Genomic DNA, 72,089 nt, shown 5'->3' with positions numbered 1-72,089 from the left:
TTAGGTGGAATTTGAAAGAGAAAATTGAACTACTAAGACTCCGTTTGGTTTTAGGAAATAAAAGCCATTTTGTTTTCATTTTCTTGGAAAATGGAAAGCATTAAAGAAAATGTATTTGGTAGAAAATTTTAAAAATGATTTTTTGAAAATGAAAACGAAAATGAATATATGTGAAAATTAGAAAAGAATAAAATTTTTCATTATTTTCACTTATAATGTTTTGTAAAAGTGAACATGATGAAAATAATGGTTTTTAACTTTAAATAAATTGACTCTGGTCCAAACCCATATAAATTCAAAAGTATTATTTTTAACAGCTGTAATAGGCCAATTTAGCCCGGGTTCACAAAAAAATAATAAACCCAAAATAATAAAATAAAGTCCAAGTCCAGTCCAAAATTGTATCATTTGGCCCGATCGAAATGGCCCATTACTTGAAAAGGTTGAAGGTCCATCTACAAGCTTGACGCATATGGAAACATAATCTTTAAGGATATGCAATCTTAGATATGATATGCAATCTTAGATATGATATGCAATCTTAGAAGATATGATTTTGTAATCTTAGAGATTTAATTTGTAGATACCCCTTAATCTTAGCCGCTGATATAATTGATCTGTACCGTTAGATTTGGGGAGGCTCAACTATAAATAGAGGTCTCTCCCTTCATTGTAAGACACTGGAGTTTGGAGCAATAATAATTCTTAAGAGCATTCACTTAAATTTCTCCCTCTCTTGTGTTCTTATTTTCTGTGGCTTGTTCTAATTTTGTTCTTCGTTCATCTTCGTTTCTTTTTAAGTTGCTTTCATTTGAGTTGGATTTTGGTGGAGGAATTTAGTTGAATCTTCATATTGTGAGAGTTAGGCTGACTTAAGCATTTTTTTAACATTTTTTATTTATCCATTTAATTGTTTAATCATTAATTATTCTTTTACTTTTATTCGTTTATTTATCCATCAACTTTCTTATTTACATATTGTTCATTCATTTAACCATTTATTCTTATTCTTTTATTTTCTTCCATTAATTATATACTTTATTTGTTTTAATATTATGTCACACATGTTGTTTATTTTTAAAACTCGTGTTATAAATCATTTGCTTTAAATTTTTTTCCACATATTATCAATTGCAAATTTTTTATACTATATATTTTATATACCACTTATTTTTAAGATGTTTTTGTATAACTTGTTCAAAATTCCTTATTACACAATATTTATTTTAAACTCATTTATATATTAGTACTTTATATATTACCTATTTTCATTTTTTATATATTATTTTTCCAAACTTATACATATATTACCTACTTTTTTATATATATAATTTATTTATTGATTATATATTGTTAATTTCAAATTTCTTTTCCTTATTATTCATTTTCAAAATTCATTATTTTTAAATTTGTTTACATTTTATTTTGTCTTCTATTTTTTATACTCTTTGTTTTAAATTCATTGGTCTTTGATTATTGATGCTAGTATTTAAATAATTGTCATTATGTGTTTTATAAATTGTTTATTTGTATTTTTATATCGCCTTTTTATCAAAGTTTTTACGCATCGTTTTAATATTGAGTCAATTTTCCCCAATTTTAAAAAAGAAAACTTTTAAAAATAAGGCAATATTCGGTACTTTGGAGCTTTGAGAAAATCGTGCACTAACTTACTGGGTTTCAATTTTTTTATCCAAATAACCAAATATCCTTTTTAAACTTTATGCATGAGACAAGCTTAGTTTCGAGGGTTAAAATGTCGTATCCTAACTTACTGGATGTGACATCCTATTACTTCGGGACAAGGAGGTCTTAACATCAAATTCAATTTATTCAGGTTTTTAAAGAGGATCGTATTTTGAAATCTTTTCAAATTTTCGATATTAGGTCATTAATTAATCAATTAGGTACCAATTTTTGGGCGTTACGAGGGTGCTAATCCTTCCTCGTGCGTAACTTACTCCCGAACCCGTTTTCTCGAATTTTGTAGACCAAAATCATTATTTTAATAAATCAAAATGTTTTATTAAAATGATTAATCTCAAGGTGACCCGATCACACCTCGAAAAAAGATTGGTGGTGACTCAATTTTCATTTTAAAAGTCGACCCCGTTTTTCAAAATAAAAATGGTTTCGACAACAGCGTTTCAAATGTTAAATTTGGTATCTTAGTTCAAATCCATATAAATGTAATTATTTTATTTTATTTTATTTTATTTTATTTTATTTTCTATTATAGAAAATAGTTATCAACACAATTTTTACTAAAGTTGTTCAATTTTTAAAAAAAAATAAAAACTATTTGCTTCAAAAGAACATGGAAAATGGAAATAGAAAATATTTTTTAAAACCTAGCGGAGCCTAAAATTCCTTCTTGAAATTACTCACAAATTTTGAAATTCTTTAGTATTTCCCCTAAATAAGTAATTTTATTTTTATAATTTTGAAAACTTTGATACAAGGGAAATCCCTCCGTCAAATCTCTCGTCCAAATTCACCCTTAAATATTTTATTATTAAATATATGTCCATCAAGATTAAGATAAGTTTGATGTACTTAGGACTCTAATGTCCATTTGAAGTAGAGTTTTATATCATGTATACTTTTTATGTCTATAAATATAGTGTAATAGCCCGATTTTAGGCCTAATCGGAACAGTGGTTTTGGGACCACAAATCCGACGAGAAAAAAAAATGTAATGGTCTGAATTTTTAGAGGTGTCGGAACGGTGATTCGAGATCACCAAATTTGATAAATGGGTAGAAAATATTATTAATTTAGTAAGTATAAGTTAAATGTGAAGTTAAGAAAATTTTTGAAATAGTGAATAGTGCACTAGAAATAAATATTAAAATAATTAGAATCAAAATGAGGTATCAAGACCTCGGGGATTTTAAAACCGAGCCATAAATATTTTTATAAATATTTATGGAGTGTTAAAAAGTTAGTATTAAAGTTTCGTTAAGAAATTTTAAAGTTCTGATAATTAATTGAACAAAAAGGACTAAATTGTAACAAATGCAAAATTTTGGGAAATGATTAAATAGCTTAAATGATAAAAGGAAGAGGGCTTAAAAGGAAAATAGACCCAAGGTCTATTTGGGCTGGACGGCAAAGGCATGAAATCAGCAAGAAAGTGAGAAGAATTAAGGGCAAAATTGGAATATTGCAAAATTTGCTTAATAAAGTTAGGACCAAAGAGGAATTATCTAGATTTCTCTTCATTTTTTTGAATTCTCATCAGCTAAAACACCATGGAAGGGCTTCTTCAAGCTGGTTCTTCATATTTTTATTACAAGTAAGTTCAATTCTTGACTATTTCTTGAAATTTTGTATTTTTATGACTTTTACAACTAGGCCCACTTGTTAAATTCATTAGTTTTTGATTTTATGAAAGAAGTTGAAAGTTGATATGAATATGTACTGGAATTATATGATAATTTATCATGAAATTAGAGCTTTAAATTGTTCATATGCTGATTTTATTGAAAGAATTGAATAGAAAGTGAATGTTTGGGACCTAATAGTAAAAGAGTTTGAAGATAGAGTTATATGTGGAAATTCTGAATTTCAATAGTTGAGTAACAACTTATAATGTCTAGGTAAAGTATTAATTGAGAAAATTAGATTAATTGAGTGGTTAATTGAGAAAGGATCGAATTGTATAAACTGTGAAATTTGGGGCAAAATGGAAATCAACATTTTGCACTAAAGCAGTTTTGGACAGCAGCAGTAGTGTAACTTTGAAAAATCACAAAAAATTGTATAAATTGAATTAGAGGATGAATAAAATATGAAACTAAAGCTTAAAAGAAATGGTGTGAGCAATGGAATTGTAAATCATGAGATATAATAGATTTTGTGAGACAAGGTCAGAATGAATTCGGGTTCCCCTGTTCTGACTTTGGAAAATCATTAAAAATCGTAAAAAAATTATTATGAGTTATGATTTATATGGTTAGAATCCTTAATAAGTCTATTTTTATAAGAAACAAACAAAAACATCATCTGAATTCTGTAAAATGAGATAATTAATTTTTAGTGAAGAGTGGTCGGAACTGTCAGACAGCAAAATAGGGGAAACTTTAAAGAATAAACTGTACTATTTGGCTAAACCAAAAATTCTGAAAATTTTATGATATGAAGATATGTGAGTCTAGTTTCAGGTAAAATTAACGGATCTTAATTTGGAGCTCTGTAGCTCCGGATAAAAATAATTTAGTGACTCTGACTCAGATAAACAATTTTGAATATACATGTGAGTGAATAGTGAAATTATAGTTAATGTTATTTAAGTGTGTTATACACATTAAGGATGTGGAATTGAGAGGAGGAGGAGGAAAATTGGGAAATATATGAATGATTTGTGTATAATTGGTCATATGCTTGATTTTAATTGATAAACGATGAAATATGAATTATACTTATATTTGTGCATTATTGGTCATGGTTTAAACTCATGTGTGAAAATAAAGTTTCATAGCATGTGTGTATGGTATATTCAATATATGATGTATCATGAAATAATGTCATGAATGGTTTATGAATTAACACATGTTGGTAAGCCTGATATATGAATAAATGATCAAATTGAGCGGAACGCCGGATTTGAGTACTTCTGATCAAGTGATAAAGTGATAAGTGGTAGCATTAGCTACACTTATCTGATCAAGTGAGAAAGTGATAAGTGGTAGCATTAGCTACACTTATCTGATCAAGTGAAAAAGTGATAAGTGCTACACTTATCTGATCAAGAGACAAAGTGATAAGTGGTAGCTTTAGCTACACTTATCTGATCAAGTGAAAAAGTGATAAGTGCTACACTTATCTGATCAAGAGACAAAGTGATAAGTGGTAGCTTTAGCTACACTTATCTGATCAAGTGAAAAAGTGATAAGTGCTATACTTATCTGATCAAGTGACAAAGTGATAAGTGTTAGCCTTAGCTACACTTATCTGATCAAGTGAGAAAGTGATAAGTGGTAGCCTTAGCTACTCTTATCTGATCAAGTGAGAAAGTGATAAGTGGTAGCCTTAGCTACTCTTATCTGATCAAGTGACAAAGTGATAAATGGTAGCCTAGCTACACTTATCTGATCAGGGACAAGTGATAAGTGATCATATGTAAGACCATAGTTATACTATGGCAAAGTGAAAGTGAAGTACTCAATTTTCCGTAACCGTTCCCTAATTTGATTAAGGATGGTAAGTGACAAATGGGCCCAAAAGAATTAAAGTAAATGATAAGTGGTAGTGTATTTATATCAGGACGATGTTGTTATTCAAGCTAAAATATATTTTCATTGCAAAATTGAGAATTTCATAAATGTGTTATTGAATGGTATAATCAATAAACATTGAGTTAAATGGTAAATACGTATTAGTGTTGAACTTGATGTCATTGAATTGTACGTGAATTAAATGGAAATTGCTAGTGATATGATCTAAATCGTGAGCATGAGAAATTGCGAATTGAAGGAAATGGAAATGAAGCATTGAATTGCATGAGTATGTATCGGGTCTCGTAAGCCCTAATTATTATGATTATAACATTTTGAGGATATACTGTGAAAAGTTATAGAAGCATGTTAATTATTTTGAAAGTTTTAATTTAAATGAAATTTTATAACTCGGTTAAATACGTTTACATGTGCATGTGTTTTGGTAATGCCTCGTACCCTATTCCGGTATTGAATACGGGTAAGGGGTGTTACATATAGACTTTGGAGAAACTTTTATAAACATTCCAATTGATAAATAACATAAGTATTCTCTTTTGCTCTCTAATTTCTTTGTTCTTTATTCTCTTTTATCTTTATTTCCTAACACATTATCAATACGATAATTCTCTATTTTATGTTCTCCTAAATCTGAATTACCCGTTCTGACTGTCTTTCTATTTGCACCATAGTTTCATTAATTTAGGATACATACAATTCAACTAGCTTTTCAAGCGAGTAACCTGTTCTAACTAGAATAAAATGAGCTGATTTTATTAGTCTGACAATAATAACCCAAATTGATTCTCCCTTTCCCAGCGTCAAAGATAGTCCAGATACAGAATCCATCGTGACTCGTCTTCATATCCAATTGGAAATCAAAACAAACTGTAATAACCCGAACAGAACTTTATATCTAGCTTTGACCTGTTAACATACCAAATATTTCGATTCAAACTCTGAAATTTAACGTTTTATTCCTGGCCATCAGTAACTTTGTCACAAGTCATTACACATTTGTTGTTGCCAGGTTTAAATTAAATAAACGCTGCTAGGAGCCTCATGTAAGATGTCTTGTAAAATCTCAAAATTGTCCAACCTACATATTTGATTTCAAAATTATAAACTATCATCATAATTCATACTGAAATTAGTGATCTGATCATTCTGAATCTGTTCCTGTTTAGCTAACAAATTTTAATATTTTCTTTGCATCTCACAAATTCTCTGAAGAATTAATGGTTTAACTCTCAACTCTATAATAATCGAACCAGCATGATTCAAGGTCATCTGAGTGAAGCATTGCTGTAAACAATTAACTCATTCATGGACGTAGGCTGAATCTTTACCGAAGCTTCTATCAATAAAGTTTTCAACTAATTAAAACTCTACTGGCACTTATCTGATCAAACAACTTCAACGTTCCTAAAATAGCTTCTTCATCGATAATACAATTATCAAGAAATTCTTATTAATTTCTCTGTCAAGGTATGACTAAAAAACATGATTCATCAAATCCAAAATGTCACGGAAGTATTTAACAATCCAAAAGGAATTACTAAAAACTCGTAGTGTCCATAACTGATTCTGAACGATATTTCTGATACATCCATGTCTTTATCTCGCAGTCGACAATAGCCAGATCAAAGATCTATCTTCGAGAACACTGTAGCACTTTTCAACTGATCAAACAAATAATCTATAAAAGGCAACAAATATTTATTCTGTATCGTAAATTATTCAACTGCTGATAATCTATATATAATCTCAGCAACTCGTCTTTCTTTTTCACAAACAAAATAGGTGTGCCTCAAGGTAATACACTCGATCGGATAAAACCTCTATCAATTAATTCTTGCAACTAAGCTTTTAATTCTTTTAATTCAGTTGAAACCATTTTGTACAGAGCGATCAAAATCAGAGCAGTCTCTGGCATTAATTCTATAGCAAACTCAACTACTCACTCTGATAGTAAACCCGATAATTCTTCGAGAAAAACATCTGTAAACTCGCAAACTGTTGTTACCTGATCAATTTTCATTTTAGATATTTTCAAATCTAAGATATAAGCTAAAAATGCATTACAACCTTATTGGATCAATTTCAATGCGAATATTGTTGAAATCATGTTCGAAACATAATCAATCTTAGCAGATTCAACAAAAATCAATTCATCGCTCTGATTTCAAATCAATTTTTTAGTCAATATTTCACTATAACATCATGAATAATTAACCAATCCATTCCCAGAATAACGTCAAATTCGTTAGAAGGCAGTAACATCAAATCAACAGGAAGTCATAAACTTGAATTTTCAGTGGACACAATTTGCAGGTCAAGTCAAATATCAGTTGACTCAATTGATAAACTCTTTTCCGTTACTAACATAGTGTATAAATACAAATGTCTCAATCCAAAGTCAATTAATACATATACTGTAACATCAAAGATAGAAAAGGTACCAGCAATAACATCAGGAGCTGAGGCCTCCTTTCGCACTCGGATCACATAAACTCTAGTGGGATCTCAAGCTTCAGGTCGAACCGTTGTGTCTTTTGTTCCACTTCTATTGGCTCTAGTTATGTCTCAAATCCCTGGCCGTCTGCCTCTTGTAGAAGTAACAATAGGTATTACATTCTGATTTCTGTTCAAATCAGCACGATACGACAGTTTTTCTTATAATGACCTAGAGATCCGCAAACGAAATAGGACATATCTTTCAATCTACATATTCCAAAATGATTCCATCCACAAAGGCTACATTCAAGTCTATTTACATTTCTGACGCTACCCGTACTAGCTACTAAAGTCATCTGTGATCTCACATTACTCTATTTCATTCTATCTCTGCCAAAAAACCCTGATGGCACTGAAAACAGCTACTTGATTCTTTCATTTTTCTTTGGAAGGGAAGTAGAAAATGTTTTGGATACATTTCGTTTATTGAAGTCTCAAACTCTTGTCCCGCTCTGTTTCTTGTGATAACAAATTTCTTCCATTTTTTGAGCCCGATCAAATAAAATTACGGGCTCACACAATTCTATTGCACTTACAAGCATTTTAAATTCATTAGTCAATCCATCTTCGAAACGAATACACAATTCCTCTTCAGTCGGCACAATCTTATGAGCATATTTGCTAAGCTGAACAAACTCTTGTTCATATTTCACAATTGATCTGTTTCTTAACTTCAAATCAATAAATTATTTTTTTCTTCTTGTCTAAATATTTTTTGCTGACATATTTCTTTCAAAATTCAATTTGGAAGAAACCCCAGTTAACTCGTTTTTTCGATACCACAGTAGTTAAAGTAGACCACCAGTGAAAAACTTCTTTTTTTTAACAACGATGTTGTGCATCTCAAATAATCCTCAAAAGGACACAACATTTCACTAAGAACTCTCTGTGTGTTTTCAAACCAATACTCAGCTCTGGCTGAATCATCACCCACTTTACCGCTAAACTCTTCAACCTCACATTTTCAAACTTTATCAATAGAAAGTTTGGGAATATTCTATCGTATATGACTTTGAGGACGAATGGGTGAAGGTCATTGAGCCACGAAATTGAATCTTATATAAACTTTAAACATATCGCTCATCATATTAAGAAAGGTATTGTGAAACTTAAGAACCTTATGACCAGCCCCTTGATCGGTGGTTGGAACATAACTCAATAATTCATCGGAATCAGCTCAATTGGATTCAATTAACATCTTTGATCTATAATAAAACCATTCCAACTGACTGAGAGTCATCATACTATCATAGGTTATGAAGTGGCATGAAATATCTCATTTTTTAGTGTTGTAGGAAATAGTGGTTTCGGGACCACAATTTTGGCTAATGAGTCCGTAATTTGTAGGTATTTAATATTTTAGGGTTATGTTATTGTTGTATTAAGATTTGGTTAGTTGATTTTATTGTTTAATTAGTTAATTAAAAAGGACTAAATTGTGAAAGTCGTAAAATCTAGTTATAATTGAATTATAGTGATTAAATGGTGTAAATCACATAGGTCGAATTGCTTAATTGGAAATTATACTATTCTTATTTAATATGGGTGGTTTAAGGATAGAATTTAGTTAAGATATATATTTAGTTAAAGCGTAATTGTAATTTAATAATTTTAACGTAAGAAAAAAATAAAATAAACATTCATCTTCTTCCTTAGTGGATTTTTCCACTGAAAATTGAATGTTAAAACACCATTGAAGGGTTTGGAGGTTTGGCTAGCTTGTAATACTTGCATGGTAAGAATTTGTTACCTGTTTTTAGTAATTTTATGTTTTTTATATCGTTGCAACTCGGTCCAGCTAACTTGTGCCTTCACTTTTGAAAATCTTAAGGATTTTGGATTTTACCATCGATGAGTTCTTTTTTTCATGATGTTATATTATGGATTTGAAGTATTTGTTGTTGATTATGACTAGTTTGTAAATTAATTTTGTTAGTTTTTGGTTAAAGGGCTAAATTGATTGAATATTAAAATTGATAAGGAATTATTGAGAATTTAGAATAATTGTAGGCTATAGATTTATGGGTGAAAATTCAGTTAGCATGAGAAGTTGTAAAATTTATTAAATTTGGAATTTCAAGTTTAGGGACTAAATTGTGAGAAATGTAAAAGTTTATGGAAAATTGTAAATAAGGAAAAATATAAGGGTCTCATGCATTGAATTGAGTTTGAAATGTATGTGAAATTAATAAATTTAATTTAATTTATATATAGATCAAGAACCGAGTAAAAAGATAATAACCAAGGAAAGGGAAAAATTATCGAGTACTCCTTACGTTTTAACCGAAGTGGATCGTAGGTAAGTTCATAGTATAATGATATGTAGATACATGATCCTTTATGATTATATAATTTTTACTAGTAAATTTTAAATATATGTGAAATTTCATTAGTTACCTATATACTATTAAATGTTGCAAATAAGTACATATGAAAATGAGTAATTGGTGGTGGCAATTCTTGTGATTGCACATTATTGAAATGAATGTAACAGTTTTTATAGTATGTGTACAGAAATAATGAAGTGCCTCTGAATGATGGATATGTATGAATATAATGAATTTATGTATAGTGCCCAATTGAACGTAGTAAACGCTTAGGATACGATTTGCATGCCAATAGGTTTGAACGTACGCTTGTACGGGTTTGCACTTCGGTGCCTCTATTCACACTTCAATGCCTCTATTACACTTTGGTGTCTCTGTTTGCACTTCGGTGCCTCTTTCTGCACTTTGGTGTCTCTATTACACATCTATGATGCCTCTGGTATGGTGTACTTACCCAAGTATCCGAGTTAAGCTACTATAGTTCATTGGGCTAAGTGTTAATTGATTTACAGCTTAATTACTTACTTAATGCTTTTGTATATTTATGATGTTATTAAGTAATAAATGTTGCATTTAAATTCTTACTTATGTATATAGATGGTTACATTGAGATATTTTGATTGATGGAATTGGTGAACTCTTGGAAAGGTTATTATGTCATACATGAATGAATACAAATATGGTGTGAACTTTTATTTGGTTATCAGGAATTAGAATTATCTTCTTGTTTGTTTTCTTGGTGAAGGTAAGTTAAATGATGTTTAAACTATGAACTTATTAAGCTTCTTAAAATTATTTTTTTTGTTTGTGTTTCTTTTGTAGTTCTCATTTTGTGAACTGACCGGATAGATCAAATTAGAGCTCACATTATCCAGCCATCTTGGTAGCTTTTGTTTTTCATTTTGGGATGTGACATGTATATAGGTGTTTTGTTGTTGATATGTAAAATGTTATGTTATAATGGTATTTCTAGTTAAGTGGTTGGGTTTGGATGTGTTTTTGAGTTGGTTTTGATTAGGTTAATCCTCAATGTCAATAATTAGGTGATGATGCTTTAGAATGGTAAATTTGTTGTGTATGTTTATATTTTGGCCAATTTGGTTGGTGGTTTGAGCATGTTAGATGACTAATGTTAAGTGCCTTCTTAGTTGGGTTATTTGAATGAATGATTATTAATTGTGGTGCCTTTGAATGACATATTGGTTAGGCATAGGATGGATGAAATTTTAGCATGTAATTGGTGATTTGAATGTGCTTTTAAACCATAGAAATGAGCTAGATATGATATTTATTGTTGTGCAAGAAATGGTGCTTGAATTGACTTGATTTAGGGGTTAAAAATGGAGCACACATCCTGGGACACGAGCTATCACATGGTCGTGTGCCACACACGGTCACCTCACACGATCGTGTGTATTTATTGTTTTAGGTGCAGGTTTCACAAGGTCTAAGACACGGCCTGCAACACAGCCGTGTATCCCAAAACAGTTTGTGGCACAGTCTAGCACACGGTCTGTGGCATGGCCATGTGACCCAACTTCGAATACACACACGACTTGGCACACAACCTGCGACACGACCATGTGGCCCTATTTTGAGTTCTCACACAGGAGGGAAAACGAGCTGGGACACGATCTTGTGTCCTGAATTTGAATGTTCACACGGTCTGGTCTATGTCACACGGCTTAGCCATACGGCTGTGTGACCCCTATTTTTCAAATTTACAAGTTTTATTGAAATTTTCTGATTTATTTCTATTTGATCCCAGATTGTTTCCAAACTGTATTTAGGGCCCTATAAGCTCGATTTAATGCTTACATGTGTAATTATGCCATGAATTGATTTATTTTTATATTTTAGAATTTAATTGTAAAAGTGTTTCTGTTATAAAGTTTTATGTTCAGTTTTGCTCGATAACACTCTATAACCCCAATCTGTTAATAGGGACGAGATAAGGGTGTTAAATGACATGTATTTCTAGACTTAATACATACTACATTCTAGGGGTGTTCATTCGGTTAACCGGTCGGTTAACCGACCCGAAATAACATTAACCGAATTAACTGACCTTTCAAAATTTTGAACCGTTAACCGAACCAAAATTTTTTCAAAAAAAATTAACCGAATCGAAATTTTTTGGGTTAATTCGGTTGGTTAACCGAATTAACAGAAAATTATATATTTTTTATTTTTGGTTAAAAATTAACCAAATTAACTGAATTAACCGGATTACCCGAATTAACCGAATTAACCGAATTGAATCACTACATAATTAAATTATTTTTAGACTTTTAGACTTTAGTTTTAGAATTTTATTTTTATTTATTAAATTATTTGTAATTTTTATGATTGGGTTGGGTTGGGTAATTGGGTTGGGTTGAATACTTGGGTTTGGATTGGGTTTAGGTGAATAGTGGGTCTATTTATATATTATAATTTTATTTATTAATTTTTTCGGTTAAACCAAAAAAATTCGGTTAACCGGCCAAGTTTGATTCGAATTAACCATTAACCAAAAAATTAAAAAATAATTAACCGACCTCCGACCGAAAAAATTCGGTTAACCGACCGATTAACCAAATTCGGTCGATTAACCGAATTTTTTCGGTTTTACCCGAATTTTGCACACCCCTACTACATTCAGTCCTAGAATAGACTAAATTTTAGTTTTGATACTACTAAATGTAAGACCCTATACCCGGTTCAGTCACCTGACCCGAGCTATAAGGCATTACGACAATAATTTTTAGAAATTTTTATAATTTCAATCAAACTCAACAAATAAATCATATTAAATCATGTACATGCTTTTTAATCAATTTTAGAACTAATTTAAGCTTACGAAACATTTAAAACAAACTGGGATCAAAACTGGATTAAATTGAAACTTCTACAAAATCTTGAGAAAAAAGTGTAAACATGGGTCACACAGCCCTGTGGCTGGGCCATGTGACAGTGGCAATCCCATGTGAAAAATTCTGCACTTAAAATCCACTAAGACACACGGTAGTGTGGGGAGGTGCCCCAGGTCGTGTGCACCTAAATTGACTTTTAAAACAAGCCAAAACATTTCTCATTCCTTAGGTGCCATGCTAAACAAATATCAACTATTCTCATACCTTCAAAACACATTCAATATACACATGTTCCTACCTTATAAAACAAGCAAACATATCTATACATCTATTGCATACACATCCAATGAACCAAACATCAAACTACTACCATAAGGCATATAGTAAACGATCAAAAACACTTATATAGACATACCACTGCCATCACACACCACAATCAACCAAAATACTAATTAAGATTCACATCCATAAACACAACTCATACTTCAATTGATACAAAACATATCCATAATGCTTAAAGCCCATAATTATTAAAATATCACAAGAATTTTATGCCAAGTTTATTATTTTATCAATTTAGTCCTTTAACATAAAAATTAACCAAAATGACTTTACAAAATTGCCCTATTAAACTATCGAGCTTATAAATCTATCATAAAAATTCAAAAACATCACCAATTCATCAATAGAATAATTCAAAACATTTAAAAAATTTATGAATTAGTCCCTGGGTTAACTAGATTAAGCTACAACGATCTCAAAAACATAAAAATTACTAAAGACGGGCTTAAAACACATACCATGCAAAGGACCTAAAACTTGGTCGAATGCTTCCTTGCTCAACCATGGAGTTTCTGTCATGAGGTTGAAGAAAGTGGGAAAAAAATAAAATGGTTGTCTTTTTGTTTTATTATTTGTTTTACTTTTATTATTTTAACATATATTATAAAATAAATATAACTTGACATATAAAACACTTAAAAACAACCCAATATGGTCTAATTGCAACATAAGGCCTTCCAATCATGATTTTATGACTATTAAGCATAAATAAACTAATAGCGATTAACTTTTGCAACTTTTACGCTTTAGTCATTTTTCCTTAATTAATTATCCAAACGCCAAAATTTTTAACCAAAATTACGTACACCTATATAATAAATTTTTAGATATTCAATAAAAATATTTACGGGCTCAATTTAATGAAATAAAGTCTTGAAACCTTATTTTCCAAAACCACTTGATTTTAGGGACAAACCACCTGAACTTAACTATTCATCCAATTAACAAATTTTATCAAATCAAAATTCAAAATAATATTATATTTGATTTGTAAATATTAAATAATAATATTTACGGCCTCACTCGTTAGATTTGTGGTCTCAAAACCATTATTTTTGACACCACTAAAAACAGGTTGTTACATTTCTAAAGAAAAAAATCCCCCTTAAACCAACCCTTGGGATTGAACCAACGTCTACACTAAAAAAAAACCATGCCATTCTTTCCTTACCGCTCACCTAAATAGAAAATTCTAACAGTATAAGTGAAGAACCTTATAAATCTAATCTCATCCTGATTCAAGAAGAAAACAAAAACCAATGCCAATAGATTGGCTCAAACCTGTGCCTTCTAGAAGGGAGGTATTCTTTTCAACTATTCTACTCCTCCAATATTTTATTATCTAAACGCGCAAAGAAATATACAAGATAATCAATGTCGCAAAGAAGAAAAGGAAGCCAACCACTAGAAAAAGGATTTGAACCCACAGCATCTGATAGTTATTCATTCGAGTTTAGACACAAGATACATGAATTTGCATAAAGTTTTTATTTAATATTTTTTTATTGAGAAAATAATGAGTCAAGATAACTCTTCAAAGGTTGGATATAACTTATCTTACCAATATGATATGAAAGATCATCAAGCATGTACCAATCATACGTTTAAATATTTTGTTTGACTATATTAATATTATTTAAGAATATATATATATGCCTTCCTGATAATGTAGTAATGAATACTATCCTTTAGAAAGTATTTATCTTATTTGGTACTGAAACAAACCAATATTATTGCAATATTTGGTTTTACAAATTAGAGAAACTTTTTCAAATTTTCATGTTTGACCGCCTTTGGAAGTACTAACGTCCAGAGTGTGAATACTGCAATAAAAGACAAATAAATGAGGCAGTATCCACAAATATACAAGTTCAGTTGTAATATAGTTACAATGGAGTAAGTGAGTACTCCGAGGATAATACCCAAGGGAGGCTAGTGCTAGATCAATTTTAACCTAAACACCAAAAGATCTAATTAGTACTTGAAATAGGTTATATTACGCTAATATAAATAAAAGGATTTTTTAAGATTTTTATATTGATAAAATATAATAAAGAAAGAAATAACTATCAAGAGATTGGAAAGAAGAATTGATCAAATTCGGTTATGGGTGATTAGTTCGCTTTGGTAATCTTCATCAACTATTGCTTCGAGTTTCTCATCAATCAACTAGTCACTATCCCAATAGGATCTTCTGATCTTCCACTGAAATAATGAGTCGGCAATGACTACTTCTCTTCCGACCTCACAGTCCAAACCTACTTGGGGTGAAGGTGTTCACGGATATGCCATACCAAATTTGGGTTAATTCCCACTTTAATGACTTCCTAGGGTTTTCAGGCCTGGGGTTTAGGTTCTTCCTCTCCCAAATAGTTGATCTGTTGAGTAACCCTACAAAACAGTTAATAGATCATACCTCCACTCACTAATTCCCATAGAGATATTAGTTCCTCATGGTTTTCATAAAAAATATAGAACCAATATAAAAAGTAAACATGATAAATGAATCAAAACTATTGAGTTTAAGGGAAAGCCTAATTTGTATTAAGAATGAACGTGAATCCACAAAGTTTGGTTGCCTCCAAAAATTAGATCTCTCGAGATAAAAACAAAGAACAAACTGAAAGTAAATCTAAAACGTAATAAAAAAGAAAAACTAAATTGGAATTAAAAGCAGAATTCTAAACGAAGTAATTGGTGTTCATAATGTCTGACAAATGAGCCTATTTATAGATTTTAGGTGGTCGTCATCCTTAACCCTAGGTTAGCTAACGTTCTTGAGCTTTAAGTTTGATTGTGCAGACCAAAACGCCTCCTAGCTCGTGTTAATTCTCATCCAAGTCAATGTCACGACACATCAGGACCTGTGTCGCGACATAGGAGTCAATATACTCCTCTTAGTATGTCTTCAGGGGTATCGCAGCTGTGTCGCAACATCAAAGGCAGTCTCATGATTTCTCCATTCTACTCCTTATGTTACAACATTGATTCTTTCGTGTTGCGACATAGTGACCAATATCGGTTTAGTACACCTTCTAATGGCCTCCTTCAAACTTATAAAGTTCATTAGCTCACCCGTAGGCCTCATTCGGCCCCTAAGGTCAATAAAAGACTCAATTTCTACATTTTATTAATTTTAAAAAAACTTACTGAAACATAATTAAAACCTAAAGATAATGTTTTTTTTCAAGCTCTTAAAGTGTGAAAATTAGTTTAATCTACTACACTGAATTACAACAGATCAAACTCCCCCACACTTAACTCATTTCTTACCCTCAAGCAACATAAACAAAAATAAGAAATAGAAAAGACAACCCTTGAGAAAATATGATACAAGTATTGACTTTGGAGCACATGACTAAAAATTTCATAGTGACGAATGATTTTGACATGACAAATAATTGATTTACCACTTCTGACCCCAGAGATCTAAGTTCAGTACATTACAAAGTATACAAACATTAAGGGTCTCACCTGTAGGAATCCATCAACAAATCATACAAGTAATTTGATTATCCTAACAGAATATAAATAGCAGTTTATGTGATTATTTAATATAATGCCCATTTATGCATAAGGATATTTAGGTAACATAGAAATTTTCGGTTTGTAACGTTCTGAGGCTTGGGATAGGTATGAAATTCAAAAATAATAAGCCTCAAAAAGGCTACAAACACGAAAATAGTTTGGCACATCATATCGATCCCTATTCTTCCCCCTTAGTGACCCTTACCTGCTCACCGCCTTTTTTCTCATTCTCTCACCTTCATTGTTTCTCCATTTAGGAAATCATAGCATAACATAGTAACTACGGCTAGCCTACGAGTTTTGGTGCACTAATGAACGATTTTTTCTTATTCATGTGACTTTGTCACTTTCTTTTCAATTCATCTCACTTAGAAATTATTTTTGCTTTTCAAGAACTTTTTCTACTTGTATTGATTTTTTTTGAAATTTTCTTTTGTTCTACACTTTAGGCTAACCTATAGTTTCTATATCACACCAATCTATCATATTTCACTCTACTTTTACAAAATCCACCATGATGTATCTATTTAACCCTAATATATATGGCTAGACATCTATAGTCGTGCAATTCAGGACCAAAGGAAAATGGTAAATACAAATTAATGTTTTAGGCTCATGTTTTGTAATGAGGTTCATCTAGAAGTTTTTTCAGGCTAAAAATTTGGACTAGGGGTGAATGAATATAGGTTAGTTTTTTGGCTTTGAATGTGTTCCAAACAATGCCTTAGGTCATCCCTTAAATATCTCAATATGCACAAATTTAATTAACCAAACAAACTCAAATTCAACCATTTATCATTCATACTAGCATGGTTTTTTCTTTGTATTTTCTTTATCATTTGGTACAATTGATTACTTAATGCCTATTTACAATGTAATGTATAGAACTTAGTAGTCTAATACTCAAAAATTTAAAATCACCTATCATTATGCCAAAGTTATCTATAAACACAAGCAACCTATGCACATGCTCCTAACCAAACACTTGTATTTCTACAAGTTCAGGCACACAATTTACAAGAAAAATAAAAAAGAAAACATAAAAATTGAGACAAATTTTCTATGTTACCCCCACACTTTAGTTAACACATTGTCCTCAATGTATAGCTCGGAAAAGAACAAGGAAAAAAGTTATATGATTCATCGTGGTCATCCTATCTGTTATTGGTGGGTGCTTCCTCTTTTGCTCGTTGATAGTTCAAATTTATTATGTTTCTTTCATGTGGGATTCCTACATAGAAAATCAAAACCAACCACAAAATAAAGCAACTAAAAATTTATTTCTATCTTGTTCCTAAAAAAAATTGAATTCTTCTTTAAGTTTAATACAACCCAAAACAAAATTAAGTTCTAATCATCCTCCTCATCATCCATCTCATCGCTTCCATCTCCCTCTCATTCTTCTTCACTTTTAGGCTCTCCTTCCTCCTGTCCGAATGGTGTAGGCCCAAACATGTTTGGTGTATAATTAAGGACCCTGATATTGTTTTTCCTTGCAAATTCTCAAAATATTGGCCCTAATTCTTGCATCTACTGTATCATCCAATAAAATTTAGGATGACTACTCTCACCAACTTCCTGTTGAGCTTATATCAACCCTTGTGATGAAGTTGGTGTAGTCATTGCTTCTTGTTGTTGTTTGTTCCGATCTTTTATTTGTTTGGCTCGTAGCTCTTTATACTATTGGAACAAAATATCACCGATAATATGTCAGGATGGTTTCAGTGACTACTCAATGGATGCCATGGGAATCCTACTCTTTTGCATAAGGTCGTCACTAAGTGGGGAAAGAACACTCCCACTTTCTGGCCACTAATACATCTCTTCATGTTTTGGTGGATCCACTTTCCAATACACACTTGCTTTGTTCTACAAAATAGCATAAAGTAAAACTGCTCAAAAGGTATTAACATTAGATACATTTAAAGCAGGAACTATTTGGGTGCATACAAATTAAATCTAGATTTTGGCCTCTGGCAACATGATAGCTTGATTGAAGGAGGTTGGGATACTAGCACCTGAGCAGTATTTCTATTCGCCCATTCCCTCTATTAAGTAATTTATAATCTTATCCATATCTATATCCCTAAAGTATTCCAAATCGGTTTAATCAATAAAATCTTGGTCATAGAATAAAGCATGTAAAAATCACAAATAGTTCGAGGGGTTACTTTCTATCCCCCACACAGATACAGTATCCCACATATGGCCATCAGAATTTCTAGACTCATGATCCTACAAAAATGCATAGAATTCTTGAACTATCGAGACCACAGCAATATCTTTCGGGATTGTCCAAAAATGTTCCCACCTATGGTACCAAACTAAAGGTCATATCTCCCTACAAATGATCATCAACAGACCAAATCCCCTCTCTTGAATAAATATTTTCCCTTGAAATTCATTAAAATATTTTTCAACACTCGGGTTTGCAAAACCAGAGGGATTTTTAACTGCCGATGGCTCAAGTTCATTAGTTCGTCTAACTTTTCTAGGAGGCATTATCGCTAAACTAAGAACTAAACCGAAATATCAAGTAAAGAAATTTGATAGAATAGTAAAAATCTAAGTTAAGAACCCTTAACCTCGTAAAGTTTGTTGAACTCATTTTGTGTGGCGTCTATTGTTCCCTTGAGTATTACCATTTTCTATTGTACCAAATATGATTGAGAGTTGGAGTTTATAAACAAGAAGAAGTGAAAATTAGGTTTTTTGGGTTTAAGAGATTTGAGAAGGTTAGAAAGATTAAGGGGTGAAAAAGTGTTTAAGTAGGTGAGTGATGAGTTTTTAGGAAAAAAAGTATGTGATTAGATGGTTAAAAATTGGTCGAAATAGGTTTTAACGTCGTCAGGTTGCTCTGTCGGGTCGGGTCACCTATAGAAAATTACAATGACGTCGCAACATAGGGGTAACATTTCGTGACATCCCTGTTATTGTACCGACGTCGCGACACACCCTGCAGATTGGAAAACTTAGTGAAACTGTCTTCTATGTCACGACGCGGAAGGGCCATGTCGCGTCGTGACATCGAGGTGCTTTTTCCAATTCTAACATTCTGTGCGGGGTGTTGCAACACCAACTCTGTTTCAGCCTAAATTTCCATCTTAAGGATGTCTCGATCTAAAAATAAACATATATCAAATAAAAGTTAGAATCTAAACTATATGGTTAGTTAATTAGAAAATAATATACAGGAAAAATAAATTTTAAATTTTATCATGTTTTACCGCCAGATTTGTCCAGCTGTTCCACTGTCATGTTCCTACTTACATCTCTTTCCGCATTTGTCCACCAGCCGTCATGTCCTTTCATTCTATTCCACCTGTATCTTTCTTTATACCTGCTCTTTAACCATGCATTGATCATATTAGGCGTATCCTTAGATTCAGAGCAGTTAGATTAAAAGGTAAATATGGAATGACACTTCTCCATCGATTTCCTTCAGTTTTCCTCACTTTGATGAGACCCACATCTGAAAGTTTCGATTTAACCATTAATTTACATAGTTAACTCGTTTTTCTCTAAATCAATAGTGGCTCTGGTAGTGTCTCTAGAGATGGTTAGAAAGGGTTTTCCTAACAACATGGGCATCTATATCCTTTTTAAATCTAAGATAATAAAATCTGTTGGCACACTCCCTTCGGTTGGATAGTAAATCTGTCAGATAATTATAATGTGATTTGAGTGTTTTTGAGGTCCCCTACCCCGTGTTTTTCATAAATAGATAAGATTATTAAGTTTATACTAGCTCCTAAATATCATAGAACCTTCTTAAAAAAAATTCTCCCTATCTCTATTGGAATCGTAAAGCTTCCTGAATCTTTCAGTTTCTGAGGTACCTGTTTGGAAATAATAGCACTACAGGACGCATTGATATTGACTTGCCCTCCTACCCTAAATTTCCTATGCCTAGACATGATTTCTTTCAAAAATTTGGCGTACTTTGAAACTTTCTCGATTAATTCAATTAATGACAAGTTGGCATTCAATGTTTTGAACAAGTTTAGAAAACTTACAAACCCGTCCTCATTCCATTCTATTTCTCTTCTAATCTGGAAGGAAAGGCTACATATGTGTTATTGGTTGTGTCTTTTACTCTTTTCTCTGGTTCTGTTACTGGTTCAATGACTTCTTCTGGTTCTGGTTCTTGATTAGCTTATTAGGGTTTTTCTAAAGAGCCTTTTGCATCCCCTCTTCCATCCTTTGGTATCAAGTTTGTTGGGGTACTCAAGATTTTACCTAAACGAAGACCGACCACTTTTACTTGCTCTTTTTCTACTTTCCACGGATTATTCTTTGTGTTGTTGGGTATGACTATGTCAATTTTTTGTTTAATATCTCCCATCATGCTTATTAATTAGCTCATTTGGTCCTCCAGTTTAGTCAATGTTCTCAATGAATTAGTGCACTCAAATTGCACATGTTTTACTTCTCTTCTCATTGACTGCATCTCCCCTTCGATTCGATCCAGGCATTGACTACATACAGTATGGTCAGTTGGGTTGAATCTGTCTTGAGGTTTCTACAAATAAATAGGTTGATAATTGGTGGTTTTACCATGATTTTCATTATTACTACCTCCTCCTTGATTTCCTTCCCATCTCAAGTTTGGGTGATCTATCCAACGGGGGTTGTAAGCATTTGAGTAAGGATTTCCACCCCTATTCTAGATGTAATTTATGTTCTCAGTAGGGTTGTTGATGTAATGGAAGAGTAGTTTGTCTCCTCTATACACAGACGATGCATTATTTGTGAATTCAATACTGTTAAGTCTGTCCATTAACTGCTGGTATTTATTATCTTCCTGGATAGCTTTTACTGTAACTGGTTTCTGGCCATATGTGAATCGTTCAATAGGACACTGACAGGAGTTCAAAGCCAAGTTTTCTATCAATTCGTATGCATCCTCGTACATTCTATTCATATGAGCTTCTTTTGTTGCTCCATCTAATCTGGATTTTCCATTTGCATCCAACTTATTGTAAAACACTTGCAATCGCATGCACTCAGGAAATCTGTAGTGTGGGAATTTTGGATCAATGTTTTAAAGCATTCTCTAGCCTCGTGAAAACTTTCCCCTTCCATTTGTCTAAAAAAAATTTCTCTTCCTAGTTGAACCGCTTTGCTAATAAGGAAAAAATTCTGTAAAAATTTTCCACCGAGCTCATCCCATGGCATGATAGAACCTAGTGTCTGCAGTCTAACCAGCAAAAGGCATTATCAATCAAAGAAAAAGGGAACAACTGAAGACGAATAGTGTCATCAGTGACCTCATTGACTTGAAAGTATCACTAAATTGGAGAATCATTTTAAATGTTAATTCGGATCATCTGTCATTGTGCCCCAAAATTGTAGATTATTTTGGATCGTATGAATCATTGTCGGTTTGATCTCAAAATTATTAGTTGTAATTGTAATATCTCTAATCCGAATCTGTCGCCAGAATAGGGTTACGAAGCATTACCGAAGTTTACAAATTAAATACGATCATTTCTCAACTTTTCAATATTTTTTCTTAGAAATAGGGGACACATGCCCGTGTCTCTGCTCGTGTGAATGGAAATAGGCCATTATTAAACAAAATACCTATACATGACACTATATCCAAAATCCAATCATTCGAACATACCGATATAACCAATGGATAGTGTGATATATCTCCGACAAGTTTCCAACCCAATCGAGCTTCCGATAACCTGTAGGATAAATAAAAACAAATACGTAAGCAATAAAATGCTTAGTAGGATTTTAAATAACTCTAATACTTCATAATTTCTTTTTTCAAATATAATATAATCAATAAACACACTTCCTTTAGATCGATATCAATAATAATCTATAATTCTTTCAATTCAAACACATAAGTCTCATACCATTTCTTACTGAATCAAAGAACGATTTACGGATATGAGTATATCGTTCTTTTTGTGCCATAGTCCAACTATGGTCTTATCCGAAAATTCATCCTTTGCCACAGAATGATTGTACTCAATCCCGCGTTCAATCTAAACTGAGTATTAAATTCGATAATATATTTCCAATAACAATTCAATTTGGCTTTCATTAGTTAATATTATATACTATCACATTGAGCCATTATTTATCTCATGAATATTTAGTTCATGTTTTCATTTCACATTTTCATATTCAATTCACATTTTCAAATTATATTCCACAATCACGTTTCTTTCAATAGCTCAACTGTTTCATTTTGTTCAATTTAACTTTTCATTTAAGTACCCTATTAACAGACTCGGGCTTTGGCGGATACGTGGATTCCAACCAAATACACCAATACGGCACATTGTACCTTAACGATACGATTACCTAAACGATGAATCGATAGAATTTGTGGCGATAAAAATGTGATATGATATTCAACACACAAAGTCTTTGAATCTGTAACGATGCGTTAACGTGATTCGACACACAAAGTGCCGAATCGGTAACAGTAACAGTAACAGTATTCGACACACAAAGTGCCAAATTGGTAACAGTAATAGTAACAGTAGTCGGCACACAAGTGCCTAATCAGTAAGCCGACAAAAACCCGTACTCTTCCATATCCTATGGTATGCCAACTATATCTGACTAGCCCGACTAGTTAATAGGGTATTTAATTCACTTTTCAGTACAATTTCCATCTTAGTTCATTATCAATTATAATTCCTTATTTCAATCAGTTTCACAGTATTGCAGTAATTCATTACTTCAGTAATTTCACAGTTCAATGCAGTATACATAACAATATTCAGTAACTTCACAATTCAACTCAGTACTCAAAACAATATTCAGTATTCCATAATTGATTCGATGTCGATATCGGTCTCAATTTCAATACCCAATCATAAATTTATCATTTTAATAAAAACTTACCTTAAAATACTTACCAAACATAATTAGTAAATTAAACACATAATAATGATAAAGTTTGAATTATAGTGATACAAACACATATTTCTTTTTCAATTCAGTTCTCTAAATTCAGTTCAATACTAACACATATACATATATATATATATATATTATTCATCATCAAATAACATTCACTTTAATCAAAATTGTATAGAATATAGTTCATACGAACTTACGAGTTAATTTGCGAAATACCAAGATACAAGGGCATTTTGGAATTTTTTTATTTCCTTGATTTTACGCCCGATCTTGATCTAAATTAATATTTCATTCAATTTATTAACTTAAATAATAAAACAATTCATTTCATGCAATTTGGTCATTTTGACATTTTAAAAATTACCCTAAAATTTACTTTTATTCAATTTAGTCCCTGAACCTATAACGTGTAAATTAGCTATTTTAAAATAAACTTATATTAGCTAAATATTCACATATAATTTTCCTCCTCCTCCTCTCCATTCCACATCCTTAATGTGTATAACACATTTAAACAACATTATCCATACTATCACTATTTTCCTATATGTAAATTCAAGTTGTCTGTCTGAGTCAAAGTCACTAATTTATTTATATCTCGAGATACAGAGCTCCAAATTAAGATACGTTAATCTTCCCTGAAACTAGACTCACATATCTTTTTACTTTAAAATTTTCAAAATTTTTGGTTCAGCCAATAAGTACAGTTTATTCTTTAAAGTTTCCCCTATTTCATAGTTTGATAGTTCCAACCTCTCTTCACTAAAAATTAATTATCTCATTGTACAGAATTCGAATAATGTCCTCGTTTATTTCTCTTGAAAATAAATTCATTAAGGATTTTAAAAATATAAATTATAATCTATAATTATTTTTTACAATTTTAATTATTTTTCCAAGTCGAACAGAATTCTAAAATCATTCGACTCTATCTTACCCAAATTCAAATATCTCATAATATAAAATTATTTTGTATACACGTTTCTTTTATCTGAAAATAGACTCATTCAGATTTAATTTTATATATTATTCAGCTTTTAATTAAATTTCCACCATTTTGGTGATTTTTGAAACAACTGTTGTTGTCTAAACTGTTTTGTTGTTGAATGTACTCTTTCATAATTTTCACTTTTTCTCACTTTTCTTTTAATCGATCAAGGTTAATTTTTTCGTCTTTCTTAATTTACAACAATACATTTAAATTATTTAACACTCACATTATTCAATTTACTTCAAAAATCACTCTTTGGAAAAATTACATTTTCGCCTCTAAACTTTTCATTAATTCCAATTTCGTTCCTAGGCTCGAAAAATAAAATTCATGCAATTCAATCCCCTTTTCACCTCTAGTTTTAAATTTCATAGCTATTTAACCCTTCTAGCTTCTAGAATTCAATTTCTACATTTTATACAAATAGGTCCTTTCATTAATTAATCACTAAATAGATAAAATTTTCATATCAGTATTTTCATGCAACCTTCCTATCATAATTCAACCCATGTCAAAATTTTAAAATAAAATTTTCCTCGTCGGATTTGTGGTCCCGAAACTACTATTCTGACTAAACTCAAAATCGGGCTGTTACAGTAATAGCCGGTCTCGTTATACTTTCCTGAACCATGTCCAGACTTGGTAATACGTAATCTCTTAGGATTCTCTTATTACGAGCCATATGTAAATTCGTGGGTAGCTGTGGTGGTGCTGGTGGATCTCCTAAAACGTTATCATTAGCCTCGTTGAACAATAAGTTCTCATACGGTACGTTGCCTACTGTAGGTGGTGGTGGATCTTGCATCTGCTGTTGCTACTACTGTTGCTGTCAATGATTTTTGTGAATTATTCTCTCTAGATCTGTAATCGGCTCTATAGGTGTTCCCCTACAACAAGTCATACACCAGACCCAAAAAGAAAAGATTAGTAATAATTGTAACGACCCAAAACCCGGCCTAGAAGTTTAGACCGAATCCCCGAGGTTACATTGATCACTGAAGTTATCTGAAATAATTTTACAAATGCGTTGTTAAAATCTTATACGAACACAGTTATTAAAATCAAACTAAATCGTTTAGCCCATTTAGGATTCAAAACAGAAAATTCAAGTCACGTCGAAGGCGTTCAGAAGTAAAGTTTCGAGTTTCTAGAATTCAAAACAAAACTATTTATTAAAATCCAAAATTTTATTATACCACAGTCTTTATAGATGTTTACAATCTTAAACAATTCACAAATTTAAAAAGTTTGAAAAGTCATTTTATTAGTGTGTGTAAAATATATCACTCCAAGACCTCCGGCATGCCAAGTCCAGCTACAGAAAATGAAGGTACCTGCAAAGGGATAAACTAAGGGGGTGAGCTACACGAGCTCAGTGTCAGTTCGAAAACGACAGAAAAACGAACACCAAAGTGTCACAATAAGAAAAATCTCAATGGCAATCTGATATACGAATAGTCTTCACAAAAAAATCAAATGTATCAGTACTGAAACACCTCGATCTATAAACAATTAGTCTCACAATCAGACAGACAGACAGAATGTGGAATGAATGCAACATGTAATAAAAAAATCCCACCCGTCTAGCCAAAACACCTCTCCGTCCCCCGATCACACCTCAAAAGAGCTATTTAAGCTCCTCCAACCAAACACACCACATAGGACCTCGAAAGGTGCATCCAACCCTACACACCATGTATGTGGACTAAACCACTCAGATAATAATATGCAACAAGGCTGGTGTATATGCAGTACAGTGCATTGCGGTAAATCGCTATACCGAGAAGTTACAGTTAAACTGTCAGATTAGAATCAGTCTTCCTTCTCTTCACAACCCAACCCAAAAATATTAATGCAATACACATTGGTACCAGCTGATACACCATATTTTGTCTGGTACCATAATTTGGCTGGCATGGGTGAAATCAACCAATACACATTGGTACGGTTAGTACCAATCGAAACCTAAAGTTTATTGTTCCAGTTTCCTAGCTACCAGAGCGAAATGTTCTAGTTGATACGGACGAAACTTGAACGAAATTGACCATCTTGATACCTACTTTACCAAACATTGTAAATAACTCTAGTGTTGATATGCTTGTGTTCTTTACTTGTTAACAAATTGCTCTAATAATTCTAGGAATAATATTTGATGCACTATTAGTGCATAATCTCATGCACCATCAGTGAATATGAACTTGTCAATAAATAGTAATAATTTTATTTAAACTTAATTAAATATTAATTGTAACTATTATAAATAAATATTAATAACTCTCATATTTAGGATCTTGAATTTATAGTCAAAGGTTTTAACATTTATTTATAATTAATTATTATTTAATCATATTTGAATAAAATTATTAGCATTTATTATAACTCCTCCACTATTTCTTACTTTATTTATTAATAAAGTGGATATCACATTATTTATTCATCAATGATGTATAACAGCACACCTAACAGCTATCCGTATTCATTACCCTAATCGTTGAAATAAGTTGTTCATTTCATCATTCAATTGGTACGTTATCACCGTCATTTTCTCTCAAGTTTCCATGTTTCATTAATTTTGTGATTCACAGTAACCTAATTAATTTAATGGCAGATAATGCCTTATAAATTATATAATAATCTTATATACATGATTCAATAGCTTGATGTATCAACCTTAAAGATCTCATAGATGACGATGGTTTTTTTCCCCCTCATGCATGGCAATGGCAGCTAGGAGATTTTAAAGATTTGATTTTGTAGAGATCAGTACGTTTTCTAGGCCAACTGGCATATAATAGGATATTGCAAAATGTAGAGGTGGCCTTGATTTGATCCTCAAACTTGTGAGATGAGAAAGGTTGTCATTCACTTCATTTCTCATTTTGCTACATATTAAATACAGTAGCAGCTGGGCAGTATATTTGATAACCCAATTCAAGGTGATATCGTTGAAATCTTAAAAAACGCAACCTTTTTAATATTTCTTCATCCTAATTTTTGAGCCGGCATTAGGGGCGGCAAGGCCTCAATTTTTTGTAAATTTGCTTTTTAACCCTTGAATAGTTGTTTTAAAATACAATAATTAATTAAGTTTGATTCTTTCAAACCTTTTAAATGTTTTTTTTAATTTTTAATTTAGTACAATTTTTAATTTAAATTTATTAATTTGTAAGTTTAACATCTCTATTACATTTTCAATCATTTAAATGGCTACATTTAAATTAATTATAGAATTAACAATTTCATTATACGTTGATATTATGGAAAAGAAATTTAAATAATTATAATATCTAACACTATACTTTACTTTTCTAATGACTAATGAATGTAATCTTATGTTTTTCCTTTATACAATATAAATTAATTTAAGTCTATTTTAATTATTTTACTTAATACTTGATTTTTAACATTTGAATTGTAATTCTTATTTAATTTTATGCATACAGTTTTATTCATGATATTTAAAATTAAAATCAATATAAATTGTTTCCAATATAATTATCATATAAAATATTTAAGTTTAGTATTTCTGTACTCAAGTTGATTACGCTTGTATCAAGCCACGCTTGGATAACAAAAAAGGTAATTCATTATTTCGCATTTAAAATATACTCATTTTTTTATTGGGTAAACTACAAAAATAGTTACTTTTGTTTGCCTCATATTACATTTTAGTCACTTATGTTTGAAATGTTACGTTTTAGTCACTTATATTATTATTTTGTTACGAAGTGGTCACCTACCGTTAAGCTCCGTTACCTCCCTAACGGCAGTCCTATGTGGCAATGGTTTTAAATAAATTCAATTTAGACTGCCACATAGGACATCCAAGTTGGCATTTAAAACTCATTTGGACTGCCACATAGAACTGTCATTAGGGAAGTAACAGAGCTTAACGGTAGAGTGACCACTTCGTAACAAAACACTAATGTGAGTGACTAAAACGTAACATTTCAAACATAAATAACTAAAATGTAATATGAGGCAAACAAAAGTGACTATTTTTATAATTTACCCTTTTTTTCATTTTGGTATCTGATTTTTTTTGCCTAAATTGGCACCTGAAGTATATTCACTTTCCAATTTGATACCTAAAATATGTATTCGTTATATTTTTTAGTCCATTTTCTAACAAGCATTAAATTTTTTTATAGCCAGCCATGTAGCATCTTTATGCTAAAAATAAATATTTCCTTTTATTAAATGTATGCACATTAAAAAGGGAAAATATTTGGTGCCAATGAAGTTTTTAGACCTCATAAACAAAGTCAGGGGTTAACAAGTATCATATAGAGTTTAGTAAAATATTTAAAAATAGATATTTTGAAAAAGAAACATATATCAATTTTTAAGGTTGATTGTGAAATAAAAAGTACATTGTTAGTGTATAAAATATTAACCTTTAAACAATGAAAAATGGAGATAAATATATAAAAATTCATAAAAATATATAAATTCTAGAAAAAATATAAATCATAAAAATTTTAAAAATACGATAATTGAAAAGAAATTAGTTAAAATAATAATCTTATTACAAAATTGTAAAATTATAAAATTGTAAAAATATTTTAAAAAATTAAATTTTATTAAAATAATATTAAAATGTTATATTATTTTTACATTATATATAATTTTATTTAAATATTTATTTTTTGTAATTTATACAAATTATTCAATATTTTATATTTTTAATGAATTCTAAAATTTTAAATATTTTTTCAATATTTCTATATTTTGTATAATAATATTATTAATTTCAACTAACTTCTTTTCAATTATCATATTTTTGTAATTTTATTTTTATAATTTATTTGTTGTTTTCTTCTAGATTATATATATTTATGAATTTTTTATATTTTTAATGTGTATATACATTTAATAAAAGAAAATAATTTTTAGATAAAGACTCCATGTGGCGATGTGTGATTGGCTATAAGCTTTTTTTAACATCTGTTAAAAATGGGCTAAAATATATAATAGAAGCATGCTTTAGGTACCAAATCGAGTAGTGAGTGTACTTTAAGTATCAATTTGGGCTAAAAAAAAGTTTAGGTACCAAAGTGAGAAAATGAGTATACATCAAAGGCCAAATTGTGAATTAAGCCAACAAAAAGTTAATTAAATTACTCACCCAAAACTCAATTTAGCTTGTTTTAAAATATATTTTATAATTAAACAAAATAAAATATATTATATGAACTTTTAGAATAATTAGTTTTATTTTAATGAATAATAGTTGGTACATTGCCAGTGAAGTTTTTAGACTTCACAAGTAAGGTCAAGGGTTGACAAGTGTCCTACAAGAGTATAATAAATAAAAAAATAAAGATTAAAAAAAAGACATGATAATTTTTAAAGTTGCTTGTGGAATAAAAAAAGGTACACTGTCAATGCACAAAATATTAACCTTTATCTTAAATAAACTTATATATTGTATTTTGACTCCTTAAAACAATTTCTCGGTTCGTAATTTGATCTTTCTTTAGCTTGTAGTATTCTACATATCTGGTTTGTTTCATTGTGAAACGAGACATGTTAAAATTTAAATATTGTTTTGAAATAAAGAGAATGAAGAATAAAGAAATTGGAGAGCAAAGAGAATACATATTTTATTTATTAATGAGATTTTTTACAAAACTTCTTTCAAGTTTATATTTATAAACATAAGAAGAATACATGATATAAAACTATACTTCTAATGGACATTAGAATCCTAAATACATCAAACTTATCTTAATCTTGATGGACATCCACTTAATAATAAAAATATTTATAACACACTCCCTTAGATGTCCATTGGTAGATAATATGTCTCGTTAAAATCTTACTAAGATAAAAAAAACTAGTGGGAAAAAAAATCTTAGTGAAAGAAAAGGAGTACACATGTCTATAATACACATAACATTCTGCCTCATTAAAACCCTTACTAGGAAAATCTAAGGAGACAACATCGATTAAGGGAAAATTAGTATAAACACGTATTTACTCCTCCTCATGATAGCATCGCATGATATCTCAAATTCTATGTATTCAATCTTGAATGCTAGCTTTTCAAATGATCACTTGAACGAATTTTCTAAGCATTTATATCACCATTCTTTTGAAAGTCATGAGTGAGGAAAAAAATTAGGGAATATTTTGATCTCTTCAGGAGTTTCAGTAATAATCATAGAAAATTTTGATCATGATTATTCTATAAAAATACAAATAGATATTTTGAATCATTTTATAATCTTCCTTTAACTATTATTTACTAAGTCAAATTTACCACATATGTTCAAATCATTTCAATTCATATAAATATTTACGCAAACATATTGAACAAGTTCTCAAGAATTTCTATATGCTTCTAGCATTCTAAATCCTTTAAGAATTTTAGTATAAACTTTCACTATATAGTTATTCATATAAATGTTGTAACAACAATCATTAGACGCATGTCAAATCTTTCATAAACTATCAATCCGATAAGGTATCTAAAAGTTATTACATCCACCACAAAAGAATATTATAATCAAATGTCAGGATTTAGCAAAAAACTTCATGTAACACCCCTAATCCGTGTCCGTCGTCGAACTAGGGTTACGAGGCATTACCAAATAAAACACAGTTCAGATCATACATTCTTTACAATTTGTACGCACAGTAATGTATTCTCCTTTATAAAATTTTCTGAAATAAAATTAATAAACCAACTTCTTATTCATACAAGTCAAAATCATCTATTTGAATCACATTTCTAACCACACAAATCATGCTTTATTGAACATTCTCTTATACAAACTATATTTCAATATCTAACCATTTCAATTACGTTTGCTAATTCAAACTTTCAAGCCAAGCCATCAAATATCAAAACTAATTTGCACATGTTTCATAATTACAAAAAAAATTCAAATCATACGGCCATCATTTCCATGATATTTGAATACTCAATTTATAATCAAACATATTTCATTTTATATCTTGAGCATATATCGAAACACCCATTTGTTTACATCTATTTAATAACAAATCAACGAACATACCATTTTATAAATCTGAGTACATTCACATATTACGTCTTTTCAACCCAAATCATTAACTAAATAACAAACGTAATATTTAATAAACATTATACATACACCGCTAAACTAATTTAGCCATATCTCACAGTTCAATAATCATTTGCACATAAAAGGTTAAGTAACTCTATACATGACCAACTATATTTTTCTTTTTTCTTTTTTTAACATCTTCCAACCATGCATAACACCCTAAAACCAAAAGCCATTTCTAAATTCAATTATTAAATCATAGCATTTTAAACATTATAACCTTATGTACATTTTATCAAATTAAATTTAACCATTTTGGATACAAATGCCAAATCATAAATATCTAATTTGCAAGCTAAATAACATATCTAATATGTTATATTCAACCACAAACATGAATCCCTACCTAATTCGCATGTGAATTATCATACCTATAATTCATATACACAACCAATTAATATTTTCAAAATCAATCATCCAAATTAACTACCATATCAATTAGATTATATACATTCTTTGTCATTCAAAACCAAGCCTAAATAATCAAATACCCTAGCCGAATACTAACTAAGTATATTTACTACTCACATCCAACCTTTAATCAAAACACACCATTAACCAATCACAACCATACAAAATCATCAAGCAAAGGCATAAATTTCGATATTTATAAAATAAACAAGCCATTTTCACATGGCTTATTATATACATATCCAAAATCAAACCAAAATACATATTAGCCTATACATGCTATAAGTTCGTAATAAAACTTTTAAAAATACCGAAAGTAGACGACAGTGTGAATGACTTCACTAACGATCCCCGAGCACGTAACGACCTCCAAAATCTATAAAACAATGACAAATAAAAACAATACAAATAAGCTAACTTAGCTTAGAAAGCCTTAGCAAAATATATATATATATATATATATATATATATAACATATAATCTCTTAAGAAATTTATCAAAGTCGAAAATACACCTATATAAACATTACTAATACATTAACTAATCTCAAGTCATTTTTGTCATGGTTATTTGTTTATACACAAACTTCCAATCATATACTTATATTTAACATAAGGCCGAACATACCATTCATATACACACATATACTTATAATAGCATTATGTATCATTTTGTTATATAACCAACCAACTTACTTACCTAATTATCAAATAGAAAATTAAACATTCCATACCTGATCATTTAAATTCATTAATCCCATTCAATACCACATCGACATAAAGCCTACTAGACACAAATCCAAATATGATACATCGACACAAAGTCTGCTAGGCATAAAGCCTGATATAATTCACCGGCATAAAGCCTGTTATAATTCACTGGCATAAAGCCTACTAGGATAAAGCCTGAATATCACTGATATAAATTCGGTCTTACACATAATTCATAGATAGGAAATCCTACTTATTCTTTAAAATTCATACTAAGCTTTTCAAACATCGTATCTCATTAATTCGAACTTGTACCCAAATTTCAAAAGCATTTATACATTCGGCTATTAGTATGAAAAATTCATACAATTAAAATTCAGCATATAAAATTTATATACATTCTAATTTAATGACATTTATTTGCTAATAGACTTACCTCGAATATCGACGGATGAAATCAACTAATCAACCACTTTCGACTTCTCCCGATCTAATTCCATTTTCTTCGGTTTTCGATCTAAACATATTCAAATTTAACCCTTTTATTCATTAAATCATTCAATTTAATCCAAAACACATAAATGGTCAAATTACCATTTTGACCCTAATATTTTACACTTTTTACAATTTAGTCCCTATTGCATAAAACACAAAATACACAAAATCTCACAACAACATAGTTAGGCCGAATCTTCCCTGTATTCATACAAGTCCATGCATTTCATTATTTTGCATTTTAGTCCCTCAAAAATTTATTTTTTTCAATTTAGCCCTAATTACTCAAATTCACCAAAAATTCAAAGACAAAACATGTTAACCTAACACATATATTTCATAATCCATCATCAAACATCATAAAAAAAACAATTATTCATTAATGGCATAACTCAAAACATTCATAAAAATAAAAAATTCTAGCATGGGTCGGATAATACTTGAAGTAACGATCTCAAAAACATAAAAATTATCAAAAACCGATCTAAAACTCACCTTGAATCAAGCTCAACAATGGCCGAATACCCTAGCTTTGTTTCTTTGTTTTCTTTTGTTTTGTTTCGTGATGAAGATGAAGTGAAAATAATGACAATGGTTTTTTTTAATGTTTATTATAACATAATAATATATTATACCTTATTATAACATTTATATATTATATTAATAATATAAGAAAACTATATATTATCACCTAATGCCGTCCACTAACTTGGAAAATGGCTTAATTGCCACATAAAACCTCCAATTTATAAAGACAACAACAATTAAGCACTTCCATATTTAACCCTCAAATTTTCACTTTACGCGATTTAGCCATTTTTTCAAATTAAGCACACAAACAGTAAAATTATTTCACGAAACTTTAACATATATAATTTCACACATATTTAACACAGAAAATAATTTTAAAATATTTTTTGAACTCAAATTCGTGGTCCCGAAACCACTATTTCGATTAGGGTCAAAATCGGGTTGTTACATTTCATTTATTCCATTTTCACAAAACTAATTATTTGTATCTCAGTAGATTTATATCTTTAGACATTTGGACTACTGGTCCAACAGCTGCACAAATTTAATACTACTTGAATGGTGTCTTTCCATTTTGGCTAATCTATTACATGTATATATTTCTAAACAAATTTATTTAATATCATCATTTTCTTTCATTATTTCAATAATAATATCGTATGCAAAACCATTGTAGACAATTTTCTATTTTCCATGATTCCATATTTTCTCATATTGACATAAATTATCAAGATCTCATTATTTTCATTATTTTCATCTTCAAGTATCTGAATCTCTTCTATAGTTTTAATAATTAGTTATGTCTCTTCGGGAGCACCTGCCTCCACTATATGACCATCCACATTTATTTTTCTTTTCTTTTACAATAATTTTTATCTTTGGAACCAATCGAATCGTCATGTTTTTGGTAGGCATTACTTTTCTAACACCCTTATCCTGTTTCCGTTACTAGAATAGGATACGAGATGTTACTAGTCAAGTAAGAACAATTAATAATAATTTATATTCAATAATTGATTCAATTCCATAACCACAAGTATTATTCAATATGAAAGAGACCATTCAGTTCGGGCCTTAAATCGAGCTTTCGAAGCTCTAAGAATAGACTACGGACATTTAGGGACCAATTCGGAACAAATCAGAACATTTAGGAAAAGAATGAAAATTTTCAAGTCAGGGGTCACACGGTCATGTGTCTAGGCCATGTGACAGAGCTTAGTCCGTGTGGCTCTAACATGGCCGTGTGACTAACCCACACGCCCGTGTGCATAGACCGTGTTACTCTCTGATTTGAATCATACGGGTGTGTCGCAGGCCGTGTACCAGCCCGTGCAACAATCGAAATACATTCATATGGTTGTGTCGTGGGTCGTGTGTTTGCCCATGTGAAAACTGCACCTATACTACTTTTACACACACTCTGGGCACAGGCCGTGTGGGTTTCCCATGTGCTTTACATGGCCGTGTGACAGCCCGTGTCTCAAGCCGTGTGTGCCCTAAAATGTCCAATTCCAAGCTTAATTCTCACCCATATGCTTAAGTACCTAAAACATATTCAATCACACAATTACAAAGACCAATACCAACTTCAATTACACTCAAACATGTCAATAAACTCAACCAAGATGTCAATTAAAGTGTTATCATTAACATTTCAATGCATTTCATCTCATTTCACTTCCAATTAACAACTCAAGTACATTATATATATACATACCATAACAACCATAGCATTGCAACTTTGAGTTATCACATGACGTAGCATTTCAAACCTTTAACTATTAATCCCATTTGGTAACATGTAGATTCTCCCAAATCATAGCATAACATCTTACTCATACTAAGTAATTGACATAAGTTATACATAGGGTCCTAATACATGCTATATACCAAAATCGAGGATTAAATCTACTAAGGTTCCCGGATAGTGTGATCTTTGACGTTGACCCAATCTTCTTAGTCTTCAAAACGTAATATACAAAATGAACCAAATACAAATAAGCTTGAATAAAGCTTAGTAATTTCATTTTATAATTCAATAAAACTTTCTGATAGAACATAGCATCAACCAATATTAACATAGAGATTCTCATTATACGCTACTTATAACAGTCGTTACAACCAATTTAGTAGTTCAGTATGCTCAGTGGACTTTGTTTGATTGAGCTTTATTTCAGTATATCTGTAGATTTTACTCGTTTGAGCTTCACTCAGTATAACAGTGAAATTTGCTTGTTTGAGCTACTTTCAGTAGAACCAGTAGGTATGGCTCGATAGAGCATACTTTCAGTATATAAAGTAACATTCAATAAGAGTATATTAACAGAGAGTATAAATATTATTAGAAGCATAAATAAACGTACGAATTTACTGGACTGATTTGCAGGAAATTCCAAAGTACAGGGACTACTCCGTAGTTTTCCCTTTTCCATAATTATTAACATGTTCTTGATCTAAAAATAATAATTTCATTCCATCAATTACAATGACAACACAATTTGATCCTTTCATGCAATTAGGTCTTTATTGTAAAATTACCTATTTTCCCCTTAACTTTTCATTTTTATTCAATTCAGCCCCTAGGCCCTAATCATGCAATTTACCCATTTTTCCTAAACACCGATGATAGCCAAATGTTCTATAACTTCATATCAGTCCCTATTTGCAATAATTTTACCTCAAGTACAAGTAATTTGTCATTTAATCAATTTAGTCCCTAAACATTAAAATCATAAAAAATCACTTTTTAAAATAATCAAATCTATCAAAAAAGCTTCATATTTGATCATAAGGTTTAATAAATAACTTCATCCATCAATGAAAACTTTTATAATATTTAACAGTTTCACAAATTGGTCCTCGATTTAGCTAGACCAAGTTGATGCGAACTTAAGAATATAAAAATTACTAAAAACGTGCATCGATACACTTACCAAATCAAAGCTTCAAATCAAAATATTTCCTTTCTATTTCCGTGGAGAAGATGAGAAGAAATTTAGGTTTAATTTATTATATATGCTATGACATTTTTGTAAATATTTCAACTGTCTTAATTAAGCTTTAATAAATCATTAATTAAGCCTATTTAAACCACTTAATTAAGCATAACCTCATCAAATTCCACTAACTAATTTCCTATGAGTTAAATTATCCCTTTAGTCCCTTTAATTTAACTACTCAGCCTTTGCAGTTTTAACAATTCAGTCCTTTTAACTTATTAAGCTATCTAATTGATAAAATTTCCTAACCGGGATTTAATAGAACATTATAATTCTCGTAAATATTAATTGAATAATATTTACGAATTATTTCATCAAAATTATGGTCTCAAAACCACTGAAAATCGGGATGTTACAACTTTCATTTATACTGTCTTACTGGAACTTCAGTTCAAATCAAAACTTTAACTGGTATATAACATTTGGTTATTTTTATCAGGTTAGTAAATACATCTAGTAGATAAATTGTAATAAAGTGAATTATCTTTTGAACTTCTAGTTCAAATTACATTCTATGAGGATTTAGATAATAATAATTCATTCTAACTAATTTATTTCATACAAATATTATTTTCTCCCCCTCCATATTGGGAAAACTATCAAACCAAAGTCGTAATTACAAAATCATGTCATAATGGAATCTCAAATTCATTCAAAACATTTAATAGTACAATGAGATTCATAACTAATATATATTCAAAACTTTCTTTAAATACCCATTTTGTGCATTGTGGTGGATCAACTTAAAGATATACTACACATTCAAAAAAAAATCTAAAATGGATTCTATTTAACTCCTGACCAAAAAGCAATTGTAATGGGGATAATTTATCATAACTTGTTGGCATGATGTGTACAAGTGTCGATTCATGTAAAATTTCATATCCTTATACATATATACAAAAATTTTTGTTCTTAAAAGATATGGTTTAGCTACTAATTAGAGGCTTTTACTTTGTAAATTCTTCTAAACTTGCAACAAGTTTTGCGATAGTTATTCGCACTAACAATCTAGTATAAAACAATATTTTAAAGCCTAAGAAATAAAGTCACCAAAATTAGCAAGAATTGTCTCGATTGCATAATCTGAAAGTTTTGTTCTTACACTAATCATTAAACAAGTAATCTCGCAAACTATAGGTTGCGATTTGATAACTCACATGTGATTACCTTGTAAATGCATCTACCAAAATAATATCAAAACATACACTTGTTGGATAAATGAGCCCATATATCTTTCAGAAATGTAAGAGATTCAATCTCAACTTTTGCTAGCGAGATTTAATCTTCTTTGAGAACAAACAACAGTTGATAAATGATGAATCTTCAGGTTCTTTAATAAATATTCATGCAAATTCTTATCTTATCACATCATTATTGATCAGGATGGTCTAACTGTTCATGTCAACTAATTAGTATATTTGGACTAGTGAACTTCTAGTTTACTATGCACATGATTCAACGATACTACTGTAAATTTCTGGTTTACCATCTCATATGATTTAATCATACTAATATATACATAATATGAACTAGAGGAAAATGGGATAGTTTTTAAATACAAGATTCTTACCCAATATAATAGATTTAATTAATCATCTCCCCATCCACAGTCTCAATATAATATTCATTACAATGTATATCATTTTAAAACAAAATAATTTATTTGAGATTGAATAGAATATAGTGCATTAATTATCATCGCATTGTTTCCTTGGATAACAATGTATTAACTATTGTCAAGCCTTGAATTAATTTTGTACTATAAAATATAAACATGTTTCATTACCACATTGAAGATAGGTTAACAATATGTTAGCTCTTTTGAACCCTTAAATTAATTTTGTACCACCAAAGATTGGTTCATTCATTACCAAACAAGAAAATGCTTCTTATCCCTAAGGATAAAATACATTGTTATATTTTCTATGAGGTGTACGATAGGTGCATAACCAATGAATTTTCATAAATTGTCTCTCTTCTTTAAAGGGTTATATTGAGAACTCTTGTTGTTCTATTATTTATCTCTACATCTCCACTTTTAGTGGTAAAAAGAATTATTACTAGTAAGAAATCCAATAATTAAGTAGTTAGTGTCATAATCCACAAAAAGGATGCAATTCATACTTAATGTTTTGGCATACGATAGGTATGTAACCAATGGTCTTTCATACCATAACAGTAACATAAATAATATTCACTCCTTAAAGGGTTCTCTTGGAAATTCTTGTTATTCTCTTATTTATCTTCATTTTTCTAGTTCTGGTGGTGAGAATAATAAATATGGCTATCTCTTTTATGATTATTATGTAGCCACTTACTACATCCACGTCAAAGATTTTTTATATACTGCCACATTCGCTTCAGGGAATAGAGAAAATTTAATACAACGAGCTTTATGGTTTTTCTTTTAATAGCTCGTTATTTAAAAACACATTTGAAGCATTGATCTGCCGTAATTCAGTGTAGTAGATTAGTCTAATTTTTGCACTTTAGGAGCTTGAAAACAAGCATTATCATTAATTTTTAATTATGTTTTAGTAAGTTTTCTTAAAATTAATAAAATGTGCAAATTGAGTATTTTATTGATCTTAGGGGCCGAATGAGGCCTAAGGGTGAGCTAATGAACTTTGTAAGTGTGCAGGAGACCATTAGAAGATGTACTAAACCAATACTAGTCATTATGTCACAACACGAAATGATCAATGTCGCAACATAGGGAGCATAATGGAGAAATCACGATATTGCCTTTGGTGTCGCGACACAGCCTAAAGGTGTCACAGCATACCCCTGAAGACATTCCAAGAGGAGTATACTGACTCCTATGTCGCAACACAGGTCCAGATGTGTAGCGACATCGAGTCTGGACGGGAATTAACATGAGCTAGGGGACGTTTTGGTTGACATAATAAAACTTAAAGCTTGGGAACGTTAGCTAACCTAGGGTTAAGGACGACGACCACCTGAAATCTATAAATAGGCTCATTTGTCACACATTATGAACACCAATTACTTAGTTTAGAATTCTACTTTTAATTTCAGTTTAGTTTTTCTCTTTTCTTAGGTTTTAGATTTACTTTCAGTTTGTTCTTTGTCTTTATTTTGAGGGATCTGATTTGTGGAGACAATCAAACTTTGTGGATTCACGTTCATTCTTAATATAAATTAGGCTTTTCCTTAAACTCTATAGTTTTGATTCATTTATCAGTTTACTCTTTATATCGATTATATATTGTTTATGAAAACCATGAGGAACTAATCCCTATATAGGGGATTAGAGAGTGGAGGTATGATTTATTAACTGTTTTGTACGGTTACTCAACGGATCAGCTGTTTCGGAGAGGAAGAACCTAAACTCTAAGCCTGACAACCCTAGGAAGTCATCAAGGTGGAAATTAACCCAAAATTGGCATGGCTTATCCGTGAACACCTTCACCCCAAGCTGGTCTGGACTGTGAGGTCGGAAGACAAGTAGTTATTGCTGAATTGTTATTTTAATAGAAGATCAGAATATCCTACTAGAACAGCGACTAGTTAATTGATGAGGAAACCAAAACAATAGTGGATGAAGATTACCAAAATGAGCTAATTACCCATAACTAGATTTGATCAATTTTACTTTCCAGTCCCTTGATAGTTATTTCTTTCTTCTTTATATTTTATTAGTATAAAAATATTAAAAACTCCTTTTATTTATATTAGCGTAATATAACCTATTTCAAGTACTAATTAGATCTTTTAGTGTTTAGGTTAAAATTGATCTAGCACTAGCCTCCCTTGGGTACGATCCTCGGAGTATTCACTTACTCTGTTGTAACTATATTAAAACTGGACTCGTATACTTACGGATACCGCCTCATTTATTTGTCTTTTACTGTAGTATTCACAATCTAGACAATAGTACATTTGGAGGCGGTCAAGTTATTGGCGCCATTGCGGGGGAGGCAACGTCACTAGTTAATTTTAATTTTTACACTTCAATAAGAATAATTAGGAAATTTCTAAGTTATAAATACGGTTTTAATTGTCATTGTTACACCTTAAAATTTAGGGTTAGAAATTTTGTGATTTGTGTTTAGGGTCAGTGAGTAGGTTGAGCAATTGGGTTAATTTTCGCGTTTTAATGTCAGAATGAGCATGTTGGTTCAGTGGTTGGATGTGTGTTAGTTTATCTCTGGGTTCTAGGTTCAAGTCCTCATGTATGTTTGAGGAATTAATTCTATTTGAGTATTGCTTTTTAAGTTTTATATATATTTATTTTATTGTATTTTTATTTTTTGAATAAAGAGAAGTTGTTTCCAAAATTCTTTTGCACGTTCTCTTTCCCCCTTTCTTTTGTTTCCTTTCTTTTTCCATGTTCTTGATATTGTTTTTGGTTCTTTTACCTTTCTCTCATTCGTTGTTAGCGAATTAATTACCATCATATTTTGTTCTCCAAACGAATTTTGGGTTTTAGTATCGACGTTGTTGGCTGATTGTCCTTGTGTATTACGTTTGATTGGGTGCGAAATTGGGAAAGTTTTGTCTTTGAAATTAAAGGAAGAATTACGGCCTCGGCACTTTCACACGACCGGGACACACGGCCATGTGGCCCTATTTCGCCAATTTTTGTACTGTATTTGTTTTTGTTCTGATTATGATTCTGTGTGTTCCGACCCTTGGCTAGGTCTTAGTAAGGGTGGTTGGGACTTTGTTTTGACCTGGACTTGTGCGTTATTCGCAATCATAGCTCTAATTAAGCGATTTTATTGAGTGTTAATTGATGTTATGTTATATCTGATTCTGATTCTGGGCATTTGAATGTGTGCATTTCTGATTTCTTATTCTATTTCTGTAAGTCTGTCTACGAATATTGTTCATTTTGCATTTTGAAGTTATTGGATTATGGATTGTTATATGCATGGTATGAGATGCTCTTATTGTTTATTTGTGCAATATTTTTTACTTATTTATTTTTAGTTTGTTTAATGATGAATTGTATGTGTGAAGCTTATTAAAGAATATTTTAAATAATTGACTAATATTTAATTAATCTTATTATTTGATATGTGTACATACTTTTTATATACATATATAATTTTTTTTTAGAATAACAATAAATCTGAAAATGTACATCTATAACACCCTATACCTGGCCCGATCGTCGAACCCGGATATCAGGATGTCACACAACCGTCTCACATCGTACACAATATATCTTGTCACTTTAAGAAGGGAGCATCTTTTATTTTGACATTTGCATAGTTTTTGTGTAACACCCTATACCCGGCCTAGTCGCCAAGCCCAAATATGGGATGCCACACCACCGTCTCATCTCATGTACATCAAATAGGAACTAGACCCAAGCAAATTGTATAAGTTTTAAGTCATTCAATTAGTTAATTACCATTATTACATGCAAAACATTCATTAATCGATCTTACATACAGTTAAAATCATGCATAAGGGCTAATTAGCAAACTTTCATCAAAATGCCCGTAGGTATTGATACTGACATTAAGGTATCGATATTTTCTTTAAATGGTATCGATACCATTTAGAAAAACGATACCAAATGAGCATACTGTTTCTCAACCAAATTCTCGTTTGTCGAAAATTATCGGTACTTGCTAAAAATTAACAATACTTTAATCTCGAGTATCGATACTCGAGATAAGGTATCAATACCAAATCCGTATTATGTTTTCCTATTCGTTTTAATTCACAGAGGTATCAATTTTTAAAGACAACTATTGATACCTCTGCTACTAAAGCTAAAAATGCAATATAGAAGAGCAAATAATTCAATTGTTATAGTCCCTAAGCAACATGCTTCAAGTACTTTATTTGTTTTATCATTCAACGGCTAAATTTATCAGTCCAAAATGTCAAATCATCCAAACAAGAATCATCATGCCAACATCAATGTTTATTATTCTAGCATAATAATAACATGATGACCTTATAAACCAAACCAAAATGTTTAGAGCTCAACATAGCCATAATAATTCTACCACATTGCTTGTCTTTCCAATACGAATAAAATAATAAAGCACCTACGATGAATAACCAGTCTTCCTTGGATCACTCCCTCGGAAACCACACCGCCCACACCATGACATCACTAATCTACATATGTTGAAATGAGTGGGTAAGCTTTAACAAGTTCAGTGAATGCAAAGAATTTCACAACGCTAACATAACATCACGCAACACAACCAATCACTTACACACAATAACCTTATTCTTAAGTCCAACATAATATAATATTAAATCAAGCATCATCTAATAATTCATCCTCACAACGCATACATACTCATTCAAGCATAGAACATATTCCACACGATTACATAAATTATGATAATATGGCACTTGGGATATGAAACATATAGTGAGCTCTATTATCACACATCGGATACACTGATCTCCATTACACCACATAGACTCATAGAGTCAAACATGTCCCAAAAGTGAAGCATTTAGCTAACACTCTCCTTATTTCCCCTCACATGTCCCGTTGAATGGAGCTTAGCTCTCATTCCCTTATCCCTCCAAACATGTCCCAAGGCCTCAACGCCCAAAACCACTATACATATTAGTGAGTACTCACAATCCTATGGCATGCCAACTATATCCAATGGTTCTAAGATCACAAGGCCAAAATATCTGAAAAATAGCACATATTACTTACCGATTATCCGTGCACTAACACTGCATATTAGCATCTTTTGCAAAACATCAGCATAGTCATATAACATATATATATCACACATTTATTTCATGTATATATAGTTGCACTTTACATAATAATTAACATACTCACTTATCACATTTCATGTACAATACATAACCACAATATAATTATAAATTCAAGAAAACTTACACACGGAACTTAGAGTAGGGGTTTAGGTTACATCTAAATTCCCAAATAACACATGACTCATGTTTACAAGTAGCAATTCCATACGCTCACCACTTTATACTTTTGCAGAAAAGTTGAAAGCTCAACTAACTCTTCCCTAACTCGTAGCAACCTCTAACAAATCTGAGGCTTTACACACAAAAATCATAGAATAACCACAGTCAAGTAACAACAAAAAATTCACTCAAACCAACTAAAACACAAGCTTTTAAGCTAAGCTCTCATGTAGCTTAAACTATTAACATAACAAACTTTAAATTCTAATATATTGGTCCATACTCAATCTTTTTGCCTAAAATCAGTTCTATTCATCTAATTACTCATCTACGCCTAATTCACAACCTTTAAACTAGGCAAATCTACTCAATTCATGGTATCGATATTTTTCAACATCTTTTACACAAATTTCACAAAATTCATTAAAACATGAGAAATCATTAACGAAACTTCAAAGTAAGTTTAAAAACCTTCTAATCATGCTAAAATAAGTTAAAGACACTTTGAAACCAAGTTTTGGCTCACAATCTTGAAATCCACCATTAATAACTCGATTTTTGGCTTTTATTTAGAACATGCGATTTGAAGTCTAATAATTCAGTTTTGAGGTCTAAATAACATTAAAAACTAATGGTAACATGAACGATTACCTTTTTTGAAAAAATGAATGAGTTTGACATAAATCCAAAAAATTCACATTTGGAGAAGATGATGAAATCTATGAAGTTTTGTTTTCTTGAAGATTTATGATGGAATGACTTAGGAATGATAGGAAATCAAGGTATTATGATTTGGGAATAAAGAATAGAAAGAAATAGCAAGGGAAAAGTAAAGGGCGACAAGCATGATGAAGGGGAAAAGAAACTGACGTGAAAAAATGTTGATGGGGAAGAAATAGGTTCAATTTTATAAATTGGTTAAATTGCCACATAAATGCTCACTAATTTGACTATGTTACAAATCAGTTCTTTCTCTAAAATTAGGGGTTTCTAAAACACTTTTTCAAAAATTGATTTGACAGCTAAGATGCCATAGTCGAAAACATTACTGAGTACCAACCTTACGAAATTCTAAGCTCATATAGGCCAAAATTCCTAAAATACCCCTAAAACTCTTAAGCTCTATTTTGGGGTGTTACATTTTGACCGAACATATTCTTCATAGTCATTAATACATGCTGAACATACATCAAATGGTCTTGAAATAATAGTTAAACATGCATAGGTCCATTAAGCAAAATTTCCAAAACTAGTACGTAGGTATCGATACTGGAACATGGGTATCGATATTTTCCTTGCACGGTATTGATACTGTATGGAAAATCGGTACCAAGTCAGCATATTGTTTTCCACCTAAAATAAAAAACACCAGAAAATATCAGTACATTTCAAAAAGTATCGGTACTTCTGCCCCGAGTATCGATACTCGTGGTATGGTATCAATACCAAATTATAATTTTAACTTCCTACACATTTAAAAATCAAAGAGGTGTCGTTTTTACAACCCAAATATCGATACATCTGCTTTAGACCTAAAAAATACAGCACATATAAGCCTTCCAACCATCCCAACACAAGTCCATTCAACATACATGCTTTACTATATCAACTAAACATCAAATCGTCCATAATAACACCTTTAAGCATAGTAATTAAGTCCAAGAAGTAATCAACATAATACAAATCAAAACTCAAAATCCTAAGAGCAATTAAATCATGGAAACATCCCAATTATCATATCAAATTCTAGTATAAAGTCTACCACATAGCCTTATTCCTGAAACATAAGTGAATAAATAATAAACACCTACGAAAAAATGAAAATGGACTTGCTTGGATCACCCCTCGAAATCATACCGTTCACACCGGCACACAACTAATCTGCAATGGTATTAAAAAGAGTGGGTGAGCTTAACAAGCTCAGTAAATGTCTCGAACAACTACCACACAAACATGTCATCAAGCACTAGTGGATCACATACATAGCATGTTGGAAAAACGGGTTTGGAAAATGCAACGAAAAATAAATTTAGGGAAAAACTAAAGTATTAATTTTTTTTCAAAAATGATCTTGGTTGTAATATCTAAAATAATAAACACTTAATCAAAATTATACATTTTCGATTCGTCTAGGAGAGCACTTCGACCGAATAGTCTTCTCCGTTATCCTCAAGTTCACGTCTGCCGAGTGTGGGCTCGCTTCAAATTAGAAATTTTTTCACAAAAATTACCAGTGGGGTAATTTTGCAATTTCTCTAAACTTTGGATCAAGTTGTAAATAAAAAATATCTCTAGAAACTTTCTGAAATAATCTCTTCAAAGAATTTTCTCTCTATAACTTTCTCTTGAATTCAAGTGTCTGTAAATAATGACCCAAGGCTCTTTTTATATAGGAGAGTTTAGAAATATAATATTTATCTAAATATTATATTAATTTAATATTAAATCTTATTAAAATAATAAAATGTTTATCTACAAGATAAACATTAAACTAAATTTAATATTAAGATAATCACTTTAATATTAAATTAAATAAAATACTATTAAGATAAGTATTAAATTAAATATTAAACTATTAAAATATTATTATTTTTTAAAATAATTAATCTGAAATCAAATTCTCTGGCAGAGTCCCAGTAGGAATGTAACTCTTCTATTGCTCAACCACCGATGACCAACCGCCGCCGTCGCAGCCATCGGCACCGCGTGTCCTGTAATGCAGGTGTGACACCCTTACGGCACCCCCAGCCAGTTCGGTCCGGGTCAATGACGGTCGATCTAATCTAGCCACCGGTTGGACTATCGACCCAGTATCACATGTCAGGCTCGGTTCGACCAATTTTTGAGTCTTGATTTTAATTTTGGGCTCCTAGGCCCAATTTACGATCTCATATCCAATTTTCAAGTTCAATTACCCATTGGGCCAATTGTCTGACTTAAAAATTAATTTCCAAAAATATCATATTAATTTCCAAAAATATCATATAATTTTAATTAATTTAATTTTACTTGATCAAAATTAATTTTTTCAAAAATCACTTAGATTTTCCAAATTAATTTTTTAAGAAAATTCTTTAATCAACTTTTCTAGTTGAACAATTCTTACGACCACCTAATTTAATTCCACATCGAATAAATCGACTCAATTAAAGTATTCATAGAGTCGTAGAATTTTCTTTTGATTCAAATGCAGTTTGATTGAGCTTTTGTTGAGCTAGCGGAGGGACCAATCGGACATATACAATTAGACTCTAGTGATTACAATTATGTCCAAAAGCATCATTTCGATAATTCACAATTACTTAATCATGGAGTCAGTTCACAAGAAGTACCATGATTGAAAACTTCTTATTGTATACTCTTTACGAAAACAATTCATCCAACTGCTTTGTTCAATGACCTTATCATGTGTGTGTTACCCTCATATAATATCCTTGATTCCTTTGAGTTAAATCCGTTGACTCAATACAATCCTATTTTATCTCATTGTCACCATTATGTCTTCTTAATGATTAATATGATCAATGTCAACAAATGACTGTGATAAATTACTCGTTCGAGAACAAGCAACTCGTGGCCATGTTCCATATTTATCAATCCACATTACGCCAATGAGAGGAAATCATTAACTCTTTAATTGAACTATGAATTCCACTGTTGCTAGTAAAGTTATGCCATACACAAGTCATTTAACCAACATACCAGCTGTGGGCTCGATCATCTTTAGAAGCCTCCACTTATATCAAAGCACATGAGTTGCATATGCATGGTTAATGGCTAACTCAAGATTTAGGTAAATCACACCATGAACGTCACAAGTGAATTAATTCATAAACGGATTCAGAATTAATTCATCTTGGGTCCAGTCCAATGTATCATTCTACCAATGAATACATCTATGTCTCTACTCGTGGAGTCAACTGTTCCAATAACCAAGACTATTCATCTCCCCAATTGGAATTGTAGACGACATAATAATCCTTCTCAGTATTTGAATCAAATGCTCACTTTGATTCTTTTACGGGATTACGGGCTTAATTAGATTATCTATTGAAGTAAGTTGTATTTCTCGCAATGTAAATGTTCTTATAATGCCACTTATCTTCAATTTCAACTTAGAGAATCAATGAGCTAATATTTATTTGTCACAATTTTGCTATGCATACAAAAATATAAAAGACATAAATACAAAAGACATAATAGTGAAATGTGAAATTAACTTTATTTATTTATTCTTCGTTCAAATAAATAGAAAATAGTTACATGTTTACTACAATATGGGCACATTTTCCAACATATCACAATTAGGATAGTCTCAACTTTATTGTCATATTTCACTTACTCATGCATGTTTAACAATTTATTTACTAAGTCATCATATACACTTTCATGCATACATTTCAATACGTACAACATATTTATAGATAATTTGGCACTTGAGCTTTGAAATGTAAAAGTGGGCACTATCACCACTCATCGGATAGACGAATCTCCAACACACCACATAGAATCATAGAGTCAAACATGTCCCAAAAGTGAAGCATAAAGCTAACACTCTCCAACACACTAAACATGTCCCATTTAATGGAGCTTAGCTCACATTCCCTTATCTCTCCAAACATGTCCTAAGGCCCTAAATCCAAATCAGATATACATATAGGTGAGTACTCACAATCCCATGGCATACCAACTATATCCAATAGTCTCAAGAATCACAAGGTCAAAATTTCCCTATTTAAACACATATTACTTACCAATTTCCATTTACTATCACAGCACATTTGCATCATTTGCAAAATATTATCACTGCCACTTAGCATGTATGACATGCTTACATATACTCTTTCACAACACTAATCATAAACTAATAACACATATATAGCATTTCATTTCATTTCACACTTTCACATTAACACAAGCACAAATTTCACAAGGTAAACATGAGTACAAGGAAGCTTACACTCAGAATTTAAAATAGGGGTTTAGGCTATTACTAAATTCCCAATTAACGCATTGAATCGTGTCCACGAGTATTTATTCCAAACACTCACCAACACGCTTTCGCCAAAATGTAGAAAGCTCAAACTATATTTTCCTAGCTTGTAAATGGTCCTAGTGAATCCGGGTCTTCAACACAACAATTTACACAACAATACATTCAAAAATCAGCTAAGGACTCACTACAAGCAATCAAAAACACAAACCTAAGCTATGTTCTCATTAAATTGAAACCTTTAACGTATCCAACTTGAAATCTAAATATCTCGATCTACACTTTACCTTTTTTCCTAAAATGAGTTCTATTCATCTAGTTACTCATCTATGACCAATTCTCAGCCTTCAATCTACGCTAAACTACTCAATTCATGGTATTGACTTTTTCAACATGTTTATAGTATTTTTTTTGAAAATTTATTAAGTCCTTAGAAATTCTTAATGAAACTTTAAAGTAAGTTTAGAAACCTTTTAATCTCATCAAAACTAATTGAAAAACACTTTAAAACCACATTTTTATCCAAAATCCAGAAATCCACCATTAACGACCCGATTTTCAGCTTTTAATCAAAACATGGGATTTAACGGTTACAAATTCAATTTCAAATACTAATTAACATTAAAAACTAATGGGTAGATGAATGATTACCTTTGATGGAAGAAAAATAGACTTTTGACACGAATTCGAAAACACCCACACATGAGGAAGATGATGAAATCTATGAAATTTTAGGATGTTTTCTTGAAGATTTATGAAGATTTAATACTTTGGGAAGGATGAGAATCAAAGTAATCTACTTTGGAAATCAAAAATCAATTGGGAGAGTAAGGGAGAACAATGAATGTCAAATAGAGCAATGGGAAGAAAACTAATGTGGAAAAAAAAACTGTAGATAGGGTGATATTAGGTTGCATTTTAAAATTTGCTCAAACTGCAACATAAACACTCTAAATTTTGACCCTATTACAAATCAGTCATTTTTCTAAAATTATACGTTTCTAAACATTTTTTCATAAATTGATTTGATTTTTAAAAAACCATAATCGAACATATTATCGATATACCATGTCACAAAATTTTGAACACTCCCCTAAAACTCTTAGGCCCTATTTTGGGGTGTTACAACATCAAAATAGACCGGTACCAATATGTTCCAGTACTAGTAAAAAAATGATATGTTCACTAGTACAATACTACCTACCTTAATACGTACATATGTGAAGTGTTATTTAGAAAATGAATCTATTGTCAAGTCATAATACAATTTTATAATTACAACCCAATAATTCGAGAAATTATTTTATAGACCCTTCCCACCACATCATCGATGGTCCCTTTCCAATTATTTAATGACATTTCAATATTTTTTTCCATGTCATTGACACATAATTTTGGTCTTTTTTACACATAAGTTTTTTGTAATTTGTAATCTGAGAATTTGGGTTTTCACTCCAATCTCTTGGTCGAAGAATTTTTAATATTTGGGCTGTTGAATGGGTAATAAAATTTGGATCTTTTGGATCTGTGTAATGTTTGAACGATACAGATCCAGTTTGGACCAGTATATTGAACAATGGTTTGAAATGCCATCCATTGAAAAGTTCTTTTGCCAGTATATGTGAAGGTTTTTCTGAAAATTCTTCCTCCATAACAAGAAGTTTTTCAAAATATTTGTTTGGAAAATATTGTGAAGATTTTTGTGTAGCAGTTTGTGAAGACACCGCTATCTCTTTTGGAAAAACATCTTGGAGAGAAGTCTCTTTTAAAACATTTTTAAGAGATTTTGGTTTGTGTAAAACAATCTCTTTATTTTTTGAAACCTTTGCTGCTTCAGCAGCAATTTGTTTGAGAGGAGTTTCCTCTTTCGTTTGCGAAAAGGCCAATGCTACTTCTGGAGATTGAGATAGGGACTCAATCCATTTTTTTATTTGAGAACCAATCTCATTTGGATCTTGTGCATCTTGAATTATTGTATTTTTGGAGAATTTTGACGATGATGATGATTTCTCATCTTCTTCATGGAAAATTTCATACCATGTCTTAATTGGTTTTGAGGTGATTTGGGTTTTGGATGATTCTTCTATTTTCCCTTTTCCTTTGTCTCTGAGTTTGGGGGGCATTTTTGAAGAAACTCTCTGGTGAGAAAATCAGGCAAAAAATTAGTTTCTCCTTTGATGTATTCAATATCAAAATCAAATATGCTCAAAATTTCCTGCCATCTTGCAAAAATCTGTTTTGAGGCAATATTTTGAACATCTTTTTGTAAAACTTCTTTTGCTGATTTGCAATCGATTCGCAAAAGGAATTTTTGATTTAATAAATCACTTTGGAATTTTGTAATGCATAAAACAATTGATAAAATTTCTTTTTAATAGTACTATAATTTTCTTGAGTAGGATTCCGATTATGCGGAAGTAAACCGGACTACTTGCTCTTTTCCTCCTTTAACTTGTTTTAGGATCCCACCATACCCTATTTCAGAAGCATCTGTTTCAACTATCTTGGGGGCATTTGGATCAGCTAAATATAAACAATGAAGCTTAGTGATTTGTTTTTTTTGATTTGGGTGATAATATTGGTATGGTTTTTTGTCCAAGGTTGTGGATTCTTTTTGAGTCTATCATATAATGGTTTACATAATTTGCTAAGACCTGGATAAAAGTCTATAACATAATTGAGGCTCCCTAAGAACCTTTGTAATTGGACTTTATCAAGAATTTGGTCTGGGAATTTGCTAGCAAATTCTATAGATCGTTCTATTGGGGTAATGGTTCATTGGGTAATATAATAACCTAAAAACCTTACTTTGGTTTGGAATAAACTTATTTTGGATTTAGAAACTACTAAACCATTATTTCTTATGACTTTTATAAAGATCGATATATGTTTAAAGTGTTTTTCTAAATTTTCTGAAAATACTAATACATCATCAATGTATACTATTGTGAATTGAGAATATTGGTAAAAAAATATAATTCATTATTCTTTGTAACTCAGATGGAGCATTTTTTAACCCAAAAGGCATTACATTCCATTCGTATTGTCCAAATGGTACAGTAAATGTTGTTTTATATCTTTCTTCTTCTTTTATTTGGATTTGCCAGAATCCAGATTTCATATCAAATTTTGAGAAAATATTTGCATTACAAAGTTTTTGTAGCAAATATTTCTTATTTGGTATTGGGTATCTAATCCATTTTAAGGCTTGATTGAGAGGTTTGTAATTAATTACTAATCTTGGCGTTCCTCTTTCAAGTTCTGCATTTTTTATTACATAGAATGCTGAACAACTCCAAGGGGAACTGCTCTTTCTAATTAATTTTTTATTAAGAAGGCCTTGTATTTCTTTTCTACAAAATTCTTCCATTTCTTTGTTCATTTGTATAGGTCTTGCTTTTTTGGGTATTTTTCTTTCATCAAAATCGTTTTCATATGGTAATGTTACTTCATGTTTCTTTCTATTCCAAAAGGCATTAGGAATGTCAGAACAAATTGTTGATTCTATTTCTTTCTTGATTTGATCTATTCTTTTTGTATTTCTCTTTTCTTAATTGTTCAGTTAATTTTTAAAACATATTTCTTCTTTTAGGAAAAAGATTTGCTTATGTTTGTAATTAATTAAATTATTAATTTGTCCATTATGAATGGATAAAGATTTTAACAGTTGAGATTTCTTATTTTCGGTTTTTCTACAAAAGGAAATTCTACCTTAGTGTTTAAAACTTTAGTGGAGATAGAATTATTTTTATAAGGTTTGAGTAAGGATATGAATGGGGTTCCTAATATGACATCTTGGGTAACATCTTTTACCATTAAAAAACATGTTTGATATTTTATACCTTTGTTGGATATTTCTGCATTGGGAATTTTGTAAGTAATTTTTAGTTTTTTACCATTTGTAGCCTTAAGAGATTCTGATGTTTTACTATAATATTTTGTTGGAATTATTCATTCTCTAATGCAGTTTTGGTCCGCTCCTGTATCAAAAAGGGCTATTGTTTCTAATTGAAATTCATTATTTATGACAATATTTATTTTTATTAAATATCTTTGAATAGATACTTCAGTTAGAACCATCATATATTCTTGTGTATTTTCTTCAGGTTCAGGTTCAGTTTCTGATGAACTTTTTTCTGAGGTTTCGTGTTTTAAGGACCTCATTTGTTCTTTCATTTCTTGTTGTTCTATTTTAAGCTGAGAAAGTTTTGATTTAATCTGTTTTATTTCAACTGTAATTCAGAGTTTGTAATTTGTCTTGGTTTTATTTTTTCATATTTATTAAATATTATGTCTTGTATATTATACATTTGTGATTGACTAGAAATGATTTCTTTTTCTTTTTCTGGTTTATCTTTTAATGAGGATTTTAATTTCAAAAGGTATTCTCTTTTAAGCTCTAGGTCTTGAATTTTATCAATAACTTCTATCATAAATTCTTGATCTTTAGTTAGCATATTAATAGAAGGTTCATTTTCATCTCCGTAAGACGGGATGTTGTATGTAATTCGCTCTATTTGTAATTCATCATTTGAGAGATGTATCTCGGAAGAAGTTGTTTCTAATAGGATTTCATTTAATTTTGTTCTATCTCTTCTTCTAAATTTATGTTATTGAATTTTCTTTTGATTTTACAATATTTTGATATATGTCCCGGTTTTCCACATCTATAACATTTTATTGTTTTATCAATTTTGTTTTCTGTTTTTTGTTATTTCTTTCCTTTTCGTATTTTTTATATTTAGGTTTTTTATAATATTCTGAAATATTCTTTTTCCTATTTTTTGGCTTTTCAGGGCAACATGTTTTTGAAGAAGAAGGTTCATTCCTGATGTCAAATTGGTGGCAGAATGATTCCTTTCTACATTGATATCTTTCTTTCTTGAGTTATTTTTGTAATTTTAAATCTTGACAAATTTTTAATCATTCTTTTTGGGTGAAACTAATTAGTTCACCATATGTAATTTTGATATCTCTTTTACTGGTCCTAATAAAGGGTTCAAGGTTCAGGGTTTAAGGTTTTTTTACCTATATATTATAAAAGAAAATAATTTTTTTGAAAATGGTATCCCAAACCGATTAAATATGTGAATGGGTTGTTTTAGCTGGTGGAGGGTGGTGCAGATGTACACCACCCATTTTTTCTGACTCCGGCAGATTTCTGTTATAAAAAAATTAAACACAATTTTATATCGGGTGTTGCCTTGTTAATTGGCGGCACCAAAAGGTATGTTTTATACGGATCATATACGATGTTAGTTTAGTGGTGTCATATTGACAGACGGCACTAGTAGTGCCCATGTCAGAGGCAGCACCAAATGGTGCCTATACATTGCTTGTCCTTTAAAACTTAATGATTCTCCTCTTTGCTGTAATGAACTTACAATATCCCAGAGACCGACCAAACATAAAACTTTTGATGCATATTAGACCATACACAAGTTTTCTTTTTTGGTGTGCTTGTGCGTGCATTCGTTCAATGTTTGGGTTTTTTTTTTATTAAGTTTCTTGTTACTGCTCGAGATGTGTTCTTTGTTGCCTAATGTCTAGCAAAATTCAAAATGGGTGCCGCCTTTGACATGGGCACCACTGGTGCCGCCTGCCAATATGGCACCACCAAACCGACACCCTATATGACCCGTATAAAATATGCTTTTTGGTGCCGCCAATCAACAAGGTACCACCTAATATAAAATTGTTTTAAGAGAAATTTTTTAACAGAAATTCGTCCGTGTCAAAAAAAATGGGTAAGGCCTCCTCTGTACCACCCTCCACCACCTAAAACAACCCATCCCCGTAATTAATGGGTTCGGGATACCATTTTCGAAATTTTTATTTTTTTTATAATATATGGGTAAAAAAGCCTGCGTTTAAGGTTCAAGGTTCGGGGTTTGAGGTTTAGGGTAAAAAAATTACCAAAATTATATGTTAATGACATGAAAAAAAGGGTTGAAATGTCATTAAATAATTGGAAATGGACCATGGATAATGTGGTGGGAAGGATCCATAAAATAATTTCTTGAATTATTGAGTTTGAATTATTGAGTTTTCATAGGAGAAAACTTGGATTTTTACAAAAAAAGAAAAAAAAAAGAAAATTTGACTTTTATAGGTAAAACCATTTTATCTTTTAATTTCTTTTATTTTTTATTTTTGAATTAATTTTAATTTTTCTGTAGTAATAAGAAAATTTGGATTTTTATTGAGAAAAGTTTAGGGTTTTATAGGAAAACCAAATTTTTCATTTTAATTTCTTTTATTTTTCCATTTTTAAATTTAAGTTTAGTTTAGTCTAGTAAAAAAGAAAAACTTACATTTTACGAGAAATTACCTTCATTTTTATGAGAGAAAACTTGGACTTTTGCAAAGAATATTACTCACCAAAATGAAATATTTTAATTCTAAATTGAATTATTATTGACCAAAATAAAAATTTATTAAAATTGAGAAACTAAAGTATAGAAACACCCCCGTTAGCCAAATTAAGGGTGAGGGGCTAAAACCAACCATCTAAGGCAGTGCTAGATTAGAATTTTTCTTATTTTCAGTGACCAAACAAAAATTTACAAAAGTTAGCTGATTAAATGCGAAATTTACCCAAGTATTAATTTAGAGGCTTAACCTACACATGCGACTAATCAATCACAGCTGTCCGTGGCAGACCATCGGGTTTGCGATGTCCGACGGGCTCACGGATGGTAGAACTCATACGCCACACGCTATTATTTTTTCCTACGCAACACAACACCACAACGCAAGCGCATTCGACAATCCCTTTCTCTCTCTACCTCGTCCGTCCGGGATCTCTAGGGTTTCAACCTTCGACTTCGATTGAATCGCTAGGGTTTTGATTATATCCTCTCTCCTTTGATCGTACATTAAATTGAATCAAGAAATTCGGAAAAAATATGGTACTTTCTCAGAGGATTCATGAGGCATTCAAAGGAACTGTGGAAAGAATAACAGGGCCTCGAACAGTCTCTGCTTTTAAAGAGAAAGGAGTTTTAAGCGTCTCCGAGTTCATCCTGGCTGGTGATAATCTCGTATCCAAATGCCCTACCTGGTCTTGGTATCTTCACCATACTATCAACATATGTATCTTTATTTCTTTGTTTGTAACTTGCTTTAGTAGTTTTGGAATTATATGAATCCTTTTATATTTTCATATTGTACATCGATATTAATGGATTAATATTTTTGGGGAAAATTTGTAGTATAGCTTCATAATTCATGGTATAACAATTTAACTCAGTGAATTGTTATGAATACTAGGGAATCTGGAGAGCCAAGCAAGAGGAAGTCCTATTTACCGCCCGAAAAGCAATACTTGATTACTAGAAATGGTAAATTGACCACCATCTCACTTAATTTTCCTTTGAATTGCATATCTGATTAGTACTAGTAATTTTATTTGGTGATTTTGTGGTTAGTGCCCTGCCTAAGGAGGGCTGCGTCAGTGGAAGAAGAATATGAAGCTGCAGGAGGAGAGGTTCTTCTTGATAATGAAGACAATGATGGTTGGTTGGCAACTCATGGTAAACCCAAAGGTATTATCTTCTTCCTTGAGGTTATGCTTGTGTTGATTCTAGGATGAAATTATGGACTTCACACAGCTAATCTTCCTGACAGATAAAAATGATGTGGAGGAAAACCTGCCTTCAATGGAGACTCTAGAAATAAGGCAGAATGCTGTAAGATCAATACCTTCTTATTTTGGGGTTGGTGAAGACGAAGAAGATATACCCGACATGGCTGATTATGAAGAAGCTGACAATCTTGTTGAGACTGATGCAGTAAGTGCTGAGAAACTTATATGATTTCTGAGATTCAAAAACTAGCCGAGTAACTTTTTCTTTTTGTAACCAGTTGATTTAGATTAGCCTTTTATCAGAGTTCTAATATTATCTTAATATTACATATCTTGGTTAATACCTTTGAGGGGAGAGAGGGGGGGGGGATTATGTTGTGATAAGGTGCAAGGATATAGGTTTATGCTTAGCAAACCTGTCCTCAAGGATATAGATTCTAATTTCTCTTTCCCTTTTAGAGGTTCAAATGTCTGTGTACTTATCTGATATGTCTCTGATCAATGCAGGCTACTTTACAACCAACATATCTTGTTGCTCAAGAGCCTGATGATGACAATATTTTACGGACCCGAACCTATGATGTCAGCATCACGTAAGACAATTCTGGTGCCAACATGCTTAGGATTCATTTTCAGGTTATGATTTTGTTATGAAATCTCAAACTTGACAAACATTATCAAATTTGTAGGTATGATAAATACTATCAGACTCCTCGTGTGTGGCTTACTGGGTATGATGAGGTAGGTATTTGAGAATCCTTGTTTTTACAGCTGTGTATTCAAATATTGAACTAATTGATATTGCTGCAAATGTTGTCCTCATCTGAATTTGTTTATAGTCAAGGATGCTCTTACAACCAGAGCTTGTTCTGGAGGATGTTAGTCAGGATCATGCACACAAAACGGTAGGCTGTATTTACTAATTCAAATTATCTCTCTCATTCTTCCTTAAGTGGTAGGAGTATAGATTTTAGTTTGCTCATTAGGAATTTGGACGATGTTTTTTACTCTATGCTAATTTACTGGTATAGGTTACTATTGAGGACCATCCTCACTTACCTGGGAAGCATGCATCCGTACATCCATGCAGACATGGGGCTGTCATGAAAAAGATCATTGATGTGCTTATGTCACGTGGAGTAGAACCTGAAGTTGATAAGTAAAACTTTTGACCTCTCATTTCTAAATTGCTTGGAATTGACCCTTTCACTTTTGAGAAAACATGTGTGCGGTGTGATAACTTTTTGGCACGATTTTCCTTTACAATTACAATCATAATATTCTTCTCTTACCCTCTTAAAGATGCAGTATACATTTACTTTTGGGTACTCTACTGCAATTACTTAGATTGTTACTGTGAAGCAATTCTCCAATAGATTAGATTTTACATGGTGTGACTTTTTCCTCATGAATTGTTATTTCATTTGAACTATTGCAGGTATCTTTTCTTGTTCTTGAAATTTGTAGCCTCTGTAATTCCGACAATTGAGTATGACTACACCATGGACTTTGATCTTGGCAGCACCAGCACTTAATTAGAGGTAAACTATCAATAAATGAAGGCTTTCTTGGCTTAAGATCCAATTATTCATCCAATAAGCAGTATCATAAGCAGTTTGCCTTAGTCTGATGGTTACCAATAACTTCATTTCTTTCTTTTTCAGTTTTATGATCCCACAGGCATAATTCTGCAATGGTCTTGAAAGTCCAGCAGTACATGTGGGGTCATAAGACTCATAACCCCCCAAAATATCTTTATAAAGTATATTCATGCCTTTACTATATATGTTCTCCATTTAATGCTACTTGACAAACTCGGACCCTATTTTTGTAATCTACAGCTATGGCTTGACAATTTATTGATGGATCATATTGGGTATACCTGCAACTGCTTGTAAATGCATATCCCGTGCATGATAATCACCCTTGTATGCATTGCTTGACTGAATTACTGAGTTCCCACGGTGTTTGCTTCGTTCGTTAGTTCATACCCTACTCAGGGCCACCACACTTGTAAATATGCTGTCTCTGTTATCAGACTGGAACTTTGTTCTTGACTTTTTTATTTGGAAATTTTTCATTCCACAAATATTGTTTCGTATCAAAGAGCTGATTGTACGTGGCAAACTTAATTTGCGATTGTGAATTAGCAAGGCTACTCTATGGTTATACTAGAATAACAAGTACATCGTTTTTTGAGGGATTTCCAACTCTTTGGGAAGAAGTCTGCGAAGTGCCGAAGGACCCCAAGACATATGGTGTTGTATTCTTGGGGTGTTCGTCCTTTGTCAGAGCCCGACTAAATTCATAGAGTAACTCTGTCAGAGTGGCGGCAGGTTCATGAAGTGGGAGTGCTTCATCCCCCAAAGAAATCCCAACCTAGTAGGATTGCACCCATGACAATTATGGGTAAATATGGTACGAGATTTCTTTGGTGATTGAGATGTTTCCACTTTATGAATTTTTTTTTGTTTTTGTTTTTTTTTTTTTTTTGTGAATTACAAGAGGAGGCAAAGCTTTAATTGCAATGCAATTAACGTGACTTGAATTTAAACCACACCTGAGATGGACTGACTCCTAATGGACAATACTTTGTAGCCTTAAAAAAGTGGGAAATCTCTCTACAAATATCAATCATCAGAAATGTGCGTATGGTCAAAGTTGTGTCTAAAGAGCAGGACTATTATTTACCGCACGTATGGATGCGAAAATTGACAATCGTGCCCATTAATGAGACAACTCACTAATGCTTTTAATTGTATATACTCATCTCATGTTCCTATGGAAACAGATAGATTAGTTCCAAAGGTAATTTCTTAATTTAATCATCAGCATACTGCATTTAGCTTGGTTTGTATTGCAAAATGTAATAGGCTTGGATAAAGGACTCTGACTAAGTAGTATGGTCGCCTCTGCTACCAATAATTTGCCATTGCTCATTAATTTGGTATTTATAATTGTTCTTAAAAAGTATTTTGAGAAAATAAAATATATATTTTAGATATGAAATTATAATAAAGTAACAAATATATATTTAAATAATATTCAAATTATATAAATTTAAATTATAAATATTTTATTAAATAAATATAATTTACTTAAATAAAGCATCTTTATTTTATGTATTATTAAACATTCGACTTAAGTTATGGTAAAATAATTTATGTAATTCATCTTTAATATTATTTTACATATGAAAATAAATTAATATAAATTGTTTGTAAAATTTAATTTGAATATATAAATAATAATCAAAACTCATAATTACTTAAATAGTCTTCAAAATTATATATTTATCATTGTATTTTACTTGAAAAGTAATAAAACTCAATGATAACTCGGACTCTAATTCACCCTAAGAAAATCCGAGAAAGAAATCCAAAAAATGCTCCCGAGAATTCTCTAGAGAATTTGCCACGAAATTTCAATAATTTATCGCTCATTGCTCTTTAAAGAAAATGCTGTCATGCAATTACAAAGGTTCTTTTGTTGCAGTATGCATAAAACAATAAGAGAACATCTAAATGTTTTCTTTCAACAAGCAGCCAAAATTTTAAATAACAACTCCATATTATTTCCAGCGGGGAAAAGAATTCCTTGGATTATTGAATTTGATCGATTCTGAGTGACTAGTCTGCAAATACTGGCTCCAAGCACTTAAATGAACAGGCAAACAACGCAAATACAATAAAATTACTACAATAAAATTACTAAGTAAAATCAACAACTTGGAGCCAAACAAGAAAACCTGTTGGGATTTGCACTAACCAAAATGAGCAGGAACCCTCTAGTTCAAGTCAAGATTCTTTTCTAACAAATCTCTAATAGAAGAAGAATACATGGGAACCTGTGAGTCCTTGTGTTTGCCAAATTGCATTTATGAGAGCTCCAATCTCAGATATAAATAGGTTTAACATCATTAGCACCAAAGCTAGCAGCACACACTGGACACTTGCGCTGACGACTTTCAGTAATATTTTTTTGAACACAAGGGTTGCAAAAGAGGTGGTAGCATTTTGTAATAACAACCTGAATAAGGGAATAAATAATCTCTTAAGTAACTCCAGAGAGAGATGATAAAAAGAAAAAAGTCAAAATATGAGAGCATTGTTTGAAACAAAAGCACCCCATCCTATTGTCAGTGCTGAATAAAGAATAAAAACTCGAGCTAAAACAATGAAGGGCCTTGTTGAACAATTGCCACTTGGAAATAATGATTAAAAAATTTGCACATTTACCTCTTTCGGTCTGTCAAGACAGATACTGCACTTCAGTATTTCCTTGTACTCCCTAAGTTCTTGTTGAAGCCTTTCCACAGTTGATGATCCTTCCATCTCAGTTTGAAGCCGTGACACCTTCCTTCTCGCCACTTCCAATTCCTCCTCAATTCTTTTCTTGCTAAACCTAATGGATGAATAAAGTGAGGAAAGGCGTGAATTCACTCCATGCACTTACAACAGAGGGAATTTAAAGAAAATATTAACAAATTCCTTTACCTTTCCTTCTCTAATTCTATCCGCAAGTCCGCCAATGCCACTTGACTTTTCTCAATTTTAGATTGAGACTCCTCCAGTGACTCCCTTGCTTGATGAGATGATTTTCTCACATCTGACAATAGTGTTTGTGTATTTTCTAACCAAACTGACTTTTGGGATTTTTCTTCTTCAAGTTTCTGAACCTGGTCTGACCAGAACCTCAGCTGCAAAACCAGCTGCTCAAGGATCAAAAACGTCATATTGCTTTCAGAAGATTATTTTATACAAAATAAGTTGAGTATACCTGATCCTCGATTTTTGCAGCTTTCATCTCATAGAAGTTGAGGGATGCACTGGATTGTTGAATCTCCTTTTCCATGGTATGTTTCTCCAAGAGGAGAGCATCTTGCAGCTGCTTTGCCTTTGCACGTTCCAAAACAAGCTGAAAAGGTACCATTGAAGCGACTAGATCAAGTTTTAGGAGCAAAAATTCAAGTAAACCAACAGAAACATACAAGTACTCTACATGAATGTAAATGTCACAGAATAGCATGATGAACCTAGAGTCCAAAGCCTGTTGGGCCAAAAACAAAATAAGCAAATCCATCTATTAGGCCAAAAATTTCCATAGCCCTGATATATTTCGAAGGTTAATTCAGAATTCTCATTTTGATAAAATCCTAACATGGAGTAATCATAAGTCCAATCAGAACAGATAACTCAGCACGAAGAACATCTATGAATCTTCATTCCATGAATTAACAACCAAAGAGACACCAAGCACCGGATTCAATTTCCCATGTTCCATCTCCCCAAACTTATGGAAAATGAAGCAATTCCTTCTAATTTTTATTTATTCATGTTTGGCTTGCAAGTGAAAGCTTCTATTCCATGTCAAACGTCTTTTCCTATATGCAAGCATCCATGAACTTATGAAATTGTTTCGGTTCAAAATACAACGTCAATAGCTAGTTATAATTGGGCACTTTGATGTTGGAATTGAAACAAAGTCAAACAAATAACCATACCTAGCCAGCATAAAGACATGAATATCAAAAAGAAAAAAATGTGAACAGGACTCATCACTTTATGGTAGTAAGCAGCAAAATGAATGCAGTAAATGATACACAAACTTTTAAATGAGCAGAATATCCTAAACCAAACAAATCGATTACCTTGATGTTATAGTCATCTCTCTCCGTAATTTGCAGCAGTAGCTGCTGGTTTTGCGTCTGCATGTCATCATATGCTTGTCCAATTGACTACAGAAAAACCAAAGTAAAGCCTCAATCATGATAGTAAAACAGAGGCAAGACTAAATGACCAAACACTGACCTCTAATTCAGATAAGTAAGCTTCATTTTCCTCATTTTTGGATTTCAAAGTATCAGACAGCCTAGCCTTATTCCTGCAATATCAATAAACTTAATGCTCTTCATGCTCTTCTCATACTCCTTGGTTTGATAAACAAATTATAGATGAGAAGATAAATATGGGAAGCAACTACACTAATACCTAGTAGATTATTTCACTACATTTACATCTTGGCTAATGAGAATTTCAACAGAATAGAGTGCGATGAAATTGCCTAATTAAATAAACATTTGCCTAATGCAGAAATGACAATTTTATGTTTTCCTGAAAGGTCTAGACAACATCCCCTTTCCAAACATAAAGGAAAAACTCAAAAGAAAAAAAAAACAGCAGCAGCAGCAAGTTTAACCTCTTGGAAGCCTCCAATTTCTGTCGCAAGTCAGCAATTTCAGCTTCTGCAGCAGCCAACCTTTGCTGGGATATCGCTTCAGCTTCATTAGCTTTCTTAACACGCAACTCCAAATTTTGCTCATCGAGACAGGATTTCAAACTTTGAACACGGGCCCATGCCTTGTATTCTGAATCTCTCACTTCCAGAACATCTCTGCAATCATAGAAAATTAAAATATAAAAATCCAGAACTACATATAAAATATGGAACCATGTCAAAGTAAGCACCTCAAGTAATACAGACCAATAATCCAGAACGACAATGTTCAATCAATTGTCTGAAATCTCAATCATATAAACTCCAAATTCTCAACATCAAAGATGTCGATAATCAAAATCAAACCTCCCAACTTATAAAACACACACACACCCCTCCACAGATATTAGAAAACATATAGATAAGCTTCATACTGATTTTAAGGCAGTGGGACAATAAAGCTCAGCTAACCCAACAAAGAAAACAAGTCCACTAATAAATTCAATCCTATTTCCTAAATTTAGGTCTAGAATAGACATTCTTCCAAAATATGGAGAATATTCTCCATCATCAACTTATAATAGCATAGCATAACTAGTATGACATAAGATATACAAATACTAACATTCTCTTGAACCTTAGGCAACAATAATTTCCAGAAAAAAGTTACAGTACAGAACAAACAGATGCTCATTTTAATTCCAAGCAACACTAAAACAGAAGAAATTTTGTGAAATAGATTTGTCTAAACATTGCTTACATATCCGGCATATTCTAAGGAGAATAAAGTAAACTCAATGTATCAAAGTTACATGTGTATTCACTGCAGAAGAAAATAAAGAAAAGCATCTAGCATAGATAATCCAACCTCAAATCAGTCAATTCACGTCTATGCATCTCCAATATCAATTTCAACTCTGCGTCACTTTTTTTCAAATCTTGCACCTGTAATAATAATAATACATATAGACAAATTGAGTTTCCTCTTTCTGCGCGAAAAAAAAAGAGCATAAAGACTGAGAAGAGCATATTTTATTGGTAAAATTAGGCATCTTTTCCTTGAACTTGAACAAGAATCTTCGTATCACAGGTTTCATGATCAAATATTTAATCAAAATAATTGAGTAATATTAACCAATCATACCATGGCTTGCAACTTATGTATCTCAGCAACTTGGTCGGCAGATCTGATGGATAAATTTTCATACTCTTTCATCTGATCACAGATAATTATTTACCAATTCTTTGTAAGCCCATATAGAAAAAGAAAAAAGATGTCTATGCCCTTAAAGAAAACCAGGAACAACCACACAACTTATAAAAGTACCAACCTTCCTATCAGAAATACTGGAAAGAGATTGCACATCAGCCTGAAGAGAATGAATATCCACAGCAGCCTCTTTGTAATTACCTAATTGACTCTGCATCGAACTCATTGCCTCAGGAAACGAAGAAAGCAAGCTTTTAAAATCTGCAACTATTTCCTTTCTTCCTGAAATGTAAAGTATTTTAAGTAGACTTCCAGGAAAAGAAAAGCTATAAGACAAAAACTGCAGATGATTCAGCATCAGAGCAAACAGCATAGAGCTTCCTACCTGGTTCTCTAGATACCTCTTCAAGCTTAACTTTAATTCCCTTTATTTCATCAAATTTCTGTTGTATCTCTGCCTCCAGATGAGAAGCTTTAGAATCAGCAATTGCCAATGATCTCCGCAAAACATCAGCTATATCATTTTTTATACTCAACTCCTTTTCTCTCCAAGCCAAGTTATCTTTCTCAGCCTAGAAGTTTTAGGAAGTTATAGTCAGCATTAGAATCGGATGCACTCAAAAAATGGCAAACAAAAGGCATAAATGAAACTACCGACCAGTAACAACCTGTAGTTTCTCAAATAAATCTTGATAATGGAGAACTTCTGACTTTGACTTTTCTAGTTGATCTATCAACGAAAGGTAAACTGGGGAAGAAGAAATACCCTTCATGCTCTTTAATGAGTTCTGTCAATCAGAAATCCCCATTCAATTTATATGACTGAATAAATAGAACTGCATTTCAGAAATAAATGAAAAAATAATAATAATTAAAAAGGGAAAAAGAAAACCTGCAAATTTGACAACTTCTGCAACAGCTCTATCCTTTCTACATGAAGCTCTTTTAATTTGATTAGTCGGGAAGAAGCTTGTTCCTGTGAGAATCAAATTGATCATCGTGACTAACATTACATTCAGAAACTCCACGAGATAAGTCAAAGGAAAGTAGGGATTACCATCAGCTCTTTGAGGGCAGATTCCATTTCTTGCAGATCTCTATGCTTATCTTTGGCTTTATCACCAACAACCTGCTTACTACCGAGGTTTAAGACAGGAAAAAAGGCCCCTTTTGTTGCATCTCTTTCTGCTTTAAGAGCTGCCAATTCGCAATTAGTTTCCTTCAGTTCCACTGCTGCATTCTCCAATTCACCTTCAAAAAACAAAAGCAAATAAGACAGTCCACACTTAGATATTTGAATGACATCTCATACCTTTGATATATATACACAAAAATAAATGGCATTAGAACAGCGGAAGGGTTATCACCCGTTGAATAGTCCGTCCACAGCATTAGAGGAATATAGCAGTTTGGTAAGGCGCAATAAATGTCTGAATTGCATAAATATGATATAAATCTATAAACGCCAAAAAAGGCAATTGCCAAATGTGGATAGCCTATACCATTGACGAGCAAAAGGGTCTTAAAAATCATCATGTGTCGTCCATTAAATTATTTTGAGGTGATTTAATTTGAAGTATTTCGTCAATAAATTATGTTTATTTTCTTTTACATGGATTTTAACAAATATGAGATTAATTTTCTTTTCGTTAATTCTTAATTTGATTTGATTTGATTATGACAAATTAATTGTATTTTTTTAATAGCAGAAGTCTCCCTAAATTGAATTTATAAGATTAATTTGGAACCATTAGTCAAGTTCAAACAAGAAACAATAACCAAATAATTTCAATAGTTACGGACATAAAATATTTCAATTAATTGATAAAATTGGTGCAAAAACTATATTACAAGTATCTTTCCTTTTACGATCAAATACACTAAATATCCTTACTTAAACATCTTTAATTTTTCCTTTTATTCACTATCGTAAATAGAATACTATTGAAACCTTAATGATGTTCAATGCATTTTTAGTTTTTCTAGCATTTAGAATATTATCTTTTGTCCCCTTGTCTAGATTAGTGTTTTAACCTTCTCAATACTTTTCTTTATCAATTATTTAAGACTATACATATATTTCAAAAATTCTAAACTTTATAACAGATTGAATGACAAAGTACTACATAAGTAAGCATGGAATCATTTCTATTATGGCTATCCCTAGGATTATACTATTTAGTATATTCATTTAACAATTGTTATATTATTTCTTTCTATGCTTTCTTAATATTGTTCGAGTTCTAGTAAAAAATTTATTGTAGTACTCAGAATTTGTTTAAAATTCAATGCACTAAGTAGTTAATTGGCTTCAACAAAGATAAATGATTTTAAGAAAAGAAAAAATATAATCTCAGTTCATACTCTAATTTTAAAATCATAATTATAGGGCATTTTTATACGAGGAATATGGTAGGGGTGTCCAAGGATCGAACCTAGAACCTGATGCAAACCAAAATTTCAGTTCAATGACCATTACATTACACCACAGGCTCAGTTGACACTATGTTTTGATGTACTTTTTTCACTTCAATCATAATTATGATTAAAGTAATAACTCTAATTAAAAAATTGCTTTCACATTTATTTGGTGAAGTCTTTTTTCATATATCATGTCCAAATTACACATGATATTTTTTGTTCATGAATTTTATTTTACCTTTATATTGCATTTGAAATATTGTTATGCTCTGATAGTAAAATTTATTGTTTTTTTATTTTCTATTAATCTAATTATTTTCTAGCATTAGCAATGATATTAATAAATTTTAATTAGAACCATTATTTTTAATTATCAAGATTTTTCAAACAAGGATGTGTATGTCTTTAACTTAAATTTTCTTGAACTTTCTTTTACATTGTTGATTTAGTTGCAAAAAATTATTATAAATCATCATCCATGCATCACACAGTAATAAATCTATTTTACATAATTACATTGCAGTCACGTACACTGATTTTTGTCCAGGCCACCATATACATGCAAGTTCTATGTCACAAATGTGTTAAGAAAATATCTAGCATGCTACATCTGCTTAGGTGGCAACAAATAATGTAAACATCCAGAAAACCAATGATGATGATGATGATGTTTTCTCAATTGCGTATAAACATACCAATTTTGACTACATAAAAAAGGTTACCTTTTAGTCGTTTAAGCTCAGCTTTATTCTTTGCATCGATATCGCTATGGTTCTGCAATGCTCTCACCATAGATCTATGTTTCAAATGAATATCACCTATTGCTAACCTCAGATTCTTAACATCTGATTCTAGTTCTATAGATGTTTTCTGCCTGCAAGAACCTAGCATAACAAGACATTAAAACGGTTAACTGAGTAATAACCACTAAAAATAATTTACTAAAAAATTGGGGAAGACTTAGTACACAATATACACTTTCCTGAACGCGTACCATTGTCTGGATGCTCTTTCCGAACTGCAGCATATAGTCCTTCCTTCATGCACCATAAATCATTAATGGAAACTACTAAATTGTGTAAAATGTTCCTAGTCTTTTCAGAAGCAGCCTGTTCTCGATCTTCTTTAATCTGCTCGAGATTATCTGAAGAGGAACTTTCAGTTGCACCTGTTTCCATAAGTCGGCTAAGAAAAGCATCCTCAGTAGGAGAAGGAGCCTCGTCTACATGGTGCCACAAAAGCCTTCTCAGCAAGTATAATTGCAAAACAATTCTCTCTCTCTCTCTCTCTCTATATATATATATATACATACATACACACACATATATATGACACCAGAAGAATTAAACAAAAAATCCAACTCAACCATATAAACTATAAGTTATAACAAGAAAGAAAGCATGGTCCTTGGAATTCCGTTAACAGTCCATTACAAGTGCCCATAACAACAATAAAAGAAAGCAAAACTTGGCAGAAGATCCTCACCCGTATTGGCTGCACGTCCAACAACTTGTCTGATAGACTCTCTTGTGTTGGTGGAATTTGATTCCAAGTCAGTAATTAGCTATTGTAAAAGGTTAATGTCAATTTCCATATAAAACAAAGACCTAAAAGATACAAGTACAGCTTCCATCTTTTCTAATAAGCAGAAAATGCATAAAATTGTCTAACAGTTAGGATAGGGGCTTACTGCTTCCCAACATTTATTCACCACTTTCAATGTGGAATCATATGACTTTTGTTTCTCCTTCAGTTCAATGAACTTGTACTCAAGAGCAGAATACTCAACCTTTTGAGCCTCTAACTTTTGTAGAAGCTTTTGATTCTGAAATTGCAGAATTGCAGTATCAAGCTGCACCATACCAACAAAAAAGGAGGTGGCATAAAGAGAAGGTTCAAAAATATGAGTTATAGGAAGAAAATATTTTCAACTTGGAAACCTACTTGTCAAGACAGATTAATTATTTCCCAAAAACACTATAATCCGAAATTCAACAACCCAAAAAGGCAAAACAAAAAGTTCAAAATATTGAAAGCAGGAAAATATAGAAGCATAGATAAAAAATTTATAAAACATATAAGTTTTGCAGAGAAGCAATAATGCGCCTTAGCAAACATAAAGCTAATGCCAAATTCGAGCTTCCATTTTCCGATTCTAAAGGAAGATATTTTAAAGAAAAGTTAACGAAGTCCAACTTCCAAACTTCCACAGACCAATCAACCTACCCAAGCAAAACCCTGTCCCATAATAAACAACAGTCACCCATATTCACTCAGCACACAAGAGACTGACGAATCAGCAATGCTCAACCAAAAACATACAGCTAAAATGCGAAGATTGGTACAAATAATATAATTACTACAGTGAGGTAAATGAGATCTGCAAAAGACTAAGTGACAATTAAAGCAAATAAACCTGCATTAAATCCATGTCACTTGGGAACAAAGCAGCAACTAAACATTGAACCTAGCATAAAAAATCCTCACAAGTCAAAAGAGGAGAACTTTTCATATTCCTGATATCAATATTTCAAATTCAAGCATTCAATTGAAACCATATGTGATATATCCATGCATCAATTTAATACCATAAAAGAGATTAGAATGCATACTCCATGCTAATATACCAATGCCAAATTTGATTCATAAGAAATAAATAAAAAATTGCAAGTCAGAGATTACGCAATTTTGATTATTTTTCAAATTGAAATTTAAGAAAACATAAGTAACAGGGCAAGCATAAATATCATCAGTTCAAATAAAAAAGGTTTAACAGAATGATCAACAAATAATATACCTTCTTCTCCTCAGAAATTGGCAAGAAGGATTGCTTCTTTGCGGCAACAGCAGTGGGCGATATGGAGCTAAAGTGACGCCGTTTTCGGTCAGCCTCACCAGTGCTCCCCATTGAACCCACCCCCACACTTAAAAACCCTAGAATTCCACCCAACAACCTTTAATCACATAAAGGCCAAGTAGAAATATCCACCCCAAATAAACCAGAATTTAAACCTGGCTGAATTTCCTGTAACAAAACCCTAGCGAAATTACCCGCTCGAAACCCTAATTCCTCAATTTGAAAGCCCCAACTGGTCAGCTTTTCACACTGAAAACCCCAGTTTTATCGAAATTATAATCTGAAAAAGAAATCACCATTTCTCTATCTGAAAACCCGATAGAACAAAGGTCGAGTTGGAAAAGGAAAAATTAAAAAACGGGAAACTATGTTTGGAAGGTCGATTCTCGCTGCAGATATATAATATATATATTTTAATAAACAATCTGTGAGTTGTGGTTAAACCTATAACATATCTGACCCATTTTAACTTGCTTCACCAAAGCAGAAAAAGTATAAACTTTCGTGAATGTCATAGAACTAGTTTCCGGAATTGAGGGTAAAACCCAGTTTTTGTATTTAAATTTCCAAGCATACACAGACCTGTGGGTGGGTGGGTGGAGAGGAATCTCGTAAACAAAAAATCTGAAGAGGTGGGAAGGTGTGAAGCAGGGAAGAGAGTGAGAGACCGAATCAATGTGATTGGGTGGAAGGAGAATGGAGTGGTTGGTTAGGACTGAGTTTGAGGAGGGCTGGGGGGTTTCATTGGAGCTTCGAAACCTTATTGCCGATTGTGGAATGTGGCGCGGTGTTGTGTCTGTCACAGTAACATATAGAGTGGCTTTTGCTTTTAGCGGGTTGAATCGAATTACCGCCAAGCCTAAAACTGCGTCAAAATGGGATTTTGTTTTATGTATTGTATTGGTAGTTACCTTGCCACAAATGTGATTTTGAGGATTTCCAAGTTCGACCCGGAGCTGTCTTAAGTATCCATTTTTTTATTATAGTAACTTTTTCTTATTTGAAATTTTGAATTTTTAAATTTGCATAAAATTATATAAAATAAATATCAACCGAAGTGATTTCATCAATTTTGAAACTTTTAATTTAATTACCAATGCTAGAAAGTCATATATAACCTTATAATAATTTCTTTCTCCAATTAAATTAGTGTTCGCTCAATTTATGATAAAGGTGAGATATTTGAAAATTTGCTTAAACAGGAGTATTTTTTCCTAATAAGCGATATGATATCTATCCATATCAAAGGGAATGAATTGCATGAAACAAGGATATTATTTATTTCCAATAATTTTATGCCACATCAACATTTTCATCTTGAAAATTTAAATTCAAATTAAAATCCTGAAATTTAAGAATAAATTATTAATGTGATATTATTAATATCAAATTCTTTAATATTATGAAATGATGGCACAAATTATACATGTTACCATTAAATTCTTTAATATTTTCTACCGTCAAAATATTGACAAAAATAAGTCAAATATACAATTGATTTCATATATTAATTGGGTCAAAATTTTATTAATTTTAATTTGCAATATTCTTTTTGGGTCAAACATTTTATTACCGTATAATAGTACTCTAAAATTGTGGTTAATCAAGTTAACATATATTAAATTATGTTAACTGCATTATTTACTGTATATACCATAAAATTTTAAACAAATTTTAATTTGATTACCATATATATGGTAATTTCTTTACTGTATATATTTTAACTTCACATATATGTTACCATATATATACCTTAATCTTTTTAAAATTTGACGGTTGTTTTTCTTTTTAAATTTAAACAGTATTTGAAAATAGTATGGTACCGTGTGTATCTATATATATATTATCTATATGTGGTAAAAAATTTTCAAAATACTGTTTAATATTTAAGGCATCATATATGATAACATATGTTTTAGTTAATATATACTGTAAAATATATTGTTTAATGGAAATTTATTTTTACATCAACTAAGTTAATAAAATTGAACCAATTTTAAAGATTAAATTACATACAATATTAATTTTAACCTGATCTCGATTCAGGTTAAGAGATTAATGGACTGAATACAGCGAAGGAGGTCATCATGCCCTCTAATGAAATTTGGCGAGTTACTAAATTTGTGGAACTATGAGCAGTATAAAACGTGGATGTTGGAGTATACTAAAAAATCAATAATGATATTATTATAATAACATGTTTATTTAGTTTTTTTATTAATAAATTCTTTCTCATTATCATATTCAATCCTTATTTTCGTGTATTAGTGGTTGGGAAGCGCCACTGAATGATGGGTAATGTAACACCCATTACCCGTATTCGACACCGGAATAGGGTACGAGGCATTACTAGAACACATACACTTATAAACATGTTAAACCGAGTTATAAAATTTCTTTCAAATTTAAATTCTTCAAATTTTTAACATGCTTTTATAAATCTTTACGTTATAACTTCAAAATACTATATTTGTAACAAATAGGACTTCTGAGACCCAATACATACTCATGCAATCCAATACTTCATTTCCATTTCATTTAATTCACGATTCTCATGTTCACGATTCAATTCAATTTCTCAAACCAATATACATTTCAATACCACAATAATTCATCTAATTCAAATCATATCATTTGCAATTTCCATTTAATTCACGTACAGTTCAATTTCATTAAGTTCAATACTAATACATATTTATCGTTTAACTTAACATCCCCTTTTTGTGTCATTTTACACTTCAAGCATGAACCTAGTATTTCGTTTCCTTTCCACTCTCGTTTCCTATGCATATCACACTAGATATAAAAATTACACTCAACCATAGTCGCAAGCTAGTGTTTTTGAAGACTAACCACATGATAACTCATTTTAATAAAGATTACAAACTTTAAACCTTACCACCCTTTTATGATCACAAGCATATTTCCATCTACACATTTACCATCTCAATGCATAAATTTATAAATTTAATGTGGCATAATCCAGCCACAACT

General features: G+C 31.4%; 2 protein-coding genes across 4 annotated transcripts; one reads left to right on the top strand and one right to left on the bottom strand.

Moving 5' to 3' along the window:
* The first annotated feature begins 55,446 nt into the window (after positions 1 to 55,446).
* LOC105791689 (autophagy-related protein 3) lies at positions 55,447 to 58,497 on the top strand. Of its 2 annotated transcripts, none has more exons than XM_012619891.2 (10): positions 55,447 to 55,872; positions 56,076 to 56,146; positions 56,234 to 56,350; positions 56,433 to 56,596; positions 56,899 to 56,984; positions 57,081 to 57,132; positions 57,231 to 57,296; positions 57,423 to 57,550; positions 57,830 to 57,932; positions 58,056 to 58,226. In XM_012619891.2, exons 1-9 carry the CDS (start codon positions 55,712 to 55,714, stop codon positions 57,924 to 57,926), a joined length of 942 nt encoding a protein of 313 aa, XP_012475345.1. In that variant the 5' UTR covers positions 55,447 to 55,711; the 3' UTR covers positions 57,927 to 57,932; positions 58,056 to 58,226. The 2 variants fall into 2 exon arrangements, with proteins under 2 accessions (XP_012475345.1, XP_012475344.1); XM_012619890.2 differs by lacking the exon at positions 58,056 to 58,226 and adding an exon at positions 58,233 to 58,497 and having other exon boundaries at positions 55,448 to 55,872.
* A 1,445-nt stretch (positions 58,498 to 59,942) lies between these two features.
* Positions 59,943 to 69,939, bottom strand: LOC105791687 (E3 ubiquitin-protein ligase BRE1-like 1). 2 transcript variants are annotated; one of them, XM_012619886.2, is made up of 19 exons: positions 69,036 to 69,939; positions 67,929 to 68,090; positions 67,724 to 67,802; positions 67,233 to 67,460; positions 66,961 to 67,122; positions 64,875 to 65,068; positions 64,710 to 64,793; positions 64,486 to 64,605; positions 64,203 to 64,389; positions 63,939 to 64,099; positions 63,752 to 63,823; positions 63,476 to 63,552; positions 62,590 to 62,784; positions 62,202 to 62,274; positions 62,042 to 62,128; positions 61,171 to 61,308; positions 60,888 to 61,102; positions 60,630 to 60,795; positions 59,943 to 60,420 (listed from the first exon to the last, which is right to left on the bottom strand). In XM_012619886.2, exons 1-19 carry the CDS (start codon positions 69,144 to 69,146, stop codon positions 60,286 to 60,288), a joined length of 2,646 nt encoding a protein of 881 aa, XP_012475340.1. In that variant the 5' UTR covers positions 69,147 to 69,939; the 3' UTR covers positions 59,943 to 60,285. The 2 variants fall into 2 exon arrangements, with proteins under 2 accessions (XP_012475340.1, XP_012475341.1); XM_012619887.2 differs by having other exon boundaries at positions 60,888 to 61,090; positions 69,036 to 69,938.
* Between the last annotated feature and the right edge of the window lie 2,150 nt (positions 69,940 to 72,089).

This window comes from Gossypium raimondii, chromosome 8 (assembly GCF_025698545.1).
Source record: "Gossypium raimondii isolate GPD5lz chromosome 8, ASM2569854v1, whole genome shotgun sequence".
NCBI lineage: Eukaryota > Viridiplantae > Streptophyta > Magnoliopsida > Malvales > Malvaceae > Gossypium > Gossypium raimondii.
Note: the sequence above shows the minus strand (reverse complement) of the source record. Positions and strands in the feature narration are given on the sequence as shown.

Coding starts and splice junctions, on each gene's coding strand:
- LOC105791687 (XM_012619886.2), bottom strand. CDS start 69,146: ATGGGGAGCACTGGTGAGGCTGACCGAAAACGGCGTCACTTTAGCTCC. Junction 67,123..67,232: donor GAAAGAGCATCCAGACAATG/GTACGCGTTCAG, acceptor TTGTTATGCTAG/GTTCTTGCAGGCAGAAAACA. Junction 64,100..64,202: donor AGAGGTATCTAGAGAACCAG/GTAGGAAGCTCT, acceptor TTTACATTTCAG/GAAGAAAGGAAATAGTTGCA.
- LOC105791689 (XM_012619890.2), top strand. CDS start 55,712: ATGGTACTTTCTCAGAGGATTCATGAGGCATTCAAAGGAACTGTGGAA. Junction 56,351..56,432: donor AACTCATGGTAAACCCAAAG/GTATTATCTTCT, acceptor TCTTCCTGACAG/ATAAAAATGATGTGGAGGAA. Junction 56,985..57,080: donor ACCTATGATGTCAGCATCAC/GTAAGACAATTC, acceptor TCAAATTTGTAG/GTATGATAAATACTATCAGA.